The 72,089-nt window shown below is 46.0% G+C and overlaps 1 protein-coding gene across 1 annotated transcript; it reads right to left on the reverse strand.

The window, feature by feature from the left end:
* Window positions 1-577: 577 nt before the first annotated feature.
* On the reverse strand, window positions 578-54,590 carry NT5E (5'-nucleotidase ecto). The gene is made up of 9 exons (XM_080663229.1): window positions 53,281-54,590; window positions 29,636-29,858; window positions 27,649-27,837; window positions 10,588-10,785; window positions 9,445-9,599; window positions 8,065-8,170; window positions 7,077-7,226; window positions 5,524-5,724; window positions 578-2,570 (listed from the first exon to the last, which is right to left on the reverse strand). The coding sequence occupies exons 1-9, from the start codon at window positions 53,617-53,619 to the stop codon at window positions 2,407-2,409; spliced, it is 1,725 nt and encodes a 574-aa protein (XP_080519355.1). The 5' UTR covers window positions 53,620-54,590; the 3' UTR covers window positions 578-2,406.
* Between the last annotated feature and the right edge of the window lie 17,499 nt (window positions 54,591-72,089).

The raw sequence follows: 72,089 nt of genomic DNA on the forward strand, positions 1-72,089 counted from the left end.
GCCAAACATCCATGGGACTGCATACTCCCCGAGGGAGCAACCTTTTCTAAAGGACAGCTGTTAGCAGTCTAAGCTTTCTTGTAAGAAAGCCAGCTCACTGTCTCAAGCTGCTGAAGACGCTCCGCCACCCAATGGATTTAATGTGTCTGATAGATTAAAGTCTATTGTGTCATCCATATGCTTGAAGATTCTTAGATGCACAACCAGTTCAGATTAATTAAAGTCTCCAACACTAACGTGGACCTTTTTTATTTCTAGGAAACCATTACAGGCCTCAAAACAGTTTCTACATCAGATTCTACATATGAAAGCCAGAAAATGTAGTAGTCTTACTTAAAATATTCTTTACTTACTCTTCTCGCCTCCCTAAAAATTACATGTATTTTTCTTTCCATTTTTGGGGTGAGAAGGGGGACAGGGAGGGTTATCGATAGCAAGTGGCCTTTGATCAAGGGACATGATATCAAGTGATAAATTGTCAGTTTTCTGTCAGTCATATTGTCTTGGGTTATAGGTGTTCACTTGAGAGAAGAAACAACTATCAAAGACCAAGAGCCTATTTTCAATTTTATTGTTTGGAATCTGCAATTGCAAAGTTTTGAGGTCATTTCTTAAACCATTGCACAACACATGCACACATATTTAGAAAAGTTATAAAAATGTTCTTTAAAGTTTGGGCTCTAGGAGAATTTATCCTATTTTACAAGGCCAAGCAGAAAAAATATACCCAAATGCACCTCTAATTTTCCCTACAATCTTACTGACATTATTTATAGCTAATGTGTATATACATAGAACTGAGGACATTATTTTACTGCCACAACCTTTATACAGATGTTATGATGACAAGTATATTCTATGCCAAGGGTACTTAATATTCATAAACATTAAGAAACAAACATATCCCCTCTCCAAACCTCTAGCTGGTGTTCACTATTTTTTTTAACTTTTTTATAGGCATAAATATATTTGGAAATGTGTATAAATCACAAACGTACAGTTCAATGGACTTCACACACTGAACAAGCCTGAGTGACCAACCAGACAGACATGGAATACTGTAGCACCCCAGAAACTCCTCCCATACTCCCTTCTGGTCCACACAAGCTTCTCTTTGGTTTTATTTTGTGGTCATTGTAGGTGATCTTTCTTTCTTAGGTGCTCACTGTTTTCTAAGGTGAAGGTTTCCCTTTCTCATTGGATCATGCAACGCTGAGCAGGTTCACATGCTCCCACAACCACCTTTGGGCAAAAATCACCTCAGTCTGGGTATTTCCTGAGCATCCACTCAGAGGGGCCCACTCCCAGGTAGGAGCTCTTATATCTAGACTTGAGAATGACTTGACTGTTCCCGTTTGGAGGCAGAGCTGAGTTCAAACTGCTGTTGTACACCGTTTTTATTTTTTAAAAATATATTTTATTGATTTTTTACAGAGAGGAATAGAGAGTTAGAAACATCAATGAGAGAGAAACATCGATCAGCTGCCTCTTGCACACCCCCTACTGGGGATGTGTTCATAACCAAGGTACATGCCCTTGACTGGAATCAAACCTGGGACCCTTTAGTCCACAGGCCGATGCTCTATCCACTGAGCCAAACCGGTTAGGGCTGTACACTGTTTTTAAAAATCAACCCTTGTCTCCCCTCTAGGTTTTCCATGACTGGGGGAGGGAGCGTGTGTGTGTTTGTGGTGCGACTAGAATAAATACAGTATTGGTACTTGCTGGGGAGGTTTAGAATTACACCTGGTCTCAGAAGGTTCTCTTCTCATGACACCTTAAAATTAAGAAGAAAGGAAAGAGCACAGAAGCAGAACTGATGGACTCACATAAACAGTTAATACCATGTGTCAGGCATTAGGCTGCTACGCTCAGTAAATACCTATTTAATAAATCTATGTCCTTTAGCTCTCTTCTGCAATGAAAATCTGTCCTGGGTGCTCCTCCGTTCCTTCCCTTTCTCCCCGCCCCTTGACTTGGCCTGTCCCATTATTTGCTGCATCATCTGTTCCTTGACTCATCAAAGGAATGTAGGAGGCACAAGAAAGAATGCTGCCCTTGTTTAGTCCATGAAACTTGCTATAACAGGAGCTAAAAAGGAAAAAGAGACCAGAAATAAAGCAGAGATTTGTTATCCATGAAGAAGAGAGGAGTCCATTAAGTATTCTGAACAGCTTAAAATTTGCATATGCAAACTGAAGATGGTGGTCTTCCTATCTCAGGGCTCATTTTAAATTCTTTTCCTGTGTGTTCACTAAGTTGTTGATCCTGAGTGATGATGTCAGTGTCTTCATTTACGATCTTCTAAGCTCAGCTTCTAGGAGCCTGTGAAGATGGCCTGTGCCATCATAAAGAAAGTTCCTAAAAGGCAGTTTCACAACATTAATGGCAAGGAGAGGTTTTTGGCTATTGGTATAAAACAATGATAGCTGCCAAAATTGAGAGGAATATTAGATAAAAGTTTCCATGGTAACGACTTCCTGCAGAAAACGTGATCCGACCTTCAACTGCTGGATAAATGACTTTCATTTTTGAGATGTATTGAGAAACCACGTTGATATCTTGGTCACCTAGAAAAATATGGACGTTATTTTAGTGACGGGAAAGGTATAACAGTCAGAGAGGAGACACGACCAATGTATTTCTCTCAAGTCCTTTGTAATTGTAATTGGGGGAATAGTCCTTTCGTCCTAGAGGTAAAGTGTCCCGGAAGAATAGAAGAGTGGTGATCACAAGTGCCTTTTTGTGTTCCAGGTGTGAATGCAACTCAGGGAAAGGTTGTGGACATCATTGCCTTTAAAGCACTTGGGGAACTGGGCAAGAAAAATGCGTTGAGACATACAGTGGCTTCCTTTCGCTTGCCTGCTCCAGAATCATTTCCATACTATTGCTGGAGAGGCAACGGGACTTCATTTCCAAAAGGAGAGCTGATAAAGAAATACTAATTGCCTACTACAACAAACCCTTAGGCACCTAGCAAAGTTTATTTAAAAAATACCACTCTATAAATCATGTATCTGATAAGAGGCTTATAGTAAAAAAAAATATATAGAAGTCATACAACTCAGTAGAAAAAAATCTGGTTAAAATTGGGCAGAGGATTTGAATAGACATTTTTCCACAAATGTCACACAGATGGCCAACAGACATAAGAAAAGATGCTCAACATCACTAATCATCACGGAAATGCAAATCAAAACCAGAGTGAGGTATCCCCTCGCACCTATTAAAATGGCTGTCATCAAAAAGACAAGGAGTAAGTGTTGGTGACGATGTGCATTGTTGGTAGGAATATAAATGCACACAGCCACTATGGAAAACCTTATGGAGGCCCCTCAAAAAATTAAAAATGGAACTGCCGTATGACCCAGAAATTCCACTCATGAGTATTTATCCAAAGAATATGAAAACACTAAATAAAATATATGCACCCCATGTACACTGCAGTATTATTTTTAGTAGCTAAGATACAGAAGCAGCCTAAGTATCCATCAGTGGATGAACGGATAAAGAAATGTGACATACATGTATATATAGGTGGGCAAAAGTAGGTTTATAGTCTTTATAGTTGTTCGCATGGAAAACAATACAATAATAAGAATACAAGAATAAACTGTGTTCCAAAGCATACTCACAACTGTAAACTTACTTTTGCCCCACACTGTGTATACACATTATTCAGCCATAAGAAAAAAAAAAAAAAGAAATCTTGCCATATGGGACAACACAGATGGATCTTGAGGGCATTATGCTACATGAAATAAGTAAAAAAAGACAAGTATCATATGATTTCACTTATATGTGGAATTCAACAACAACAAAACCAACCTAACAGATACTGAGAACAGATTGGTGTTTACCAGAGGCAGGGGAGTGAGGGGTGGGAGAAATGGGTGAAGGGGATTAAAAGGTACAAACTTCCAATTATAAAGTAAGTGTTGGGAATGTAAAGCTCAGTATGGTGACTGTATTAATAATACTGCATTGCTACAAGAGTAGATCTTGAAAGTCCTCATCACAAGAAAAAAATATATTTTTTGTAACTATGTATGGTGATGGATGTTAACTAGACTTACTTAGGTGATTTCACAATGTATACAAAGATCAATTCATTACGTTGCACACCTGAAACTAATGTTATATGTCAATACAATCTCAATTTTAAAAAAATCACTCTAATACTTAAAAAAGAACTCCTCTCTGGTTCTCACCTCTGGGAATACATTAGATTCACTGGAAGAGACTTTTCTTGCTACCCAATTGAATTAGAATCTCTGATAAGTTGGGGCCAAGGTACTGGTATTTAATTTAAAATGCTCCCCTAGTGGTTCTGAAGTGTAGCCAGGGTTGAGAACCCGTAGGGCCCAGGCTCCCTCAGCCTCCTGGTTGAGTTCCTCTTCCCCAACACCCACCGGCCAGGGTGGGCTTGGTGCTGCCCAGCCAGCAGCCTCTGCCTCAGGGCGCTAAAGAGAACTCCTGGGTAAGCTTGCCTTTACAGCTTCTGGCGTGGAGTACACAGAAGTAGCCAGTGCCTTTCCCCAGGAAGGGCTGCCTCCTCTGCCCTGACTGCTCTCTACCTCCTTGGAACCAGCAGCTGGAATGGCAGGTCTGCCATGGCAGGGCTGCGGAGGAAGCTGGCTGAGCTGCATCCCGAAGATTCAGGGAGGCTGTGCCCGTGTCTTGCAAGCACACTGATTTCTCCCTGGAGAAGAGGAAGGGGTAGTGTATCCTCTCAGTGGACTTCATGCACATGATGTGGTCCTCAAAAGGATTTTTAAAAGGCTGGTGTCTAATGGCCCTAAATGCTGACAGAAATACTGACTGGCTCAAGTGTGGTTCCCATAACGTGCGTCACCAGTGCGCTATGCTGAAAGGGCGGGGTCATCTCCCATGCACCCCTTGACCCATTCACACTAAAAGCTTCTTGTAGAAAGTTGAGATGATGTACTATGATGATTTTCCACAGCCAACCTAAAGTTCAAGAGGTATGTTTTTTCTATAAGTGCAAAACTCCTATATAATAAGAGAGGAATATGCTAATTATCCATCACGCCCTGAGGCATAATGACCAACCACATAACCACCAGATCACGGATCTGCAGGAGGGTGGGGCAGCGAACTACAAGCCCCCGCGGGAGAGCTACGGGAGGGGGCAGGGCAGCAAGCTATGAGCAGGGGCAGGGGAAGCTACAGGAGGGTGGGGCAGCAGGTGGAGAGCTACAGGAGGGCAGCAGCGACCTACTGGCGCATGGATTCATGCGCAGGGCTACCATTAGGTACATAAAAGAGTTTTAAAAACAGTTTTGATTTATAAATGCATTTTCCCTGGTGTGGATGGCTGGGTATGTGTGCTGGGAAGGGACAGGCACATGTTCCCACACACGGGAGGGAGTTGGCCACAGGGGCAGGTTCTGGCCTCTGTCTTTACCGCTCTGGCATCGTGAGTAGCTCCCCCCCTTCGGACCAGCACTGCTGTTCCTGAGTTCCTATGGGACGTGGAGAGGAACAGGCACCTGTGCTTACCTGAGTTATGTTGTAATAATTCTTCTTTTAACATCTGGTATCCATCTCCACCGTTGGCAAGGAAGCTCGGGAGGATCACCTTATACACCTCATCCGTTCTGAGAGGCTCGTAACTGGGCACTCGGCACCGGGTGCAAAGAACATCTAGTTTGACCACTCTGTCCCCAGGTTTTCGGGAAAGATCATACACCACGTGGATTCCTAGAAAAGAAATGCGACTGTATGTTTTCATTGGACCCAAAGGTTCTGTTTTCTGAGAAAGATGTTGGCCACAACCTGGAGTTGGGGCCCTGGGCTTGGTTTTCACTGAGTTTGAGCGTGAAATTTCAGCAGGAGTTGCGGTGACATTGCAGCTACCCTTTCCCGGTTAGGGTGAGTCCTTCTGGGAGGTCTGAGAATGACTGGAGGAAAACTGGCTCTGGCTCAGAATGGGCAAGGACTGACTCTGAGGGGAGAAACTGCATCTTCCTAAAATCCCAAGTGAGTTGGTTCAGTAGCTTTGGAAAATGAGAAATAGATGAGAGGGCAGGTCATTTGTTACAATGTTGAGTACAAAATGGCAATAATTTGGACTTGAGTGACTTCCACAGGACATACAACTTCCCAGCACCGTGCTGGAGCATCAAAACCCGCTGTTCCCTCGACATTCTCCTGGAAAGATGCAGAATGTTTAGGTTACCCCACAGGCAGCAGGCCCGAGCCCGGGCCCCCCACCTTCTGCAGCACCTCAGTCCTAAGTGTTCTGCAGAGGCAGAGCACCACAAACAGTCACACCCAGCGAGCGGGGCCACCGTCTACAGTAAAACAAAACGAGGCCAGGATATGCTCTCAGGGTCAAGAATGTTAATTTGAAGGTTACTGCACTGGGCTGTGGAATTATTGACAAAAGCGTTTCAGAAGTCCTTGGCAATTTCGGGAAAATTTATTTTCATTCGATGTTCACTGGAATTCGTGAGATGAGCAGGGCAGGCAGGTTTCCTCTGCCTTTGGAGACGTTGGAGACTTGCCCCGGTCACCGTGGAACCAGACCACTGTGGGGGTGAGGCCAGGGCTGGAGCCCAACCAGAACAAATGTTCCGCCTAATTCGAACCCCTCGCTTCAATAATCAGGTGTGTCTACGCAGCAGGCTGCCCCTCCCGGAAATCGTCCGTGTTAATAACTGATTGGACGCTGCACGCCTTTGAACCTCTGCAGGGTTCCCGATGGTTATGACTAGGACACAGGAGGGAATTTATTTTATAAAGAGTATTGAATGTTTGAACAACTAAGATTTTAATAGAAACGCCTTCAAGGCAGCTGGCCTGTTAGAGTTAGGAGGGCCTGCACCTGCATAGGGCCCACCTGATGCCAATCGGACTGGGCAATACTCATTTCCAGGCCTCGGGGCTTTGATGCTGACCTCATCTTGGTGGTCTGCGAGTCTGCGTTCTTTAAAAGACTGCACCAGTGTTGGCTAATAGAAAACCTGAACAAGCCTGGCCACAGAGGTCCTGGTGAAGAGGGAGCTCAGCCCACCTGCAGGGAATCCCACCTCACCCAGGAGGCGACTTACCGCCCACCTGCAGGAACTCGCCGGTGGACTGGCCGTAACGGTGCACGCTGTGCTCAAAGGCCTTCTTCAGGGTGGAGCCTTTTACTTGGACCAAGTCAAAGGTGCCTCCGAAGGGTAAGACGGCTGTCAGGCTCTCCCACGTAATCGTGCCTGAGGGTGGTCACAGAGGAGGCAAGAAGGAGCGCATCTTGAGAACAAGCATTCCCCAGACCAGTTTCCTTTAGGGCTGGCGGAGGAGGTGAGGGGGATGGGAGGCGATTAGGTCAGCACTCCCATGCCTTCCCAGCCTGAGCAAGATGGCAGGAGCTTGTGACCAGCTGTGGCTCCCAAGTTGCCTGTGCCTTGCCGGGATCTCCTGGTGTGAGGCTGGATCTGTGTTGAGTGTTAAGCATTGCTTAGGTCCTCCAGGCAGACAGCATTTCCCTGCCGCCTGCCCCTGATTGACAACGCGACGAGCTTGGGGCTTACACCAAAACGGACTGGTTTTGAGAGTATATCAGGCAAGACAGCCAGGGTGTCTGAGCAGCTGTCTGGCTGGTGTATTTCACCATATAATATAACCCTGGATATCGGTAAGTGCACGAAAAGGACTGAATCCAGTGGTATGTTCCCCAGCACAAAAGACAGTGTTGCCTTTCTCTTTCCAGATAGCAGCGTGGAGGCTGCCAATATCTTGCATGAATCAGCGACAATTTCCATTTAACTTTGTGAGTCAGAAGCTTAGATCAAGCTTGGGGTCCACGAACCCCAGTCTGCTGCCTCCACATGCAAATACACCTGAGAACACTTCAAGTGTGTGTGTGTGTGTGTGTGTGTGTGTGTGTGTGTGTGTGTATGTGTGTGTGTATGTGTGTGTGGCCCCTCTGGGCTAGGCAGGACTGAGTAGCAGTCAGCTCGAATTGACACTGGTGTGTGCAGGCAGCAGAGCTCAGCTGAGCTGCCCGTGGGCGTGGCCACCCCAGCCCAGGCCCCAGCCTGGGAAGCATACCATTGTTTCGCTCGTCAATGGGAGACCGGATGCCACCGCCGTTTAAAATGCACATGGACACGTGGTTCCAGGACATTTCATCCAAGTGTCTGAGGTTGTTGTTAATCTGCAACGGCAGCAGAGTTTGCGTGAGTTATTCTGGGTCTTCCTCCTTGGGATCCGGTCCTGGAATGTGGTTGGCTCTCCTGAGGAAATGAAGCTGCTTCTCCCTGCTCCGGTGTTCCCAGAGAGCTCTCAAGAGTCATCAGAATGAGAAGCAAAAATAAGACATGATGACCCATCTCAAGCTCCGAGCCCCTCTCCAAGACCCCGTGCTCTCCATGGGCCTCAGCGAACGGGCTCTGAGTCAGGATGGGCCTCCGTGCAGACTGGCCCTCCAGGGCTGGCCCCACACTGGATCCTGAAGGCGGAACCTGAAAGCCTTTTGACTCCAGGCCTCAGGCCCACAGGGACCCTGGCCTCCACGTCCAGGTCACCAGCCAATTCCCAAGCAGCTATTTTGAAGGCCCAAGGACAGCCTCCTAAAACTGGGGAGAATCAGTTGCATTCTTACTTTCATTTTACAAAATATATGTTTAGATACAAGAAATAAAATGAATATATTCTCGTTTGGAAAAAAAAAATAGTGCAAAACGGAGAGTTTTCTTACCCTGGCCCCAGTCTCTTAGCAGAGAGGTAAGCACTGCTTACGGCCTGGGGTATTTCCTTCGGGACTTTCCTCTAAACATCACACATACTGGCGTCTCTCTAGCTACTTCCCTTGGTTTTACCGTGGAGAGAACACTGTCATTGACTTGGCAGACATTTACTGGGCGTGGCTGTGTCCTGTGGGTGTGGGCTTTGCATCTGACCGGAGAGACTTTGGCTCAGCAAAGCCCCCAAGGGGTGGGCAGAGAGGTGCTTTCCGTGGGTCATTTTGCTCAGCCACAGGAGTGGTTATCATCATTGTTAATGTGTGTTGTCACCCTCTGCTTGTGAAGGAGGTTCTGGTCCCACAAGGCCTCGTTCTCTGAAGCCAAAGGACAGACCAGGGAAATATAGTCTCCAAGTTAGGCCCAAGCAGATGTGTTTTATCTACTGTGTCTACATTCTCAGAGGAGCAGAGTTTGTGTATTTTAATCATCTTATAGGAAAAGCAACATTCAAAATTCAGACATCCAAAAATGAACACCTTACTATAAAGGCTTCAGTCCTTGCAGATCAAAGCGATGGTCAGCTGGTCTCATTCACACCCCTTCCCAAGGTGCTCAGTGTGAATCCTGCCCAGCTTTTGTCTGGGCACTGATTTTGTTTTAAATGCTCAATTCTATAACTATCAGGTTGTCCCCCTTGCATCTCCCCTCCCTTGGCCTGGGCCCTGCATCCCTGTGGACCACTCACCATGGCATCACAGATCAGGTTGCCCATGTTGCACTCTCGAAAGCGGCATGACTCACTGGAGCCATCCAGGTAGACGATGGTTTTCCCCAACTCTTGGGAAGAATAGTTATCTAGTTTTATCCGCCATTTGTTAATGTCTGCTTTTATGTTCGGATCTAGAAGAAAAATAAATCACCAAAAAAATCAGTCTGTAGTTAAAGCCGGTCTCACACTGGCCTCCATTTTGAGGAAGGAATCAAACACCATTCCGCCTGCCTGTGTGAGGACGCGTTGCTTTACCGTGCTGATGTACCTTTTGGTTTTGACTATGCAATCTCCTTAGGAGCCTCTATTCTGTTTCCCGGTACTAAGACCTGGAATGAACCTTTATTTGAAGACGTGCGGAGTATCCGAACATCAGTTCATCACCTCTGAGTCCCTGCTGGCCCACCTGTGATGGCACTGCTGGTGCTGGTGGGGATGAAGGCCCGGGGCAAGTACACAGGCTGCTGAGGTCCAGCTGTCTGTGTGGCCGGCCCCTCCCTCTGGCTGTTGGGAGGTCTGTGTGGCTGTGGGGGGAACACTGCGGCCCCTCAAGGCCCCCTTTCCTTGATCTGATCACGCTAAGCAGCAGACGGCGGGTGAGAGGTGTAGGAGTGTGTCTATGTATACTGGATGAAAATGGATGACATAAAATGTATTTTTTACTCTGAGTCCCAGGCCAAAAAGGAAGAAAGATACTCCTTCATTTGATAAGTAATGCAGCTGCCGCCCCTGAGCTGGGGCAACTTGCCCCAGACACACTACTGCCGGGTGGGGCAGGGCTGGGGCCCTGCTCTGCCAGGTCTGAACCCCTTTGCTTCAGTCGTCAGCTGTCCTCTGGACGTGAGCTGAGAGTGGCTTTCCCACACCAGGGCCACGCTTGAAATGCCCAAGAGACAGGACAGTGTCTGATGTTAAAAGGACTCAAAAAAAAGCAAATGGGGATTTGTGGCATTTGGGCATGTTTTAAATCTCTTTATCCACATAAATGATAAATTCAGGGAGAAGCCCAATTCTACAAAAGTATGATAGACTTGTCTTGAAATATTAACAGAAAAAGGGAGGGGAAATTCAGCCACCTGATTTTGGGGTTAGTGGAACAGGGCCCAGGGTTTCACGTACCTTCAGGAACGCTGCTGTTGAGAAGAATGGGGTTTCCATGGGACGTGATGACATTTCCTTTTGCATCAAACTCGACCTTCAAATAGCCTAAGTATTTGCCAAAAGCATAGGCCTGGACCACGGGAACCTTCCGTCCGTCATCGGAGGTGACTATGAATGGGTAGTTCCCCGCCGGCACCTCTTTGGAAGGTGGGGTGCCTAAAATAAAAGGGCCAAAGCCGATCAAGTCCGCTCTTGTACACGGCTGGCTGCGGGCCAGCGGGCCACTGGCCCGAGGACAGTGAATTCTGAATTGATGACTTGCCAGCTGCTGCTCCACACAGCTGGTCTTTCAGAGCCCGCTGGGGCACCTGCCCATGTGTCCGAACGCCCCTTTGCCACACAGATCCTTCCATTCTCCACTCAGCAGGCATTTGCTAAGCTGTTCCTGAGGCCAGGGCGCTGTGCCTGGTGCTGTGGGGATGAAAAGATGCGATGCCGCTAAGATGATCCTCCCTCCCTCCTGACCCGGCCCTATTCTCACTAGCCACTTCACTTCACTGCACTGTAGTTTCCGTAAAAGGGGGGAAAGAGCTCCTACTTCGCAGGGCTGCTGCGCGGATTCACTGTCTGAACTCCCTGGCCCAGTGCCGGGCACATGGTAGATAAAGAATGTGTACTTCCTTCTCTTGTGCGGTGATGGCAGCCTCGAGACACGCTAGACTCACACTCCAGACCTTAGCATCGTTAATGAACGTGAACAGAAATGACAAAGGGCTGTCTTCAGGTTTTGCTGCTAAATCCTGGGTTCCCTCAGGTGACTTCGGAAGAGCCACATTCATCCTCCGGCTGAATGTGACCAGCACGCACACTACCTGTCCACCCGGCCAGACCTCACAGGGGGGTTCTGCTGATTTCCGTCTCAAAGGGGACCCCTGTGGGAGCCGCTCATCACCTCACTGTGCCTCCTGGGCATGTGCCTGCATGAGGGTGGGGGGCCCGGGCACAGGCCACAGGGAGCCTTGCGTCACCAGGCACGTTTCAGTTCTGTAACCGCACCCCTCCTTCGGGCACGCTGCCGTTCATCTCTTCCTCCTCAGAGACAATGACCTAGTTTGGGTTGTCTGATAGAACGGATACCTTGACCTGCCACTGTTCCTATCGCCTCCGTCCTTCCTACCAGATGTTAGGGGTCCAGGGAACTTCAGCAGGCATTGCTTACTCACACGGACCAGTTATGGGAGTCAGCCAAGAGCCAAGCCGGGGCTATATCTCATTTAATCCTCCAAGAATCTCATGAGGTAGGTCCTATTATGATCCCCATTTACAGACTAGCAGACTGATTGTCATAGGCTTGTGCCCAAGGTCACAAGGCTGGTATGCGCAGGGCACATTGAAAAGCAGGCTGTGAGGCACTGAAACTGTTCTCTCCACACCCAACACAGCCCACGATGTTCTGTTCTACGGCCGACAAGAGCTGGTTGCCACAGGCCCCTCACCGAGCCAGATGCAAGCCCGGGCGGCCCCTCAGGCCCTATGCTGTGTCTGAGCTGCAGTGAGTGTGATGGAAACCCACCCCTGCTCTGCTCCTGTGCGAAGGGCACCCCTCCAGCTCAGTACCCACAGACAAGTGCTGCAAAGGCCAGCACTTCAGAAGCAGGGAGGGCTGCTGCTAACCTTCATTCCCCATTTTCCTGCTCCCTCTGGAAAATAAAATAAAAAAGAAAAAGAAGACGGTCTTAGCACTTTATTCTTACGAAAGCACCTGACTGGAGCCGGGCAGGCCTTGTCCCATCTCCACCTGCAGTGTACAGTTTGATGGGCTGTGGCAGCTGTGGATGATCTGGAGCAGTGCACAGCAGCAGGGAAGATCAACATTCTGTTCTGTGCTGGTCCTCCTTTGGGCACGCCTGGAACCCGCTTTTAGGGGGTCAGGAGGTGTGGCAGGCCCCTCCCACCTTCTCAGCTGGGAAGAGTTACAGGAGGTGGTTCTCTGAGCCCCGAGAAGCTTGGGGAGGCGCAGTTCCCAATATACCCACAAGGTGGCGCAAAACACACGTCCAGGAGGAAACGGCACTAAATGCGTTTCGGAAAGGACGTCTGGCAGTTTCCTGGAAACCCAAGAGAAGGGTTTACCTGTATGTTTCTGCCTTCCATAGACACATCTGAACTTGAACAGAATGTTAATGTTAGAAATCTGAGCTACACATCCCAGCTCCCATCCGGCAGGGAACATTCTCCACTTCTGAAAGCCCATGATGTTCCTTTTCTTAGAAGAAGAGACGCGTCCTCGGTGTCTTACCTGGACTCAATCAGGTACTGGGAGGCCACTTCCTCTGTGGCGAATCCCTGCCTCCACGGCAGAGCCCTCTCTGCCCCCCCCCCCCCGCCCCACTTGGAAACCCTGAAAACCACAGGCAGAGAAAACAACGCCGGACTCCACATTTCCCACACCATTCTATTTTCTGCTAAAGACGTTCATACCCAAAACATCCTCTCCACACATCTGTCTTTAGAAACCCAGCTCGTCATCTTGGCAGGAGTTATTCACCAGAACTCTACTCCAGCCACGGGGCAAAAAAATAATCTGGGAGTCAAACTTGCAGAAGCAGAAGTTGTGGGATGGCATTTAGAGTTAGTCAGTGGGGCATTTCCTAGCACAGGGTGGGTGCCTGAGAGACCCTAACAGGGAGCCCCGCCTGGGAGACCTGGTCATAGCAGCCCCTCAGGACCCTGATGGTTCCAAGGCCAGAAGGGGCTGAGAAGGTGGGTCATGGTGACCCGGTGCCAGGGAGCAGGTCGTTCACATGGTTTCCAATCCGCTGAATGAATTATAGGTGGTTTTAAAAAATATTTTTATTGATTTCAGAGACAGGAAGAGAGAGAGGAACATCAATGATGAGAGAGAATCATTGATTGGCTGCCCCCTGCACGCCCTATACTGGGGATCGAGCCTGCAACCTGGGCATGTACCCTTGACTGGAATCGAACTTGGGACCCTTCAGTCCACAGCCTAACACTCTATCTATTGAGTCAAACTGAATAGGGCTATAGGTATTTTAAAAAAAATCCTCACCCAAGAACATGCTTATTGATTTTAGGGAGAAGGGAAGGAAGAGAGAAAGAGATCGAGAGAGAGAGAGATCAGTTGTTTTCCAGTACTTGCCCCAACTGGGAATAGAATTTGCAACCCAGGTATGTGCCCTGACCAGGAATTGAACCCCCAACCTTTTGGTGTACAGGACAGCACTCCAACCAACTGAGTCACACCGGCCAGGGCAAATTATAGAATACTAGAGGCCCAGTGCATGAAATTCATGCACTCGAGTGGGTCCCTCAGCCTGGCCTGCGCCTTCTTGCAGTTCAGGAGCCCTTGGGGGATGTCTGACTGAAGGCTTAGGCCTGCTCCCCCGGGGAAAGCTCCCCTAAGGGAAAGCCTAAGCCGTCAGTCAGACATCCTTAGCGCTGCTGCAGAGGTGGGAGAGGCTTCTTCCACTGCCTCTGTGATTGCCAGCCGTGAGCCCAGCTCAGGGCTTCTGGCTGAGCAGTGCTCCCCCTGTGGGAGCGCACTGACCACCAGGGGGCAGCTCCTGCATTGAGCATCTGCCCCCTGGTGGTCAGTGTGCATCATAGCAACCAGTCATTCTGCCATATGGTCGATTTGCATATTAGCCTTTTATTGTATAGGATTTTAATGCAATCCATATTATGTTCTTTTTTCCTTTTTATTGAATTTGTTGGGATGACTCTGGTTAACAAAATTATACAGATTTCAGGTGCACGATTCCACAGCACATCATCTGCATACTATGGTTTTTCATATATATGGGAATCAGTTTAAGAACTTCCAAACTGCTATAAAGGACTGGATAAAAATAATTGGTAATTAGCATATTTCACATCATTGCTTCTAAGGGACTTCAGTCTTTCTTTTGAATTACTTGGAAGTGCGCACTTCCAGCAGACACTGTTTTATCTGTCTGCTTCTCTACATCTCCTCAGGCAAGGTCACCTTTATCTGATGCCTGGCCACAGCAGCCTGAGTGACCTTTCTGAAACAGTACGATCATGTGCACCCTGGTTTAAAATATTTCCTACTGGCCCTAGGCAAAGCAATGCAATTTTTGGCGTGAATATCATAAACTGTTGTACCTACACGATGTGGCTCTTTCTCTCTTTACCAGCTTCATCTAGATTCTAGACCAGGGGTGGGCAAACTTTTTGACTCGAGGGCCACAATGGGTTCTTAAACTGGACCGGAGGGCCGGAACAAAAGCATGGATGGAGTGTTTGTGTGAACTAATATAAATTCAAAGTAAAGGAGCGGAGGGGAGAGCAAGAGAACCGGATAGAACAGCCGGATCTGGCCCGCGGGCCGTAGTTTGCCCACGGCTGTTCTAGACCACCAGCCCTGCATGTCAGCAGTCTGTCCTTTCATTCCTAGACCACACCCACCTCCACAGCCTTCCAATAGGGTCTAAGACCTGGAGCTAGAGACCTACAGGAGAATTGCGTCATTTTGCTTCAGTTTATTCATCCGTGAAGTGAAGAAAATAACAATACCTGCCTTACAGGGTTGTTGGGAGGATTAAAGAAGTTAATGCAACAAGTGAAGCCGACTTAGGTAATTGCTCAATAAGATTAAAGATAATCAGCATCAAGCTAACTCTTGGACATCTTTCTGATCTTAGCCCAAATGTCATGTCCAGATGTCATTTCCTCAGGAGAACACTCCTATCACCCTGAGAATGACCTTCTCCCCCACAGGCGCCTTATGTCATCCTTAACTCAGAATGTCCTATATCCCCATGTTTCCTTGCTGTCTCTGAGCCTTTCATGTATGTGGGGTCGCTGACTCTCTCATGTATGTGGGGTTCCCATGTGTGTGTATGTTAGTTAAATTTGGTTATTTTCTCTTGTTAATCTGTCTCATAATTTAATTATTAGACCAGCTGGAATAACCTTGAAGGTAAGAGAAAATTCTCTTCCCCCCTAAAATGTGACATGATTGACTGACTTGCACACTTTAAGAATCTGATCAAGGTCATTGTGCAGAAGGGACTATTCCACGATGTGATCACTGCCTGGGATCCAGGCCAAAAGAGACTGCTTCCTGAATTCCCAGGCTGTCGGGTTGACCCCCTCCTGCTCCCCAGGCATGCTGGTTCCTGGCACAGGCTGTTACCCTTCCCCAGGCAAGTTTGCAAGTCACCTTCCTCTTATCTGGGGCAGGTCACACCCCAGTGCCCTTATCCATCCTGCCCTGTTTCTATAGCTCCTGAGCACCTGCCACGTTGCACTGACATCCACATCATCTTGCCACCGCCCAAGACGTGTCTCCCTCACGTGTAAAGTCCCTTAATAATGTTGGGGTGGATGTGTGCCCACCAACTCCCCACAATTAAATTTCCTCAACTAAAACTCATTTGGGCTCCCAAAGCAAATCAGGAGCTGGGAGTCAAGAGAATGGGTTTTGGTGCAAGCTCAGTTTCAATCTGGTTTCATGATCCTGGGGCGAGACATGGAGTTCCTGGGGTCCACATGTACTTTCTAAATCTATAAAGAGAGATTTGATTAGTGTTTTAAGCCAAAAGTGGTTTAAGGTTTCTTTGTTGTTGTTGTTTAAAGCTCTGAGCATGTTTTGCACACAGGAAATTGTGTGGCAATGAGAGCCGTAAAGCAGGCTGCCCAGGTCGTGAAGCATGAGGTGAAGTCTGGCTTTAGGTTCTGCCCCGGCATTCTTCAGGGCACCGTGTGGACACTGCTGGCCCGGGTGCCCTCCATGCCCACCAGTGAGCCAGCTGTCGTGTGCCCTGCCTCTTGTACAGGAGCAGCTCTGGGTGCCCAGGGCTCCCTCCCATCTTCACAGCAGAGGTAAGAGGTGGTTGGCAACTGGAGTGCTGAGTCATGGTCTCCCTGGCCATCTCTGTACCCAACCATGATGTGCCCACTGCCATGTCCCTTCAGGGAACCCAAGGGGCCATGTGATATTGTCCATATCCAGACTGTGTTTCTCTTTTTTGCACATGGTTCAATTTACTGCTCAGATTCCTGCTCTTGGGCTTTCAATGACAACTGGGAGGTCTGAAAGAGATTAATGATGCGTCTTCACGTAGTACTCAGCATAGTACCCAGAGAGGATGGTCTACAGCAGCAATTTTCTTTTCTTTTTTTAAACATTGAATTTATTGGGGTGCAGGTTTCAAAAAACATCATCTGCCCACATGGCATGGTGCACGCATCGCCCCAAGCAAAGTCTCTTTCCGTTCCCATTCCCCCGCCCCCCTTTGCCCACCTCCACCTAGCTCCCTCTGGCTATCACTGTTTGTTGTGTGTGTCTATGTGTTATGTATATATGGCTTTTTGCTTAATCCCTTCACCTTCTTTCATCGTCCCTCAAACTCCCTCCCCTCTGACAGCTGTCAGTCTGTTCCATGCCTCTGCTTCTATTTTGTTCATCAGTTTATTTTATTCATTAGATTCCATATATAAGTTGGATCATATATGGTACTTGTCTTTCTATGACTGGCTTATTTCACTTAGCATAATAATCTCCAGATCCATACATGCTGTCACAAAAGAAGCTTTCTTTCGTTTTTACAGCTGCATAATATTCCATTGTGTAAATGTAACACAGCTTTTTTACCCACTTATCTGATGAGCACTTGCGCTGCTTCCAAGTCTTGGCTATTGTAGATAAGGTTGCAATGAACATAGGGGTGCATACTAGTATATTCTTCTGAATTGGTATTTCGGGTTTCTTCGGATATACACCCAGAAGTGGTTTCACTGGGTCAAAAGGCAGTCCCATTTTTAATTAAAAATTTTTTTAAATATGTTTTTATTGATTTCAGAGTGGATGAGAGAGGGAGAGATAGAAACATCAACGATGAGAGAGAATCATTGATCAGCTGCCTACTGCACACACCTTACTGGGGATTGAGCCTGCAACCCAGACATGTGCCCTGATGGGGAATTGAACCATGGGTTGATGCTCAACCACTGAACCATACCAGCTGGGCTTGAGGTCTTTTTTGGTTCTATATAAATTTTTGGAATATTTGTTCTAAATCTGTGAAACATGCCATTGGTATTTTAATAGGAATTGCATTGAATCTATAGATTGCTTTGGGCAGTATGGGAATTTAAATGATGTTAATTCTTCCAATCCATGAACACGGTATATGCTTCCACTTTTTGTATCTTTCTCAATTTCTTTCTTCAGTGTCCTATAATTTTCTATGTACAGATCTTTTTACCTCTTTAGTTAAATTTATTCCTAAGTACCTTATTTTTGTTGTTGTTGTTGTTCCAATAGTAAATGGGATTGCTTTCTTAATTTCTCTTTCTGATAGTTCATTATCCTATATAATAAAAGCCTAATATGCCAAGTGTCCGGTCATTCGGTTGTCCATTTAACCAATCAGAGCGTAACATGCTAATAATATGCTAAGGCTGCTCAACCGCTCGCTATGACATGCACTGACCACCAGGGGGCAGACGCTCAACACAGGAGCAAATAAATAAAATCAGAAATGAAAGCGCTGCTCAGCCAGAAGCCAGACTCATGGGTGGCGAGCACAGCGGTGGTGACAGGAGCCTCTCCTGTCTTCGCGGCAGCACTAAGGATGTCCGACTACCAGCTTAGGCCTGCTCCCCGAGGGCTCCTGGGCTGTGAGAGGGCACAGGCTGGGCTGAGGGACCCCACCCCCCGTGGACATGAATTTCGTATACCGGGCCTCTAGATGGTGTATAAAAATGCCACCTGTTTCTGAATATTAAATTTTGTATCTGCTACTTTGCCAAATTTATTTATTAGATCTAGTTTTTCTTGTTTTTTTTTTTTTTTTTTGGTGGAGTCCTCAGGGTTTTCTATGTACAATATCATGTCATCTGTGAATAATGACAGTTTTGCTTCCTCCTTCCCAATTTAGTGCCTTTTATTCTTCTTGTCTGAGTGCTGTGGCTAGGACTTCTAGTATTGTGTTGAATAAGAGTGGTGAAGGCAGACGTACATCCCTGTCTTGTTCCTGATATTAGGGCAAATGCTTTTGCCCATTGAGTATGATGTTGGCTGTAGGTTTGTCATATATGGTCTTTATTATGTTGAGGTATAATCCCTCTATTCCCACTTTGCTGAGAGTTTTTTTAAAATCATAAATGGGTGTTGGACTTTATCAAATACCTTTTCTGAATCTATTGATATGATTATGTGATTTTTAGCCGTCATTTTGTTTATGTGATGTATCACATTTATTGATTTGTGAATATTGTACCAACCCTGCATCCTTGGAATAAATCTCATTTGTTCATGGTATATGATATTTTTAATGTATTGCTAGATATAGTTTGCTAATATTTTGTTGAGGATTTTAGCATCTATGTTCATCAGGGATCTTTGTCTATAATTTTCTTTATTTCTAGTCTCTTTATCTGGTTTTGGAATTAGGATAATGCTGGCCTCATAAAAAGAGCTTGGAAATCATCCCTCCTCTTGAATTTTTTGGAATAGTTTGAGGAGAATAGGTGTTAGTTCTTCTTGGAATGTTTGGTAAAACTCACCTGTAAGTCCATCCAATCCAAGACTTTTGTTTGATGGGAGGTTTTTTTTAAATTACTGCTTCAATTTCATTAGTTGCAGTTTTTCTGATTCCTCCTGATTTAGTTTTGGAAGATTGTGTGTTGCTAGGAATTTATCTATTTCACCCAGGTTGTCCAATTTCTTGTCATATAGTTGTTTATAGTATTTTCTTACAATCCTTTGTAATTCTGTGGTGTCAGTTGTTACATCTCTTTCATTTCTGATTTTATTTATTTGGGTCCTCTTTCTTTGTTTCTCAATGAGTCTGCATCAATCTTGTTTATCTTTTCAAAGAACCAGCTCTTGGTTTCATTGATCCTTTGTATTTTTTTTCTTTAGTTTGATGCTATGTCATTTATTTCTGCTATGATCTTTATTCTTTCTTCTACTTCCTTTGGGCTTTTTTTGTTACTCCTTTTCTATTTCTTTTAGGTATAGATTGTTTATTTGAGATTTCTCTTTCTTGTTGAGGTAAGGCCTGTAGTACTATGAACTTCCCTCTCAGGACTGCTCTCTCTGTATTCCATAGATTTTGGGTTGTATATTCATTTTCACATGTCTTCAGTAACTTTTGACTTCTTTCTTGATCTCATTGTTAACCCAGTCAATGTTTAATAACATGTTATTTAGCCTCCATGTATTTGAAAGTTTTTCACTTTTTTTTTTATTGTTGATTTCTAGTTTCAAACGATTGTGGTCAGAGAAGATTCTTGATATTATTTCAATCTTCTTGAATTTCTTAAAACTTATTTTGTGGTCTAACATGTGGTCTATCTTTGAGAATGTTCCAGGTGAACTTGAGGAGAAAGCATATTTTGCTGCTTTGGGATGAAATGTTCTGTAAATATCAATTAAATCCATCCAATCCAGTGTGTTAAGGCTGCTGTTTCTTTATTTTTTTTGTCTGGAAGATCTATCTATTGATGTTAGCAGAGTGTTAAAGTACCCTACTATGTCAGTATTGCTGTTGATCTTTCTCTCAATGTCCATCAAGATTTGCTTTACATATTTAGGTGCTCCTATGTTGGGTACATGTATGTTTACAAGGGTTATAACCTTTTGTTGGATCAATGCCTTTAGTATTACGTAGTGACCTTCTTTGTCTCTTTTATTGCTTTTGTGTTGAAGTCTATTTTGCCTGATATAAGTATTGCTACCTTACCTTATTGTTTTTTCCCATTTCCATGTGCATGGAATTTTTCCCCCATCACTTCCCTTTCATCTGTGTACATCTTTAGTTCTGATGTGGGTCTCTTGTAGACAGCATATATATGGTCATGTTTTCTTATCCATTCATGTCTTTTGATTGGAACATTTAGTCCATTTACATTTAAGGTTATTATTGACTAGAAGCCCGGTGCATGAAATTTGTGCATGGGTAGGGTCCCAAGGCCTGGCCAGCAATCAGGGCTGATTTGGGTCTTCCTTCCCCCAGCTGCCAGTTGGGCCCTTCCTTCATTCTGAACTGCCCCCTGGTGGTCAGTGCACATCATAGCAAGCAGTCGAACTCCTGGTCAGTTGAACTCCCGAAGGGACAATTTGCATATTAGCCTTTTATTATATAGCATAAGTTATTTATTACCATTTTAGTCTTTATACTTCTTAAAGTGGGCCCTTTAATATTCCTTGAAATGCTGGTTTGGTGGTAATGGACTTTAACTTTTTTGTCTGAGAAGTAGAACAGCAATTTCAACCATTTTCATTTAATGGTACACATAAAGTAATTACTAAAATTCTGCGCTACACCAAAAAATATATTACAGTTTTTGCCGATCTGACAAAAAATAGGTATAATTTTTATTCATTCACACTGGACGGCTATTGGTGTGTTGGCTGTTGTCATTTCTTGACAACCTAAGGGAAAAGAGCTCAGTGCCTCTGACTAAATAGCAGGTATTGCATGTTTTTAAAATTCTTGTGGCACACTGTTTGAAAATCACTGGTCTACATGAAGCTGGCCTGAAACCCAACCCAATCCTATAACCAGTCAGGGCTGCACTCAACCCTGACTGGTTATAGGAGCATCAAATCAGGGAGCTCTGCATGGAATGGGCTTCCACATCATTCACTCACTCTGCAAACCTGTACAGAGCTCCAACACCTGCCCAGTGTTGTGGATGTCCACTGCCCACGGGCCAGGCCTAAGGTCTTTGTTTCATCTGTATGGGTCGGGAGAGGTTGCTCAATGGAAACAGAGCAGGGAAGGAGTGCTACCTCCTTCTCTTCTGTAGGATCTAGCCTTCCCATGGCTTAGTACCCATCCAGATACCAGACTTCCCATTCACTTTTTACATTACAGAACCGGGCTTTATGAAACAAATGACAAATAAAAACAAGAGCCATAAAAACAGTCATTCTGAAACCAAGGCTCCTTATGACTTTCATTTAGTTTTAGATCTTAGCTCTAGAAATCATATTCCCCTCCCCCACACCCTTACCCCTCAGAGACCTAACCTTTTCTCCTGGATAATCAGCAACCCCAGAGGCAGCAGGGGACAGTAGCCTGCAGCTGAGTAATGGTCACAAGACCAGGACCTCTGGCAGGCTAAAGATAACATCTTAACCTAAGTTATGCTTCAGTTCCTGATCCCTAAGGTGGAATGACCCCCTGGCTACTTTCCCATGAGACCAGACAGAGGGACCCCAGGAAACACCTCAGAACTATCCTCCACTCACTAACAGTGTTCTTTTCAGAAGCAACACCTAATTTCTGGAGATTAATAAGGAGGTACACACAACCACAAATTCATGTAAACCTGATACCTCTTTTAGGGAAAATCAGTATTTAGCTGGAGAAGGCAATCCCAAGGTAGTGGTCACATCCAGTGGTCCAGTGGGAAGTGCTGTGTTTGTGCTCAGTGAGGGGTCTTGACAGCTGATTCCCACCAACCATTCCTTTCAGTTGGGTTGGAGAGCAAGGGAGTGTGCAGTACACAATTTAAATAAAGAGAACCTGGAGATAACTGGCACGGAAGACCCAAGCTCTGCTTCCACAGCCCGACAAGGTCTTTACAAATTCCCCTATAGAGGAGCCTCAGAGAGCTTAGAGGTAAAATTACGTTCTCTGCAGTACCCGCGAGAAATTATAAACTGTTCTGCCAGAAAACATTTTATTTCCCCTAATTTTGGAAAGTAAGCAATCAGCCTGTTTGCACGGATGACTTTCTGGGGAACAGGGTGTTCGAATGGAAGGGATCAATCCTGTTATTCTGCAGATAGAGAAACTGATGTCTACTTTCACCCAAGGCCAGAGCCAGCCAGGCTGGCTGGTATAACCCAAGAATAAGTTAGAGCCGAGAGACAGCACCTTAGGAGTTGGTCCGCCTTCAAGGGCTGACACAGAACAGAGTCCCCGGGAGTACCTGCTGCCTCTTTCAACCTGCACTCACCTTACTACCTTTTTCTCCAAAGGCAACAACCTGGATTAATTCCTTCAGAGAAGATATGTGCGTCCCAGCCCTTGTCCTTGCAGCTGTAACATTTTGTAAGCCTGGTGAGGGGAAGCTCTCTCCTCTTCATTCGGACATGTGCACAGGGGTTGTAGTCAACAGAACCTTGACTGATGCTCAACATTTGCAGAGGGGCTGTTTATGTACTGTTTCTGTCATGCCTCATTTAAAGCTGAGTTTTAAAATTTTTTTCATTATTTTATTTTTTCAACTCAATTAATTGGGGTGACGTTGGTGAATAACAGAATCTAAGTTTCAAGTGTACAATTCTACAACACAATGTATGTATATTGCATTGTGTACTCACCACCCAAAGTCTAATCTCCTTCCATCAACATACATTTGATCCCTTAAGGCTTAAGGGGTCAAACGGAGACTTCCAGGCTTCAATCTTCCCTGACCCTGCAGCTGAATTTTCAAAACTATGGGCCAGCTACAACACAATGAAATTAATTTAACAGGTAGTAACTGCATTAATCAAATTAAGTAACAAAATAGAAAAAGTGCTGGGTGCAATCCAGATTTTTGTGATATTCTTTCAGGTGTGTGTGTGTGTGATGCTGTGTGTGTGTGTGTGTGTGTGTGTGTGATGGTGTGTGTGTGTGATGGTGTGTGTGTGAGATGGTGTGTGTGTGATGGTGTTTGTGTGTGTGTGTGTGTGTGTGTGTGTGTGTGTGTGTATGTGTGTGTGGCAGGTCCTGTATGTGTGTTGAAATGATTCTCAGCAAGATTTACAATTCCAAGGGATGCATTATTTTTAACTATATTTTTATTAACTAATAATATTTAACTTAACTTTATGCTAATGCAATTCAAACAATTCAGTGAAGGTTCGTGGGTTGTTGTTTTTTAAAGCTGAAAAAATGTACTTAAACAAGGAAATATGCCTCATCCCTTACTGTGTCCTGGAATACCCTTATTACTTTTGTCAGCTCATTCCTCAAAATGACGAGTATCAAAATTGAAAATTTTCACAAGAGCAATCAGAAAATGTGAAATGAATGACTAAGACTCTAGAGGCAGTGTTTTTCAGAGACTGTAACTGTCCACCTTGAGATTTATGGATAAGCAGCTTATAATTTTTACCCTTACATCCTTCTTTCACCCATTCATTCATCATTAACTAAATTCGGCAACTTAGCAAAAGGCACATAGTGTTTTGCAGGACTTCATGGGCTGGAACAAAGTGGCAAGAACAAAAGGACAGGCTGAAGAATGAGTGGGAGGCCAGGCAGAGCCAACAGCCCTTTTCAGACCCAGCAGGCACACTGATTGATGGCCTCGCCAAGGCTGTGGATGGAAGTGGTGCTGTAGGAGGGCATCATTAAGGTGCTGTAAAGACAAGCCCCGAGGAACCTGGGAGTGACTTCCGTGTCCGAAGGGAGAGGTTAGAGCCTGTGATTGCTCATGCTCTGTTTTGGTCACACCTCATTTAAAGCTGAGTTTTCCAAAATATGGACTAGCTACAATCTGAAGAGATTAAGGGTGGTAACTGGCACTTAGAAAAATGGAACAGTAGAACAGAAGATATCAGAGTGCATTCTGGGTGCTCCATAAAAGTTTCTTTGTGTTTGTGTGTGTGTTTATGTGTGAGAATGCACACACACACACACACACATACACACACACACACGCGCGCGTGCCTTTCTTACTACGGATTATAGCAAAAAAGTTCAAAATCACTAAAGGATGAAGTGTGGGAAGCACATATCCAGCTCCCACGATGTATCCTGGGTTCTGACATTGCCTCAGAGAAAAGCTCAGAAGAGGCTCTAGAGAAGGGCTTTCGTGTGCCTTATCCACAGAGCAGGGACAGAACTGAAAAGTGGACGCCTGGCCCTGTTCTGAGGCTCTTGCCCTACACCCACCTTACACACAGGAGTCCCAGTGACCCTTATGATAGGTTCTGTGATCACCACCCTCACTCTACAGTGAGGGAAACCAGGCCGAGTCAGGGTCGAACCCCCAGTTAGTGGCACAAACAGAGTCGGACCACAGCGCACTTGACCCAGTGCCACTCTGGACTTGCCCCGTCTTGGCACATTCGGTCCCCGTAACTCTCCCAGGTTACTGCGTGGCTCTCTGATGTTTGATCGCACTGTTACCCGCACTGAGAAAGTTCACATCACTTTCTGTCCATCCCCCTCCTCGCCACACGGATGGACTTACGGCCTGCTACGTGCCTGGGCTGTTCTCACCATTTTATATAGACATCTTTTTCCATTAAACAGCAGAAAATTAAACACAGGTGTGACGTTTGAGTGCCTAATCTGTTGGAAAAAAAAAGACACCACCTACTGTTTTTTAACCCACCACATTGCCTTCACGCTCACCAATGGGTATAACGAGTTTGAAATTCTTCAGCCTGTGTCTACCAACAGGGAAACGACCTGAGAAGGCCTTGAATGAGCTCCTGTAAACTGGCATTATTTCTCACAGGAAGCCAGCCCCACCATGTGAAACAGTTCACCAGTGTCACTGCTCTGACTGGCATATTTTCACCCGTGGCCAACCTCCACCCACTACACACCCGAGGGGGTCAGACAGCCGCCCCACATGTGCCACTCGGGCCTGTGGGTCATTTTCAGCTGAAGGCAATCACAACCCCGAGGGCCCAGAGACACATTTCCTTCTCCCGTAAAGAATTTAAATGGGAGCCTTGCCCATAGAGTTATCACCAGAAATAATGTTCTTATCACCTCTCTATAGGGCAGGGGAGACTTCTAAGAGCTGAACACCTGGTCTTCAATGGCCTCTCCCCTCTGGAGCTTCAGGCGCCTTCCCTCATCCTTAGCTCAGAATGTCACAGATTCTACCTTTTAGCCCTCAGTCTCTGACTCACGTGTGGGTGGCTCCCATAGTTATGTATGAATTAACTGTGGTTATTGTCTATTTCTAATTTGTCTCATGTCTATTTGATTACAGAACCTGGAGGAGACGTTTGCTCCTTGCCCACACTCTTCTTAGTGGTAACCCTATTAAACATTTTCTGCTGTTTGGGGTTTAGTGGAGCTTTGCTTTTATCACATTAGAGAGCCTACGCAGAGATGCAGAGACGTGCCAAGGAGCCACCTCTTCAAGGAGTGGGTTGTTCCCCACCAAAGCCTTCCTTCTCGCTGCTGAGAAAATTCCTAACCAGCCAGGCCCTCTTCTTCTTCCTTTTCTTGAAAACACTTTAAAGCTCCATGCGGCGGTGGTGTGGGGCACCGAGCCAGGCTCAAACATTTTGGGGCATTATAGGTTAATTTCTAACTAAAACTATATAACAACAAGGAGAGAGGGGGAGGGAGGGAAGAAGGAGGGAAGGAGAAAGGGAGGGAGGAGGAAAAAGGAGAGGAGGGAGAAAGGTGTGGATGAAAAAGCAACTTTTCTGTGGAAAGTAAGCTCACAGGTGATCTGATCATAAATCCCTAACTGGGCAGGTCATGGTGGGTGGTCACACCCCAGGCCTATCGCTTCTTCAGTGAAAGGTTTAAAGCCAGCTCTGCCCATTGTTCCTGTGCATCCAGGTTAATACACCTTTGGAATGCCAGAAGTAAGACCCCTTGAGTGGAGTATTCACCCTCAAGAGAACAATCTTGTTAACTATCTTGTAATCCAACTGCCACCTTGTTCTCTCCAATCTTCCTTATTTCCTCTTCTTAATTTCAAGTGCATAAAATAAACTGTAAAGCTCCTATTTTTAGAAGCATCTGAAATCTTGCCCCTGGCATATATCCTATTTGGCTCCAATAAATGCTCACAAAAATTCTCCACAGTTTTGGAAGCTTCTTACATAGACAAAGGGAGGGAGAGAGAGGATTGAGGTGGAGGGGGCAGGAGCAAGAGGTAGGGGAAGGAGAGGTAGGAGAAGGGAGAGGGAACGGGGGAGGGACAGAAGGGAGGCAGGGGAGAGCTCACACCCTCCAGAGGGCCAGGGGCGGTGTGGCTCCAGGACTCTCAGAGGCTGTATGCAGCTGCGTCAGGTCTTGAACCCAGGGTTCCAGCTCCTGCCACCTAGGAACCTACAAAGCAAGCCCTGTCCCTTTGAGCTGTGAAAGCCTTATTTACAGTAGCTTGTTTATGCTTAAACATTTTCATATGACTTGTTGCTTTTTTATATAAACTGACTTTTGGTTGGGGTTCAGTAATCTTTTTGCTATATATAAATTTGTATATATACTAGAGGTCCAGTGCACGAATTTGTGCATGGGTGGGGTCCGGCTGGCCTGGCCCCAATTGGGGAGGATTGGGGCTGGGCCTGTCGGGAGGAGGAGATGACAGGAGGTTGGCCAGCCAGCCTGCCCTGATCAGGGCCCGATTAGGGCCTGGCCGGCTGGGGGAAGGGGCCTTGGGCAATTGGCTGGCAGACCCTGCCCCTGATTGGGATTGGGGGAAGATTGGAGGTTCGGCTGGCCATGGGGAGGGGCTATGGGCTGTGGGCCAGCTGGACCCACCCCCGAATGGGGTGGGGGATGCTGATCGAGGGTCAGCAGCCTGGAGGAGGGGCCATAGGTGGTTGACCGGCCAGCCCTGCCCTTGATGGGGCGGGGGGGGGGGGCTGATCTGGGGTGGGACCAGGTGGGGGGAAGGGCTGCAGGAGGTTGGTGGGCTGGCCCTAGCCCCTATTGGGGTGGGGGGAGGAAGGGCTGTGGGCCGATCAGGGTGGTGGGGCCCATTGGGGTGTGGCAAGCTGGGAGGAGGGGCTTCGAGGTTGGCCGGCTGGCTCCACCCCCTGATCGGCCGGTTCACTGGCCACAGTCAGAGACATAGTGACTGGTCATTATGGCCGTTATGGTCGCTGGCTTTTTATATATATATAGATTACATATATTTACAATATACACACATGAAACTGACATAATCATGAAAGCAATAAACTGTTCTTAGAAATGTCTCTGAGTAAGATTTACACCTATTACCTTTCGATGTGTATTACATATGTATAATACATTACATATATAATTTCTGTAATGTACTAAATAGTAGTAAAAGTAATCATGGCAGTTGTAAAGGCGAAAGAGACTAAGCTATGGAGACCCCTGGCTGGGATCACCCTTTTGAAGCAATTACCTGTGTAAAGGAACGTGTTGGTGTGTCCTCCCACCACGACGTCCACGCCCCTCACTTTCTGAGCAATGAGTTTATCCATTTCAAAGCCAGAGTGTCCCAGGGCAATAATTTTGTTCACATTGAGAGTCGTTAGCTTATCTACTTGCAGTTGCAATGCAGTGATTTCATCTTCAAATACTAAATTTGGCCCTAAAAGGAACAAAACAAATACAATGGATATGTATCAACAATACTTTTTATTATACTACTTATTGTACACACTAACATGCTAAGCAAAAACATCTTAATCTGCTAAAACTCTTAAATGACTAAGGCCAATACATTTTATTTATTTATTTATTTATTTAAAATATATTTTTATTGATTTCAGAAAGGAAGGGAGAGGGAGAGATAGAAACATCCATCAGCTGCCTCCTGACGCCTCCTACTGGGGATCAAGCCCACAACCTGGGTGTGTGCCCTTGACCGGAATCGAATCTGGGACTCTTCAGTCTGCAGGTTGATGCTCTATCCACTGAGCCAAACCAGGGAGGGTGCCAATACATAGTTTTTAAATTAAATATAAAATTGCTACAAAGCCCCATTCTGCCCATCCAGGTTATTAATCCTCAGTTACATTCACTTAATGTTACATTGGCTTAAGGTTGCGGATGATATTATGTTGCTCAAGATTCAAGCTCAAACTATGAGGAGGTTTCCGACCTGCAAGCCTATTTTTTTTTCTATTCTATTTTTATATGTAGACTTCCTTTACACCAATGCAGAAAATGCCTGGGCACATATGCATAAAGTACAAACAGATGATTAATTCTAAGGCTTTGTTTGCAAGTTTAGGATAATCAGTCTTAAACTTACAACTCTGTCAGCCACTAGTTCTTGTATGCCAATCTTAACACGCTGGCTGACAACTCCGTTCTGCTCACTGGCTAAGGTCAGCATGAGAGTATCATTGAGCTCTGCATAGACAGGGGTCCCATCTGGGTACTGAGAGTGCATGAGGGTTCCAGTTACTCCACATACTCGCCAACACTGGTTGTTTCCTGATTTATTGATGATGGCCATTCTGACAGGTGTAGCAATTAATTCTTGATGAAAATCCCTGTTTCTGATAGCTCCTAGTTTCCCTTTTTTCTTCAAATATGGAAAGAAAATTAATTTGGAGAATTTAGAAAAAATGTAATTTCTCACTGGTAGTGTTTCTGCTGGCCTGGTTGCCCCCAACTGCCCTCCCCTGCAGGCCTGGTCCCCCCCGCAAGTGCCCTCCCCTGGAGGCCTGGTCACCCCAACTGCCTTCCCCTGCTGGCCATCTTGTGGCAGCCATCTTGTGTCCACATGGGGGTGGCCATCTTTGACCACATGGGGGTGGCCATCTTGTGTGTTGGAGTGATGGTCAATTTGCATATTACCTCTTTATTAGATAGGATAGGCAGATAGATATATGTCTCCTAAAATATATATATGGATGTAGATATCATCAGATCATACATATTTCCCAGAAAGCCAGATAGAGCAAAGTCATTCAACTACAAAAGACGAGTAAGGCAAAGGCAGAAAGGAGAGTTAACTGGACATGTAATAATCATACCAGAAAAGGAAAGGTAAGGTAAACGATGTAGTCCCCTCGCTCTAGGCACCCTGACTCCACAGGACGAGGGCAGCGATTATGTGGCTCTTATTCTCCAGTAAATGACTCTGCACTGTTTAGCCCTGGATTTAAACAGATTTCTCCTCCAATCTTAAATGCACCGAATTAAGCAGAGACACTGTCAACAAGGAAGTTCACGGAACAGAAGAGCGAATGTCCTTAAGAAGTAGCCTAGAACGATGTGGGGGCCACCAGGCTGGTTTCGTCACTGCCATCCTAGGTACACCGTTGCCCAACACCACACGTGGTTCCTCCTTCTACCCACAGTCCATAAAAATAGTGCCACGCTCTGATTTGCTGCCTCTATTTTCAAACAAGGAGTGCTATGAAAATAGAAAGTACCTGGATTTGAGAGAACAGGAGTTTCTTTTGAGGTGTATCCAACAATTCCCACCAATTCACCACCAACAGAAAGGTTTGTATACGGCAAATAAAGATTTGCTATTTGAGATGCTAGCGGCCCCTTCGCTTTAATGTTTGCACTCAGAATTGGAAATTTGGCCTCTCTGAGGAGTGGATCAATCAGACCTTCGGCACCATTATCAAATTCATGATTTCCCAGGGCCTAGGAGAAAAAGAAAAGAGAAAAAGAATTAGGTACTCTGGAATTTCCAATAAAAGCACACTTTAAAGAATACCTCATTAGCCCAGTGGCTCCAACACGGGCAGGGCTGCCGGAGGCCGCTCCCAGGGCCTCTGCCCTCCTCCCGCCCGAGGTTTACGCAGTTGTCCTGGAGTTGGGCCAGGGACATCCAGGTCCTCAGGCTGGTCTGAGACCTGCTCCCTAGGTCCCACACCACCTACTGGACTGGAGGTAGCAGCAACACAAGAGCCAGTAGGAAGCAGACTGGACGTCCATGGTCCTGCCAACCCAGATCTGGGCAGGGCCTGCACTCACCAGGTGCTGCCCAGCCTCTTGCCTTCTGTTTTCTCTCAGAAACCCACATTCCAACCCACCCACCCCATGGTCCCAGCCTCCATCTGCAAGAGAGAACCACTAAAATCATTGAGACTTTAGCCAAGGCGACTGGAAGGTTCTGTTGGCAGAGACCAGAGGCCTCTCCTCCTCCTCACAGCCCCACGTCTCCTTGGTCACGATTCCACAACGGTTTCTTGCCAAGGACTCTGTGGCCCGGTAATTCCTCCGGGGAAGTGAAGAGCCCCAAAGACAAGCAGGAGAAGGCCTGCTCCACATTTTACAGGGTGGCCCTGGTTTCTTCCTCTGTCTGCTCGGGCTACCCCATGTTTCATTCCCAGCAGGTTCCTGTCTGAGAAAGAACAGGTGAAATGACTATTCACCACCAACAGTGGGTTTCTGGACCCACTTTGAGCTCAGGGCTTTGTGAAGAGGTGGGGTAGTTTTTTTTTGTTTTTTTTTTAATAATATATTTTTACTGATTTCAGAGAGGAAGAGTGAGGGAGAGAGAGATAGGAACATCAATGATGAGAGCGAATCATTGATTGGCTGCCTCCTGCACGCCCCCCACTGGGGATCAAGTCCATAGCCCAGGCATGTGCCCTGACTGGGAACTGAACCATGACTTCCTGGTTGATAGGTTGACGGTCAACCACTGAGCCAAGCCAGCTGGGCGAGCTGGGGTAGTTTTTTAATGCAAACCTTGCCTCCTACCTCCTTTGCTCTCTCCCATCCCCTACTGCTCTAGGAGTAGCTATTGGGTAACAAAACAACCATTTTGACACCTGGCAGTTTCCCCTGGAATAATACCGACAAGACACAACATGCCAGCCACCTCCCCTGAAATGCCTGCACCCCTTTCTCCACTGGCTCCTGGAATCAGTCGTTCTCCTCTGGGCACCTGCCTATCTGCTCTGGTTGCCAAGACAGTTTTGCTAACCTAGTATTTAACCCAGTAAGTCTCAAAATACCTAAGCCTGGCTGGCTTGCCTCCGTGGTTGAGCATCAGCCTATGAACCAAGAGGTCATGGCTTGATTTCTGGTCAGGGCTCATGCCCGGGTTGTGGGCTCAATCCTCAGTGTGGGGAGTGCAGGAGGCAGCCAATCAATGATTCTCTCTCATCACTGATGTTTCTATCTCTCTGTCCTTCTCCCTTCCTCTCTGAAATCAATAATAAAATATCTACACTAATAAAAGAGAAATATGCAAATTGACCATACCTCTGTGACACCCACCAGCCAATCAGGAGTGAGTATGCAAATTAACCCAACAAAGATGATGGGTTAATTTGCATATGCAGGCGTGGAGCGAAGACTGAAGGCTCTGGCCTGAGCAAAGACTAAAGACTGAAGACTGAAGATGACTGAAGATGACTGAAGACTGAAGACTGAAGAGGCTTGGCTTCTCCGCTGTGCCTGGAGCGGAGAAGCCTAGCCTCAAGGCTTGGCTTCTCCACTGTGGCCAGAGCGAAGGCCTGGGTCCCGGGTGCCAGAGGAAAACTGGTGTCGGCAGCCAGGGGAAGGAAGGCCTATTGCACGAATCTTCATGCAACGGGCCTCTAGTCTATACACTGAGTGGCCAGATTATTATGATCTCTGAACGCATAATAATCTGGCCACTCAGTGTGTGTGTGTGTGTGTGTGTGTGTGTGTGTGTGTGTGTGTGTATATATTTTATATATATATATATATATATATATATATATATATATATTAGAGGCCCGGTGCATGAATTTGTGCATGGGTGGGGTCCGGCCAGCCTGGCCAGGGGGAGGGGACATGGGCGGTTGGCTGGCCTGCCTGCTGGTCGAACTTCTGGTTGAGGGGACAATTTGCATATTAGCCTTTTATTATATAGGATATACACTGAGTGGCCAGATTATTATGCGTTCAGAGATCATAGTAATCTGGCCACTCAGTGTATATATAAAAAGCCAGCAACTGGAACACCGGAACGACCAGAACCACCGGTTGCCATGATGCCCACTGTGGCAGGCCAACCGGCCTGATCAGGGGCAGGGTTGGCTGGCCAACCTCCTGTGGCCCCTCCTCCCCCCACCGGTCCCACCCCCGATTGCCCCTCCCACCCCAATTGGGGGTGGGGCCAGCTGGCCAACTGTCCTCGGTCCCTCCCATTGGCTGGCCCCTCCCCTGATCGGCCCCCATCAGGGCGGGTGGGCCAGACCCCACCTGTGCATGAATTCATGCACCGGGTCTCTAATATTTTAAATGAATAAATATATAAACCAGTGAATCTCAAAATTTCTAAATACCACATTTGCTTCACTTTGCAGGTCATCTGGGAACAGGCTTGGAAGTATTGGCTGGTGACCCTTAGTCTAAATTAGAACCGCCCCCCCCATATTCTCTTCGTGGGGGTCCTGCCACCTCCACCTTGTAGCCCCTTGCTGGCCATACAGGCACTCCCTGTGTGTAGAGGTGTTCTCTCTTTTCCGCATCAGCACGGAAAAGGAATGGGTCCAATTCTGAGTGGAGGAGCTGGGGATTAAGAAATAAAAGAAAGAGACCAGATAGAAAGATAGAAACAAAGCTGAGAGCCAGGTGGGACGCCATCCTCTCTGATGGAGAGGCAGGGACCCCGGAGCCCACACAGCACATTTATTTTATACCCCCAAATACCAGGAAGTATCACCAAAACTTAGGATCAAAGGAGCTTATTTGCATTCTTGAGTAGGCCCTAGTATTCCTGGTGCTTGCCTGGATTTACATATCAAAGCCCGCTCCCTGGCACCTGGACAAAGGTAAAAAGTCAGTACTGATAACACCCCCCACCTTCTTGGGGAGGGCGTAACCGAGACGTGGCTCTGCCAGTCGCCTCGGGCTCAGCTGACAACAATTTAAAGAAAGGCCCTGACTGGTTTGGCTCAGTGGATAGAGCGTCGGCCTGCGGACTCAAGGGTCCCAGGTTCGATACCTGTCAAGGGCATGTACCTTGGTCGTGGGCACATACCCAGTAGGGAGTGTGCAGGAGGCAGCTAATGGATGTTTCTCTCTCATCGATGTTTCTAACTCTCTATCCCTCTCTCCCTTTCTCTCTGTAAAAAATCAATAAAATACGTTTAAAAAAAATAAAATAAAGAAATGCCCATGTGCCTTCCCAGGTGGCCCTCTACACCTGTGTATCTGCTCGCACGGCTGTATATTATGTCCTACAGTGTACACATCTACACAGAGAAAGCAACACAATCTCCTCACTTTCCCACCTACCTGTCTCCCCAATTAAATGCAGAATTTCTAAATTTGCTTTTTCCTCCATTTCTGAGAATTTACTAATTTTTACCTCTTCCTCGTACCCAATTACTTCCCTCTTAAAGCTGACCTAGCCTTAAAGTTTCTCCCAGTTTTGGGTAACCGTTTTATTCATGGTTTCTTCCTATGGTGAAATGTCTGTTAGATTTCAGTAACTATCTTGCTTAACTGTGAAGTTTTTAACATGAATGTTTCTATAGTTCTTAATGAAAGACTATCCACCATGTCAGCCACCTTGCAGTTTGCCAACCAGCATTCTATGGCTGGACTGCAGCAACAGCTGACGCTGTATTTTTCATTTATTCCCTCTTGGCCCAAGCTGCCAATATCAATAAAGCCAGAAACCCTGGAGCAGCTGAATCCTTCACACTCACTCTCCCCACTCCGCTTCCACCAGTATCTCTCCCCTTCTCCTAAACGTGGGTTCATTTCCATCCCACTGCGGCTACCTGCTTCAGTCCTCGCCTCCTCTCTGGACTAATGCAACAGCTTCCTAGCTGGGCTCGGCGGCAGCCGTTCCCATCTCTAAACCCTCCTGCATGTTGCAGCCAGAACAGCCTCTCTAAGATGCAAGTCTGACCTTGTCAATCTCAACCTTCAGGTCCTTCAGAGGCTCTCCGCTCCCTTTGGGATCAAATTCAACACCCTGAGCGCTGTGGGCCACCAGGCTCTTTGAGATCTGCTCTCATCCCACCCTCCAGCCTCATTTCTGACGCCCACCCCCTGACGTGCAAGGCAGCCAGGCAGGGCTGACTCCTCCTCTCATGAGCAGAGACCTGGGCACATTTCTAAGCCACAGCTCCCTCTGGAAGGGCACTGAATGAACAAAACAAAAATCATGATAAAAATGAGCCCGCATTTACTAAGCACTTGCCACACACCCGCATCATGCAAAGTGATTTCGTACAGAAAACCTGGTTTCCTGCTGTGAGGTTGGTATTATATCCTCACTTTGCAGGTGAGAAAACCTGAGATCTGGAGGCACTACATGAATTGTTCAATTCACACCATTAGTAAGTACTGGAGCTGGGACTAGAGCCCCTTCTGTGGGACTCCACCTTCTCCAAACTTGATGCTGGGATGTAAAGGGTGTTGTATAAGGCCTAGTATATAGTGGGCACTCAAAACCAAATCCTGCTTGCAGTTTTTCACGCTCTTCACTTATCTTTGTCCCTTTGTATATGACAAATGATGAGTGATCTACGGATGGGTGGGACAGAATAGCCTTGTTCAACAATGGCTTCGGCTCCTGAAGTCTGATGCTCCTTCTGGAAGACAACTTCCCAAGAACCTTTCGTTGCATTCCCTGTCTGAGTTAGATGTCCTTCCTCGGCCCTGAGGTTACCTCTGTGCAGCCCTAGCCGACCCTGCACCTGCCCGCTGGCCTCGCTAATGCCCAGCACAGTCCCTGAAGCAGAGCCATCGAATGAATAAATGAATAAGTATAAGTATCTCCAACACATTTCTTTCTTCCACACACAGCTAATTTTTCCTACAAAAATTCATGCAGAAAACCCCTTTGCAAATACTCATTTTCTTTAGCAACTCCTATTTCAATGTCCCCACTGTGACTCCTGTTCGTCTCTCTTCCTTGGCACATATTAGAGTGTCATGACGCCTAAGCGCTTCAGAAGGGGGACCATGTTGCTCACCCAGGCACACTGGGCTCCCTCCCCCACCCCTCCTGTCCTGCTGACATGCAGCAGCAGCTCAAGAAATGTGTTGAAGAACTTGAACAATAAAAGGTAGAATAGCAGAGCAGGTCGTTGTCCCGTGTTCTTCTACATCTTATAGAGCATTTGTAGCACAAGCACTAGAGAGCTTAAAAAAATTCATACTGCAGGAGTACTCTGCCCTTTTTGTGCCCTCTGAAAATTGCCTTATGTGAGTGCCTGCCAAGTTTTTGCTGCTCTGCCCACAGCTTCCCTGTGCCTTTAGCCACTAATCCTGATCGGATTTAACCTATTACTTGCCACTCTTTGCTGTAATCCTCACACCAGGCAAGTGATTTCCCTGATGCTAAATCATATTTTTATGTTCTCCTTTTCTCTCTTCTGTTATTTTTCCCTCCAAACATTTCACTTCTACGATTGGGTTCATTCGTCCACTAATCCTATTCATTCACTAATTCTAGCCCAATGACAACCTTGTATATTTTTACTATAAACACTAAACTTCACTGTCCTACCCCTTCCTCTGTCCATGGCAGATGCCAATGCACTTTCCTGTAAAGAGAGTTGAGCCTGGTCATTTTCCTTTCTTAGACACATTTTCAGGTAATTATGAGGTGATCACATCTCTAATCATTTATTTCCACTATACTGTATGCTAAAAATAATTTAACTTAACATTCACTTACCCTCTTTTGGATACCAGAGCCATAGGAATATGATGCAAGCTTTTGGCCTAGACCCAGCTTCTCACCCTCACTGCTTCCTTTGTGCAGGAGAAGCCCAAAATACGACTGAAAACCAAACCTGATGATTTTATAGGAAAGAAACTTCCCACACTCTCCATCTAACCCAGGCCAGGATATTGGACCACCCACACACCTGAGATGCTGTCTGCTTTTAAAGCTAAAAACTAACGAACATGGAAGGACAAGAGGAAATCTGCTGCTGCTGTGACTCAAAATCCTGTTGTTAAACGAACTCTGCGGAATACAGGCTGATGTTTTTTAGCACCTTCTGTGGCAGCTGTCAATATTTACGTTTGATGGGATAGTCTGTGGGAGTCCAGTGGTGCTGGAGAAATTCTCTGTTGTCTAAGGATAAGGCCCAGAAGGCTTCTGAGGTCATGTAAATTAGTGATGGAAGGATGAAGATATTCTAAAATTTCTGACTCCACTCCAAATTTATTGTTTTGATTATTAAAGCCCTGGCTGGTTTGGCTCAGTGGATAGAGTGTCAGCCTGCGGACTGAAGGGTCCTGGGTTCGATTCCGGTCAAGGGCACATGCCCAGGTTGCGGGGCTTGATCTCCAGTAGGGGGCATGCAGGAGGCAGCCGATCAATGATTCTCTCTCATCATTGATGTTTCTATCTCTCTCTCCCTCTCCCTTCCTCTCTGAAATCAATAAAATATATTAAAAAATACCCTGCTGTTAGGAGGAAAAGCTTGTGTCTAAAGTTATTTTGAAATTCTTACAAATTCTGGACACAGGCCAAAGTAAGCAATATATATATATATATATATATATATATATATATATATATATATAAATTTTCTTTTTTCCATCACCATTTATCACCTCTACACCCTCTTCCACCTCTACTCCTCCCACTCTCTTCCTCCGCAATCACCACACTGTTGTTCATGACAAATTTTCAGGTAATTATGAGGTGATCACATCTCCTATCATTTATATCCAATGCACTGTACACTAAAAAGAATTTAACCTAACATTCAGTTATCATCTTTTGGATACCAAATTAAATGAAAGGTACCTAATATTCACCCAAATTGTACTGCAAACAAATGCATGATGTCATAATGCCACTCTGCCCCACACCTGCAATATCTCCAACACCAGAATCACCTATATACTAGTATATAAAACCCTAATATGCAAATAGACCGAATGGCGGAACAACCGAACAACTGAACAACTGGTCGCTATGATGTGTGCTGACCACCAGGGGACACGGTGGAACATGGTGGCGTCGGTCACAGCGGGATGGTGGAGCAGGTGAGTGGGGGTGCCAGACCAAGGCAGGGCGCTGGTTGCTGTCATCAGGACGAGCCTCTGGTGGTTACTGAAAATTCTTAGCTCCTGCACGCCACAGTCTTGCCCAGGGCTCCCACCTGCTGTCAGTGCCAGCCCCGCTCCCACCTGTTGCCGGCACCCGGCCCCGGCCCCGATTGCTCAGCGCTGTCGGTGGGTGCAAGCGGCAGCTGCTGGCCCCGATTGCCCCTGAGGACTTCTCCACCTCCCCCTGCTCCTGAGGGGTGATTGGGGCAGCACAGCAACTGCTGCTCACACTCACTGATGGTGTCAGCCCTGTTCGCACCCGCTGCTGGCGCCAGCCCCAATTGCTCCATGCCATCAGCGGGTGCATGTGGGGCCATAGCCATCAGCGTGTGGGAGCGGAGGTGGCAGGAGTGGGGCTGCCGGCAGAGAGGGGACCAGGGCCGTGGCAGGAGGGGCTGGGCAGGGGCACGGAGGATGGGCTGAGACCTGTCCCAGTGCCCACTGCAGCTTCACGGCCCACAGTTCCTTTCAAGATGCATGAATTCGTGCACTGGGCCCCTCGTAGAAATATAATGTCCATGGCAGGTGCATTGATTGAGTCAGTCTTTCCCACTGAGTTTGGACTGAACCTCAGAATCCTGCTTATCCTGCCCCTGCAGGGAGCTGCTGTCAATCAACTAGACACCAACTAGTTCAACTTGAGATGAAATTGTTTTTCATGCTTACACTATGATAATAATTATAAATGTGGAATCTCTTTATTGACTTTTAGCAACAATAAAATATGTCTTCAGTGAGTAACAAATACTGGAGGCAATACTTTCAAATAAAAAAGAATCTAAGGACTTAAATGTAAGATGGGAAACCATAAAAATCTTAGAAGACTCCAGAGGCAGCAAAATATCAGACATATGTCGTAGCAATATCTTTACCGATACAGCTCCAAGGGCAATGGAGACTAAGGAGAAAATAAACAAATGGGACTACAACAAAATAAAAAGCTTCTGCACAGCAAAAGAAACCATAAACAAAACAACAAGAAAGCCCACTGCATGGGAGAACATATTTGGCAATGCTATTTCAGATAAGGGTTTAATCTCCAAAATTTACAGAGAACTCATACAACTTAACAAAAGGAAGACAAACAACCCAATCAAAAATGGGCAATGAACCTAAATAGACACTATTTGAAAGAGGACATACAGAAGGTCCAGAGACACATGAAAACATGCTCAAAGTCACTAATCATTCGAGAGATGCAAATGAAAACGAGATACCATCTCACACCTATCAGAATGGCTATCATCAACAAATCAACAAACAACAAGTGCTGATGAGGATGCGGAGAAAAAGGAACCCTCGTGCACTGCTGGTGGGAATGCAGACTGGTGCAGCCACTGTGGAGAACAGTATGGAGTTTCCTCAAAAAACTGAAAATGGAACTCCCATTTGACCCAGTAATCCCACTTCTAGGAATATATCCCAAGAAACTAGAAACACCAATCAGAAAGGATATATGCACCCCTATGTTCATAAGCAGCACAATTTACAATAGCTAAGATTTGGAAACAACCTAAGTGCCCATTAGCAGATGAGTGGATTAAAAAACTGTGGTACATCTTCACAATAAAATACCATGCTGCTGTAAACAAGAAGGAACTCTTACCATTTGCAACAGCATGGATGGAACTGGAGAGCATTATGCTAAGTGAAATAAGCCAGTCGGAGAAAGATAAATATCACATGATCTCATTCATATGTGGGATATAATGATCAACATAAACTGATGAACAAAAATAGATCCAGAGACAAATGGCGGCGGGGGGAGGGGGGCGGGGGGGGAGGTTAGAGACCAACCAAAGGACTTATATGCATGCATATTAGCATAACCAATGGACACAGACACTGGGGCGGGGTAGGCGTGGGGCTTGCCCTCGGGGGTGGGGCTGGGGAGGTTCAATCAGGGGGAAAAGGAAACATAACTTTAAACAATAAAAATATATTTAAAAAAAATAAACAAAGAATCTTTTCTGACTCCTCTGTGTTTTCCATGTTTGTGCCAGGAATGGTGTGGATGGGTCCTGCAACCGAACTCAGTCGCTGCTCAGCCAGTCTGCTGCCTGACCACACTGTCCTCGAGGCTACGTGCCAACTTGCATGTTTTTTCAAAGCTCCTCCTAGGAGGAGCTGCCATTTCATTCATTTCCTGCTTTCCCCCATAAACAAATGCTCCCATTGGTACTGAATAAATGGGTAAACAGAAGAAATAGTGAGGACACTCCTCAGGGCGAGAGGAAGGGAACAAAGCACGTGGTGTGAGAATGGGTCAGTGGTGGTGGCTAAGGCAGGGGGGACCGAGGCCAGAGCTTGCCACTGGCATAACCATTAATTGGCCTCCAAAATCCATTTAAAATGTACCTAGCGCAGGGGAAATCACCGATAAATATTTACTGAATGAATGAACAAGCCAATAAATAACTGGTGAGCAGGAGAAAGAAGGAGAGAGTTAATCCCCAGGCTGGAGTTGCTGGTCCTCAGCCCCGGGCTGTTCCTCCAGAGCCTCTTCCAGGAACCTGGGATTCTGTGCCCGGTCCCCGCGTCTGAGCTGCAATGGGAAAAGGGCTACAAGACACAGTCTCTGTGGCCTTGGTATGAAACCAGTGAAGAATTCTGTCTGAAAACCTCTAATGAATGGCCACAGAAGCCACAGAATGATAATTTCATCAGGAAACTGGGCCACGGAAGGCAAGCAAGCCGCCAGGCCTGAAAGCAGAAAAGTCCTCACAGGCCAAGACCCTGTTAGGCCTCACCGAGGACAGAGCCCGCATTCTCAACTGGGAAACGTGTCCCCAAATAAATGAGGCTGTGGGGCGCTCACAGAGGCCCAGCTCGGACCCGTTCCTAATGCAGCATCCTTGGTTAGTTTGCCTCGACCTGCAGCAGAATTTTTATTCCAAGTCTTACCGGAACATTTAGATTTTTCCAAGTTGTGAAAGGCTCCCCCTCCCTCCTCCTTCATTTCAGGCCTGCCCGGCTTGAAACCAGGCCAGGTGGGTTACAGACACAGTGAAACTGCACGGGCCCAGGAGGGGGCTGCTGGGACAGAGGCCTGGAGGAGACACTAGATGGAGATGTCTGGGAGTGAGATGGTGGTGACTGGGTTCCCTCCACAACCCCTCCCCGAGGCTCCCCATTCCTCCCTCTGTGCAGGCCAGTGAGCCCTCTGCCAGGTGGAGCACCTGGAGAAGGGCACTTACTCCTGGTAACCTATGAATGAGACACGTGTTGGGATGCATGTGGTCCCAGAGGTTGGGAAAGAGCCTCCATCACCACTGAGAAGCACCTGGAGAAGCAGCCGGCAGCTCTCCCTTCTCCCCTCGGCCCTCCCTCCTGGCCAACCAGCCTTGAAGTCCTGTTGCTTCTGCTCCTCCCTCATCCCCCAAGTGGTCTCCTCCTTCACCTCACTCCACTGCCCCATTCTGACTCATCACTGCTCACCCGGCCCTTCCCGGAGCCTTCTAGCTGATCTCTGGCCACCAGGCTCACACATTTCCCAGCCGTTCACGGCAGGCCGCCAGACTGCCCTTCCCCAAACACCCAACTGCTTCCTGCTTCAAGTCTCTGCAGGGCTTCCCACCTCCCACCTCCCACATCCCACCTCCCACCTCCCACCAAAATTTCAGTCCTGACTCCCTGAACAGCCCCTCCCTGGTCTCCCTGAGCTGCCCCATTCTTTTCTGCCAAACTTCAGGGGCTCTGAGTTTCAGGAACACTAAACTACTCCCATGCAGTGAGCTGCCTTAGACACAGCTCAAGCGTGACTTCCATGAGAAGCCTTCGTGCCAGTTCCGCTGCAGATGCCGGTCTCTGTGCATCAGTCATGCCTGGCACGCATGTCTCTGACAGCATCTGTCCTCGCTGAGGCCGTCAGTCCTCACATCTTTCTCCCAGAGATGGGAGTGCTATCAACTGTCCCTGTAGCCTTGGTGACACCAGATGGGAGCCTGACCAGTGCCCAGCAGATGTTTACTGAACGGATAACAGAACCACCCACTTCTCTGCTCCTTTTAAAGATTTTTAAAAATTGATCTTTTTTTTTTTTTTTTTGAGAGAGAGAGAGAGAGAAAGGGAGAGGGAAAGAGAGACACGTTGATGTGAGAGCAGAACATCCATTGACTGCCTCCTGCATGCCCCCTACTGGGGATGGAGCCCAAAACTAGGGCATGTGCCCTGACTGGGAATCGAACCAGCACCATTTTGGTGCAGGGGACAATGCTCAACCAACTGAACCACACCGGCCAGGGCTCCCCTGCTCCTTTTAAATGGCCTCCATTTTACTCTGTGATTTGGTATGTGAGTCATTAAAACTTTTCAAAAGAAGGCAGGACATAAAAACAAACTTGGTAAACTAGTTAAGCAATAACTTAGTTGTAAAATGAGAGGAAACCAAGTTGCTTGGAAGCTGGTGAGAAGCTTAGTCACCTGCATCACAATTCAAGGCCTGAGCCCCTGGGCAGCCCTTCATGGCAACTGGCCTGGTTCTCTTCTTTCTTGTATTTTTATTTATATTTCTACTAATATCTCATTGGCACTAAGTTTGTGAATTAAATAAGTATGTTTTTTAAAAACAAAGTTTGAACTGTTCCATGTGTGTCTTGTGTGTGCACATGCGAACATTATTTAGATTTCATGATGGCAGTTAGGGAGAACATGGAACATTTTGAAAGCCTCTTCCTGTCAGAAATCTGCTAAGGGACCAACTATTTGGTCTGTCAAAGGACACCTATATCTGAATTAGAAAGGGGGCATGTCATAGCCTCAGCTTTGTTCACAGAAGACTCACTGGTAAAAATCACCAGTGAACTTGACATAAGGGAATGTCAAGAAAGAGAAGGTGTTTCTTTAAAAAAAAAACAACAACACAAAGAAAACCATGACAAAAAAAATATTAATAGTTAAGACTTTCCTGCTACATGGCTAGGTCCTGTTGACATATTAACTCATTTAATTCTTATGATGCAATGAGATAGATGCTATTATTTTTCCTTTTTATATTTTATTTTATTTTATTTATTTTAGAGCAGAAGGGAGAGGGAGAGAGAAATAGCAACATCAATGATGACAGGGAACCATTGATCGGCTGCCTCCTGCACATCCCACACTGGGGATCGAGCCCGAAACCCAGGCATGTGCCCTGACCAGGAATCGAACAGTGACCTCCTGGTTCATAGGTTGACGCTCAACCACTGAGCCACGCTGGCCGGGCTATTTGTTCTTTTTAGAGATGGGGAAACAGAGGCATAGGGCTCACACCACTAGCATGGCGCAGAGCAAGGTAGTGAACAAGGGTAGTGAGGTTTCAGCATCCAGGCCCTTAACCACTCTGCAAAACTGCTGCTGATGTAAACACTGGGAAGGGATAGGTATCATTCAATAATTTGTTTCTTCCAGGGTCTGAGAGTACCAAGTACGAGGCCACGGTCCCTGTTCTCAGGAAGCTGACAGGGCAGGCAGGGATAGAGTAAGACATAGCACATCTGTCCATCCATCCATGCATACATCAAACACGTGGCAAACACGTGTGTGAGACAGCCCCGCAAAGATGCAGGCACACCCTGCCCGCTAAGGACCGCAGGGGGCTCAGAGTGTGAGCTTCCCCTCCATTGCGCCATCAGAGGAAGCCCACAGGCAAATGATATCACCTGTATCAACAGATGAGGAGATGAAAACACGAGTGCCGAGGCAGTCAAAAATGTTCCAAGTGAAGAGAAGAGGCTTAAACACAATGTCAGAAGGAAAACAAATGAGATAAGAATTGATTTAAGAGCAGTGCAATTTGCATGATGCAGAAGAAAAGAATTTGTTTAATCCACAGGTACCAATAGTAATAATGTCAAGAAGACATTTGTCAGAAATTTGCAACACAGGAATTTAGTCATTTCCACACTAGCTCACTCATTAAGGACTGGAGGTTGCAGTCTACCCTGTAACCTGAAGGTTAGGGCTCAGTTCCTCATCACCCAGCAAGACTCAACAATAACCTTAAGCGGGGGGAGGATTACAAATTATGTTTGGTTTGGCTGATACATTTCTGGCATTGAGGCCACTTTTGGTTTTGGGGTGTGCTCCATCCTCCAATGTGGCTTCTGATGGGATGGCAGAAATAATCGAGGGGCTCTATCCAGCTCATCTGCACTTCAGTGTTTGTTGAATGAATCACTGAAAAAGTACTGAACAGACAACATTTCCCATATCAGATGGAAAATTTTACAAACTCTCTATAACCTGCAAAACATGCATGTCAATGTTACATTTAGAATTACCTGTTCAACTAATTGAGGTTCAGGCAGGTTTAACTACACCTCTAAGGGGCTAGAGCAGCTGTGGGCAAACTACAGCCTGCGGGCCGGATCCGGCCCGTTCGGCTGTTCTATCCGGCCCGCGGAGCCGAAAGAGCGGAGGGTTCTCTTGCTCTCCCCTCCGCTCCTTTACTTTGAATTTATATTAGTTCACACAAATACTCCATCCATGCTTTTGTTCCGGCCCTCCGGTCCAGTTTAAGAACCCATTGTGGCTCTCGAGTCAAAAAGTTTGCCCACCCCTGGGCTAGAGGGCTCCAGCTAATGTTTGTATTATGTATAGAAGTAATTACTCAAGTGAGGGAGAAGAAGTGTCAAGAGAATTTTCAAATTTTAGTCATGCGGTTGAAGAAAACAGAGGAAGGGATTTACACAGCTGAACTGGTGAGTGAAGCACAGAAAGCTGCCAATTTGGTTTGTGATTTGTTTGGCTTTCCCATTTTCAGTTAAGCAAACACAGATGCCAAAACAAGGACAAGCTAAGAAGTTGCCTTTGCTTTCTTTTTTCAAATTTTTATATTTATTTATTTATTTTTAATTTTTATTTTTTTTACAGAGAGGAAGGGAGAGGGATAGAGAGTTAGAAACATCAATGAGAGAGAAACATCGATCAGCTGCCTCCTGCACAACCCCTACTGGGGATGTGCCTGCAACCAAGGTACATGCCCTTGACTGGAATCGAACCTGGGACTCTTCAGTCCCCAGGCTGACGCTCTATCCACTGAGCCAAACCAGTTAGGGCTGCTTTCTTTTTTTTAAATCCTCACCTGAGGATATGTTTTTATTGATGTTTTTGTTGTGTTTTTTAGAGAGACAGGAAGGGAGAGAGAGAGAAACATCTATCAGTTGTCTCCATTATGTGCCCCAACCGAGGATCAAACCCGCAACCGATTTGGTGTATGGGACGGTGCTCCAACCAATGAAACCACTTGGCCGGGGCTGTCTTTGCTTTCTTGAGGTCAATCCCGCCCAGCCCAGCCCTGGTGTGGAACTCAGAATGGAACAGAGGAAGCCGAAGGGCCAAGACCACACATGCATCACATCACTGAGGCTTGGGCACCCACAACCCCCAGACACTTGCAACTCCTGAGGTCTGAACTTTAGAAACACTACCAACCTTTGTTGCCTTTAAAAAAAATACCACTTGCTTTCAGGCTTCCCAAACTAGCATTGCTAATCGGCCTTCCTTAAACCCGGCTTTGCTACTGAAGATAAAGTAACTCTGAGAGTTTCCTTGATATGAGAATATCACATTCCTTTGTAAGAATTTTATTTGCAATCACTTGACTCTAAGGTGACTTCTCTTCACGTTCGGGATTAGTTTTTGGGGGAGGAGGGGAAACGCTCACTGTCACAATCCCTATGCTCAGGGATCAGCGTTTCAGTCAATTTTGCTTTACTTTGCTTATCCCCTATCCTTTACAGGCCCTACCCGGCCTCTGGTAAAGGTGGGCACTGCCCCCTCCATCTACTGAACAGTACGTTTCGCCCTAGCAGGTCTTTTTCACTGTTCTTAGTACTTCGCCCTGCGCCTGGCACATGGTGGTGCTTAGTGAATATTTGCAGACTGAATGGATAAATGAGCAGCAAGGACAACAGGCTTGGACCTAGGCTCATCCTCCTTCCCTTCCTTAGGCCATCATTTTCTATTACCAATAGAGTAACCCTCCATTCAGTATCCGGGACCCTCTTTATCTGGAAACTATGGGAGAAGACCCAAACCACCTCTCCACAAGGAAACAGCTGCCATGAAAGTAACTGTGAGGGAGAAGTAAGAGAGTTGTCAAGCAAACTTAGACCTGTGTCTCAAATTGAGTCCCAGGACAAACCACGTTATGTTGGCAGGTTAGAAGCAAGACAGAGGGCTGGGCAGGGGCTGAGATGCTGAGGAATGACATGCAACAGACCACCTTCTCCAGCTCCTTCATCTTATAATGAGGAATACGCTGCCTAAACTCACACAAGTAATGAGTTGGAAGAGGCCGCCGTAAACCTGGGTGTTCCAGTCCTTTTCCACTGCTTCTCTCTCACAGCCACATAAGTGTCCAATCATGTCCAGTAAACCCAGGAAAAGCCTTCAGATCGCATCTCTGGTCTGCAAATAGCAGGCATTAGCTGTCAGGGGGTAAGCTTAAGTAGAAGAATCTGTGCCCCTGTGTAGTAGAGTCAAAGTCTGCTGACTCTCCCGTTGCCCCTGGCTTGAACCCTCTTAGTCATCTCTTAATTACACCCTCTCCTGAGCCACTCCTGCCAAGAGAAGGTGAGCATGGTCAGCACTTAATGACCCCTTACTGTGGGCCGGCAAGGTGCAAAGCACTAAACATGCGTCATCATCTCCTTTAAACCCCACAACCACCTCTGGGATTTCCACATGTGGAAAGGGAGGGTTCATGAGATTAAATGACCTGCTCACAGTCCATAGATTCTAAGTGGCAGAGAGAGGACTTGATTCCTGTCAGAATCACCAGGGAATTCATCCGTTTAGCCATAGGCCATGCTGCTGGCCTATTGAGGCTGGCTCCCCTCAATTCAGCCTTTCTTTTCCCATCTCCAGAGTTCAGTTCTTAGCATCTCACACCTGCCCTGCCTCTTATCCCAGCCTCTTCTGTGGCATCTTCTCCTTCCATCCATTTCTGCTTATCTTCCCAAACTCTGATTCTCCTATGTCGCTCAGAGGTTTTTCTCACATTAACTAATTCCCTGCAGACACCAACTGGGTGTTTGACAATTCAATCCTGACACTATCTACCTGGTGTGGGCATTATATCCCACAAGGTAGGGGCTCAGGCCTACCAGACTGCCCCCGCTTCAGATGCCAGTTGCCTGTCGGCCACCTGTGCTACTGACCAATCAGCTATCAAACCTCCACAGGTTTGACAGTTCACTAGAATGACTCATGAAACTCAGGAGAGTGCTTTAGTTACCATTGCTGGTGTATTATAGAGGCTCCAACTCAGGAACAGCCCAACGGGAGACATGCATGGGGAAAGGTATGGCGGGAGAAAGAGGGGTGTGTGGGTTTCCATGCCCTCTCTGGGCACACCACCCTTCCAGCACCTCGTGTTCACTGACCCAGCAGCTCTTTGAGCTCCATCACTTAGCAGTGGTTCTCAACCTTTCTAATGCCGCGACCCTTTCATACAGTTCCTCATGTTGTGGTGACCCCCAACCATAAAATTATTTTTGTTGCGACTTCTTAACTGTAATTTTGCTACTGTTATGAATCGTAATGTAAATATCTGTGTTTTCCGATGGTCTTAGGTGACCCTGCTAGTGGTTCTTAACCTGTGGGTCGCGCCCACAGGTTGAGAACCGCTGCTATAGAGCCTAAGACCATCGGAAAACACAGATATTTACATTACGATTCATTAACCGTAGCAAAATTACAGTTATGAAGTAGCAACGAAAATAATTTTATGGTTGGGGGTCACCACAACATGAGGAACTGTATGAAAGGGTTGCGGCATTAGAAAGGTTGAGAACCACTGACTTAGTGGTTTTTAATGGAAGGTTCATTACAAAGGCACAATTGATTAAATCATCGGCCCTTGGTGGCTAGCTCAATCTCTGGTTCCTCTCCCATCCCAGGAGTTTGAAGGGAAGCTGAAAATTCCAAACCTCTAATCATGGATTGGTCTTTCTGGCCACCAGCCCTCATTCTGAAACTATCTAAGGGTCCCCAGCCATCAGTCATCTTATTAGCATATACAAGACACTCTCAGAAACTGGGGACAAAGACCAAATATTTCTTTTTTTATTAGACTACTGTCAGGCTCTTCTCAGAAACCTCCAGTGGCTCCCCTGACAACAGAGGTGATCCCAAACTTTTCAAGATGCCTGTAAGCTGTGCACCTCACCTCTCATAATTGCTGGCACTCGCCATGGTCCACGATGGTCCACCTTGCAGATTCCTGCCTCTGCACCTTTGTCTCATCCTCCTACCCTTTAACCAAATCAAAACATTTCTTAGGACACTATTTGTTTAGAGATGTGAGGAACCTCAGAGATGAGCTGGTTCAAATCTTTTATTTTACATACTAGAGGCCTGGTGTTCCTCGGCCTGGCCTGTGGGATTGGGCTGAAACCGGCTCTCTGACATCCCCCAAGGGGTCCTGGATTGCGAGAGGGTGCAGGCCAGGCTGAGGGACCCCACTTGTGCGTGATCGGGGCTGGGGAGGGATTTGGGAGGTTGGCCAGCCGGGGAGGGACGGCAGGAAGGCTCCAGAGCATGTCCGGCCCATCTTGCTCAGTCCCAATTGGCTGGACCCCAGCAGCAAGCTAACCTACTGGAGCATCTGCCCCCTGATGGTCAGTGCACGTCATAGCGAATGGTTGATGGTCCACTGTCTGCCCCCTGGTGGTCAGTGCACATCATAGCAACTCATCAATTGGTTGACTGCACCCTGGTGGTCACTGCACATCATAGCAAGCGGTTGAGTGGCCTTAGCATATCATTAGCATATCACACTTTGATTGGTTGAATGGCCGACCAGTCAACTGGACACTTAGCATATTAGGCTTTTATTATATAGAACTAGAGGCCCGGTGCATGACATTTGTGCACTGGTTCCCCTCAGCCTGACCTGCACCCTCTCGCAGTCTGGGACCCCTCAGGGGATGTCTGGCTGCTGGCTTAGGCCCGCTCCTTGGGGGACATCTCCTGAGGGGTCCTTAGCGCTGCCGTGGAGGCAGGAGAGGCTCCTGCCACTGCCGCTGCACTCACCAGCTGTGAGCCCGGCTTCTGACTGAGCGGTGCTCTCCCTGTGGGAGCGCCGCTCAGCAGAAGCCAGTTTTGCTGCTCCTTAGCACTGCCTCAGAGGTGGGAGAGGCTCCCGCCACCACTGCTGTGCTCGCTAGCTGTGAGCCTGGTTTCTGGTTGAGCAGCGCTCCCCGTGGGAACGCACTGACCACCAGGGGTCAGCTCCTGCGTTGAGCATCTGCCCCCTGGTGGTCAGTTTGCATCATAGTGACCGGTCATTCCACTGTTCGATCGATTTGCATATTAGCCTTTTATTATATAGGACTAGAGGCCCAGTGCATGAATTTGTGCACCGGTGGGGTCCAGCTGGCTTGCCCCTATCATGGCCAATCAGGCCGGGCGGGGGGAGGGGATGCGGGAGTTTGGCCAGCCGGCCCCGCCCCCTGGTTGAACTCCTGGTCAAACTCCCGGTCCAGGGGACAATTTGCATATTAGCCTTTTATTATATAGGATAAGGGACTAATGATTCAGAGAGGTGAATCCATAGCCCCAGATTATAGATTATTATCCTCAAAAGGCAGAGAGATAATAATCTAATTCAACCTCTGAATTTCTGGTGATAAGTACCGGGGACAATAAGCTTCAAATGAATAAAGTTATGTAAACTTTCAAAAGCACAAATCGTAAGGCAAAAGGAAAGATTAATTTGATTATACCAAATGAAAGATTTCTGTTCAATTAAAGACACTATAGACAAAGTTAATGGACATAACTTAATCAAAAATGTTTTCAAAGTTTAACCCATTAACTGCCACAATAATTTGAATTTAATTAAAAAAGGTCCACCGCTTGCGTCTATAGATGCTTACGGCGTACAAATGGTTAAAATTGATCACAGATCAATACCTAGAACTTCTGGAAATCAAGAAAAATAGAGCAAACCCAATTTTAAAAAAGAGCAAATAATGTGAACATGCAATTAGGAAAGAGAAGGCCCCCCAAAAGTCAACAAATATATCAAACTCACTATTTATTAGAAAAATACAAGATCTAGCAACCATGTCACTTGACACCTACTGGAAAGCAGGACAATGCTGCAAGGTATGGGCAAGGATAGGGCTTCACATCTTCGTGGGGAGAGGGTGAGGGGAGGGGGCTCCAGTCACTCAGGAAGCAATGTGGCAGGCCTTAGTCAAAGTCAATATATACGTGCCTGTGGTCAGCAATCCTGCCCAAAGAAATGCTCCCAGCGGGACTTGTAGGAGGCTATTGGGAGCAGCATGCTTGTGGAATTGCAGCATAATTTGCGTGATCTCTGTGGACCCATCACTGAGAGTGGGGTGGGGGTGGGGAGGATGGTAAAGTCTATGGAGATCTCTGTGGAGCATGATGCACAGTATATATATGTGCATGGTAGACACAGAATGAGAGGGACAGATCATACAACCCGTTTAGGACAAAAGTAAGGACCAGAATGAGCTGAGGAACATAATTTAAAAACAATCACCTCAAATAATAAAGCTTCTGCAAGTACACACAGGAACAAAACATAAACATCTCACACGTTAGAATGGTTGCCTAAGCGTGACATGGGTACCTGGCTAGTGGTCCCCTGGGCGAGTTAAAGACAGGGGCGATGGTCCCCACCCCAGCTGCTCGCTCAGGCTCCTGGGAGCAATTTGTTAAGGCTAAGGCCGCAGTCTTTTGGGCAGAAAGTGGGCTCAGGGGCCAGGCCTCAGAAGCAGGGGCAGCTAGAGAGGAGGCTGCCCTTCCCTAAGAAGCTGTCTTCCTCACAGCCCACCCACCTCGATGGTGAGACTCTCACTTGCAGAGATGATCTTACTTGTAGAGACGAATTCGTTTGGCTTTGTGCTTGGGGGTGGGGGGGATTTTATAAGTCTGCTCAATGAGTAAACATTAAGGATAGTTTACCAGGGGTGGGCAAACTTTTTGACTCGAGGGCCACAATGGGTTCTTAAACTGGACCAGAGGGCCAGAACAAAAGCATGGATGGAGTGTTTGTGTGAACTAATATAAATTCAAAGTAAAGGAGCGGAGGGGAGAGCAAGAGAACCCTCCGCTCTTTCGGCTCCGTGGGCCGGATAGAACAGACGAATGGGCTGGATCCGGCCCGCGGGCCGTAGTTTGCCCACGGCTGGTTTAGACAATTGGACTTAGAAAAGATGGTGGAAGGGATGGAGGAGGGAGGTAGACTGTGCCAGGTGGTCAGAATCAGATAAAGGGATGGTTGCAAAACCCAAGCCTTCCCTTCCTCTCAACTTTTTTTTTTTTTTTTTTTTAGAACCCATGGAATGAACCTCTATGGAGCACTGGGGAGGTTCACGTTACTTATCACATGCATTGTTCACAAAAATCCCACGTGCAGGGTGGGGGTTATCCCTCCTGTTTTACAGTTAGAGAACATGAGGTCTGAGAAAGTAACCTGGCCTCGCTCACACTGGCAGTGAGTGCGTCCACGTTGTCTTCCTGCTGCCTGGGGACACCAGGCCTTCCCCTGCTCTGCCGTCCTCCCTCTAGAGCTGTCTGCCAGCAGCGGTCCGGGGTCCGGGTCTGGGAGGTCCGCAGTCTCACCCTGGGACCTGCAGGGCTCTCAGCACTGCTCCAGCAGCTCTCACCCGGCTGCAGCAGGTCTAGGAAGTCTACGCCTCCTCAGAGACTCTGCTGGAGGGAACTCCTGGGGTTTAGCTGGGTTCCAGCAGCTTCCTCTTTGCCACCCACACCCCTGAGTCCTTATTTGTGGCTCTTCTAACCAGGTCTGGCTTTTAGAGACCTGGAGATTGCCCCTCCACAACTGTTTTCCACTCTGATCGGAATCTCCGGCTTCCTGAGATTCAAGAAGTGGGTGGCGGGCAGGCGGGCAGGGAAACCTTTATAGAGGAACATCAATAAATTCCCTGAGAGTAGTATAAACAAAAGGACAGTGAAACATCTCTGTAAAACAGGAACATTGCAGTGTTTTGCCACATGCTAAAGCATTACAAGAACTAGGATTTGATGCAGGTCAAAAAATTATGCTCGTCAAACCCCAGAACTGCACAAAGTCCTGATGAGATGCTATCAGGAAGGTGGCTTTCAGCCAGCTCCTCACCCCCTGCCAACTATGTCAGTAGCCTCAAGCCCCAGTCCAGTCACTTTGAGTGAAACTTAAAAGAAAATAATTCCATCCAACATTCTAGAAAGCATTCAAAGCATTCCTGGTGGGGATGGGTTGGAACTTGCAGACTGCCCAGCCTCACCCAGAGTCCTGTCATAAACACTTGATAAGATGGTTAACACCAGGAGCTCCGTTTGACTTAAAGAAGAAAACAGTATTATTGGAGAAAACTAGGAATTCTTCCCCCCCCCCCCCCCGCCCCAAAGGAGTTTACACAACTGTGGAGAAAAGGGTGTCACAGAAAGAAAAGTTTACGAAGTTGTGGTTTATATGTGAAATCAAAACAAACTCATGTGAGGTTTATTCTACCCTTCTGGAGGAGAAATGGAGAAGTAGGCTAATAACAATTCAATTAGATAAATATTTATCCGGCCATTACTGTGTACTAAGCATCAGCAGGTTGGGCTGTGGAGAAGCCAACGCTGAGACCACACAGAGTTCTTGGGACCCACCATTCTTCTGCTGAGCACCCCATAAACTCTGGGGCTTGGGGATCCCTTTGAATCGCTGCTGCTTTGAGAGGTTCTGATAACCTTAAACCCAGCAATCAGAATGGAAAGGAGCTCGCTGCCCTTCTCTCTTCTCTATAAAATGAGCTTTCTTGTTGAAGAAAACAAAACAAAACGAAACAATTGTACTCTTATCATCTTTTCCTGTCCTCCTTTTTCCAAGTTTCCAGGAAAAAATACAGCACTGTGCTTTGCCGACTTCTGTGCTCTTCTCAAAGTATCTTGTTAGGTCTCTGTTCCCCGGACTCGTCCACACCTCTCTTTCCCTTCCCCACCCAGGACTTCACAGATTGCCCTGGGCCCTTGCTCTGTTCTTTCTCTTCTGCAGCTCCTAAATTCTGGTTCCCAGTTTCTCCACACACTTCCTTCCTCAAGGATTTTACACAGGGCTAAACTTGGGGGAGGGGTTTGCTTAAACAAGCAAACTGGTTATACTTACTTATTACTGTGTAACCCTCCCTGCTCCTTCTCCAAAATTCAGGCCAACAAATAGGCAGCATCTTTAACAGAGTACTTGGGAGCTTGGACTTAAACTCTTGCACGTGTTCTAGGAGTCCCTCGTCTCTTAAGCTTGGATGCTTCCTAAATCTCTGCTGCCAAACTGATTCTGTTGAAGTCCTTTGAAACCCCAGTGTCTTCAGCATTTTGGTCCTCGGTGGGAATTTCTTTCTTTTCTTAGATTTACACAGCAGTGTCTGGTAAGAAGAAGAACTCACATGTATAGAAGCTGTTTGTACTACGTGCCAGGCAACCATGTGAGGAAGATAAGAGTTCTTATCCCCACTTTCCAGCGGCGGGAACTGAGGCACGGAGAGAGTCAATAGCTTGCACACTTAAGGTAGCTGTGCAGAGAACCTAACCCGAGGCTGGGAACTTAATCAAGGTCAAGTTGGGGTCAAAGGGCTCTAGAATCCACACATAACAGGTCTCCTCTTTTGGAGCTGGTGCCCTGGATAATGTACTCAACGTCTTTGACTTCGAGTTTTCCTTCCAGTAAAACAGAGATTAAAGCATTCTACGATAGCGGGAGCAGCAAATGAGCGGGGTGCGTGACAGGTCTACTTGGGTCCCTGGCCCTGGAGAGTCGCCCAACCCGACGCACCCCAGCTTATCCCTCTGATAGGCAGGCTGGTTCCTGCTCCCTAAATACCCAAATCTCATGGCGGGATGCCCAACTTCAATACGTTTAGACGCATATTCTGCATCTGTATCTACTTGGCACGCTGGCCTTTCTCCCTACCTGGCTCCCAGGCGCTGGCTGGCCACCCGGTGCCAGGCCATGGGCTCCTCCTCCTCCTCCCCGGCTTCCCTCTCAGTTCCGACTCCTCTCCTACCGGGGCCGGAGCCTCCGCGCCAGACACCCGCTTACCATAGCATCGTAGCCCAGGGCGTTCATGAAGTGTGCCACCTCCGCTCCCTTGTACACGGTGAACCAGATGGTGCCCTGGTACTGGTCGCCGGCGTCGAGCAGCAGCACGTGGGGCTCGGCGCTGCGGACCCGCTGCACCTGGGTGTAGAGCCGGGCCACGCCGCCCACGCAGCGGCTGTGGTTCACGCACTTGCTGGAGTCCTCGCTGGTCTGCTCCAGCCGGCTGTGCACGTCGTTGGTGTGCAGGATGGTGAGCGTCCAGGCGCTGGCTGCCGGCCACAGCAGCGCGCCCAGCGCGAGAAGTCGTGGTGCCAGCGCCCGTGCGGTTCGGGGACACATGGCTGCGGCGCGTGGAGTGGGCGCGGGAGCAGACGAACCGGGCGGGCGGCGCGGAGCGGCGGGAGTGCGGGCGAGCGCAGGAGTTAGGCTCTTTGGAGAGCCGCGCGGGGCGGGACGGGGCGGGCCCTCTGTCAGCCGGGAGCCCAGCCCCGCGGCCAGGAGCACGCCCGCTCGGTCACCCGATCCGACCCAGGCACCCGGGCGCCCGGGCGGCGCTAGCGGCTGGCACCCGCTCCGGCAGTAACAGTGGGAGGTTGTTCCGGGCGAGGAGCGAGCGCCGGCCGCGATCCCGGCCCGAACCGAGAGCCCGGGCGCCGGCAAACCCGCTGCTGGTGGAGTTGGAGCGTCCACCCCGCGACTACGTCCTCGCTGATGCTCGCCTCCTTTGAGGCACGAATTTTTCTAAAGAGAAATTGCACGGTTTGTGTTGGACTTGTGGCTGTGCGAGCTCGTCCCTGGAAGAAGGGAAAGAGGGTGAAGAAAGGAGGTGCCAAGAAAGACGGGCGACTTGGGGAGTGGGGGGAGAAGAGTAAAGAGGGGGCGAGACGCAGCAGAGAGAAGCGCTTTGCTCCGGGGCTGTGGGAACAAAAAACGCATTTTGAGACAACCAGCGCTCTCTCTCCAGCCATCGTGGGAACTCACTGAGTCTACTTTGTTCAGACGTAGAATCTCAGAAGCTAAGAAATCATTCGAATCCAGCTCGGGGTTATTTATGATTAAAACCGTAATGATACAACAGCAATGATGCGGTGCGTAGACAGCTATTGGCAGCTAAAACAAATCATGAGCAGTAAAATTAGTAGCAATGAGGGAGCGATGCCGCCTTTTGTTGCTTTTGTAGGCATTCTTTCTCTGTCTGTCCTATTTTTGGGGGTTTAATGTGTTAAGGATGGCGAACGCGCGTTTTAAGCCAAAGCTTTTTGCAAGGAAGGTAATAGGAATGCGTACAATAAAGTAATCATCATTATGATAGAATTAAAAATGGCAGTATTTCCCTCTGTTGAACAGATTGATTTCTTTGTGCAATCAGTAGTCTAGCCGCTTGGGTTGCGGGATTGGGGTGGGTGGGTGAAAAAGGTGAAGGGGATTAAGAAGAGCAAACTGCCAGTTATAAAATTAGCGAGGGGATGTCAAGTACAGATAGGGAATATAGTCAATAATATTGTAGTAACTGTAGAGTGTCAGATGTGTGTCGTGGTGATCACTTCACAAGGTATATAAGTGACTGTCACTATGTTGTACATTAATATAATATTGAATATCAACTATAATTAAAAAATAATGTAGCCACTGTGGGAAGGGAAAGAAGGGAATTAGTTTGGAGTCCCTGCTAGGTGTCCCATCGTTAATGTTTTACGGTACAGCAGATGTAGTCCTTACACGTGTCCAAGTGCATCCAGCATTTAAAAAAAAGCATTTTAGGATGAAATATACATAAGGTTTACTATTTTAACCATTTTTAAGTGGACAACTTAGTGGCGTTAAGTTTATTCACATTGTTTTACAACCATCACCACCATCCATCTCCAGAACTTTTTCATCTTCCCAGACTGAAATTCTGTAGCCATTAAACAATAACTCCCCATTCACCCTTTCCCTCAGACCTTGGCAACCACCATTGTACTCTCTGTCTCTATGAATTTGAGCACTTTAGGTTTCTCATACAATATTTACTGTTGCGACTGACTTACTTCACTTTGCATAATGTCCTCAAGATTCATCCACTATTGTAGCATGTCAGAAGTTCCTACTTTTTATTTAATTCAAACAGTTTTTTTTGAAATTTTTATTTATTGATCGATATATCAATAGAAGGGAGGGAGGGAGAGAGAGAGAGAGAGAGAGAGAGAGAGAGAGAGTAGAACTTATTTATATATTCATTGGTTGTATATTCATACAACCAATGAATATATAAATAAGTTCTACTTATTTATATATTCATTGGTTGATTCTTGTATGTGCCCTGACTGGGTTTGAACCTGAAACCTTGGCCAGAGCCAAGGAAAGGCCAGAGCAGACTTTCCTTCCTTTTTAAGGCTGAATAACATTCCTTTGTATGTATATATCATATCTTGTTTGTTCATTCATCCATTGATGGACATTGGTTGATTCCACCTTTTGGCTATTGTAAATAATGCTACTTGAACGTAGTGTACAACTATCTTTTTAATGTGTTACAGAAGCAAAAGAAGGACCCTTGGAGCTTAGGAGAGAGAAAGGCAAAGGTAATACACCCTGGGGGGAAAAAGGGGAGGGAAGGCCAGGTGTGTTCCCAAGAGGGAGAGTGCACCCAAACTTTTTTATATTTTGATGAAGTGCAATTTATCTATTTTTATCTTTTGTTGCCTGTGGTTTAATGTCATATCTGGTAAATCATTGCCAAATCTGATGTCATGAAGCTTTTTTAAAAAAACACACACACTTATTTAGGTGAACTGAATAAAAATCTGAGACCCGCTTTGAGGTGAAAACAGGAGAAATCTATTTGCCCGTAGGCATCCTGCCACACGTGGGTTACCCAGTTCACAGTGTATTTTTGTTTTACTGATGAGAACACTTAATGTGATAGTTAACCTGGCTAAATAATTTATCCAAGAGCATTCAACTTGTAGGTGGAAGGCAGATTTTGAATACAACTGAATTCCAACACTCATTTTAAATTATTAAGTCCTTATGAAAGTGTAAAGGGGTAGAAGTTATTAGTCCCCTTTTTATTTAATAAAACTGAGGTTCCACGTGTTAAATTAATTGTCCAAGATTTCACAGGTGAACAGGTTCCCCCTCTTTCATACATGTAACTATATTTCTTTCTTTCTTTATTTTTCTTAATTGATGAGAGAGAGAGAGAGAAACATTGATTGGTTGTCTCTCACATGACCAAACTGGTGATTGAACCTGTAACCTGGGTATGTGCCCTGACTTGGAATTGAACCCACCACCTTTTGGTATAGGGGACGATGCTCCAACCAACTGAGCCACACTGGTTAGGGCACATGTAATAATGTTTCACACAAGGTCTCTACCCACTCACAATGTTTACATCTTGCTGCCCTTCCTCTCGCCATTTTAGCATATTTGACGGGAGCGGTTCTTGGTCTGGGGATTTCCGAGGAGACTCAAGAAGCTTGGCATCCTCTCTCACAACTTTTGCCACAGTCTTCTTGTGGCCACAGCAGAAAAATCAGTGTATATCCGCCCCTTTCATAAACCAGACCGAACAGAGAAGGTTGGGTCTGAGTTAGTGGGGACACGTAGAATGTATGGAGTGTGTGGAGACAGGTCCTCTTGCCCACTCATCCACTCTGCTACCTCAGCTCAGACCCACCTGCTCCAGCACTGGGGCAGACAGAAGTTCAGTCTGCAGCCTCCGTCACAGCCACTCAACCACCCAGCAGCAGTAGCAGCAGCATCTCCCCTCCCACGCAAATCAGGCTTTGCCCCCTTCGCACAGTGGAGGCCCGCCCTCCTTCAGCCTCATCAGAGGTGACATGGAATTTGGGTCTCCCTCCCTCCAGGTGAGATGGTGATGCTTCTCGCAGGCAGGAGGACCTATGTCACTCCCGAGTGGGCAGGTTTGATAATCACTGCTACCTTCTGCCATCACATGATGGAGCCATGTTGCTGTGTTCTAAGTCCAAAGAATTCAAATACATCATTCTGTTGGATCCCACCAACCACCAGGAAGAAAAAGAAAGGTGCACAGAAAACTAGGTAAGTCCTTACTCCAGTTTATAGTGGAGAATCAACATGAGAGCTACTGTGATTCTCAAAGGGGAGACTCCGGAAGCCTTGTTCTCTGGTTCGCAGGGAACACTCAAGCACTGCTTTTGCTCAGCCGTTTCCATTTACCATGAGCCCTAGATATTAATATCCTAGCTGTTCAGAAAAACTTCCAAGGTGCTTACTTTCACACGAAATCCTTAACATGCTGGGTCAAAAGTTAAATTTTGCTCCAAATTCTTGAATATACATTGGTGTCTGTTTCCCAAGTATGCAGGCCCTCTGCTTTAGAATTAGGGAGAATTGTTCATGTCATTGAATAACAAATAAAATCATTTAGTGCTTTGCCTGTAATATGTACACAGTTCATATTTTATTTGACTTGAGAAAAGTCCAAACAAGGTGGGATCGTCACCTGTTCGTTTACTCAGCAAATATTTGAACTGTTATAGAATTTACCAGGTGACCGAATAATACGCAGGAGTACAGGAAAACCCCATTTATTTTCAGATGTTTCTCATGTACTAGTACAGGACTCAGGGGAGGCTGTTTCTCTCAAATCCTGAGTGAGCCAATATGGAGGAAGCTTTCCCTTTATACCCTTTATACCCCTTTGGTTTCTTTGTCCCCCAAATATGGTATGGGCCTTCTGGACCTCTAAAAGGCTTTGCAAAAAGCCGCATGTGTTGGGGTGGGGGTTGTGAGACCATATCTAAAGGCCTGGCCTGACGCCAATGTTGATATGGCTTCTCTAAAATGGGGGTAGTACTTAGGTAAACAAGTCTTGCAAGACCAGATAATTAAAGGGGCAGTGATTAGACTATAGGCTAACAAGAATGTGCATTAGGTTACTGGCACAGATTCAGATTGCTAGCCCCCCAAAATGTCTCATTTTCCTCAGAAGAACACTTACTATCTGGGGGACATTCAGTAAGGTTCTGGGGCTAAAATGGGTGACAGGACAGACCTGTCCTTAAAGCTCTTACTGTTTAGAGGAGGCCAAAGTGTTTACGGGTTGAATTGTGTCCTAGCAACAAGATATGTTGAAGTCCTAACACCCGGTCCCTCAGAATGTGGCCTTATTTGGAAACAGGGTCTCTACAGAGGTAATCAAGATAAAATGAAATCATTAGAGTGGGCCCTCATCCAGTATGACTCAAGGGAAATTTGGACACAGAGACAGACATAAATAGAAATGCAGTCTTAAACCAGTCAATCAGGAATCACCTGATCAGCGTAAGATGGGCAATATGCTGATAGATCCCTGCCAGCCCCTCTAAGGAATGTAACCTTGCAATAACCAATCTCCCTTTTTTTTTTTTTTTTTTTTTTTTGCCTAAGACAACTTCTTTATTCCTGCCCTCTTCTGGGCATAAAATCTCTTGCTTTATATATCTCTTTGAGCTCCTTTCTAGCTGCTAGATTGGATGCTGCCTGGATCATGAATCTTTGAAGAAAGCCATTGCAGTCTTTAAAATGTACCAGTTGAATTTGTTTCTTAACAAGACACACACAGGGAGAACATCCTGTCACTTGAAGGCAGTTATCAAGGAACGCCAAAAGATTGCCAGCAAACCATCAGAAACTAGGAGAGGGTCATAGAACAAAATTTTTCAGCACAGCCCTTAGAACTAACCCTGCTGAAACCTCCTTCTTCTAGCCCCCAGACCCCTGAGCCAGTAAATTTTTGTTATTTAAGTCACCCAGTTTGTGGTATTTTGTTACGGCAGCCCTAGGAAAGTAACAGATGAAGGCAAAATGAAGCAGTAACAAAGCTGTGTGACGTCATCCATAGGTTCTTGAAAATGTTGATTTTAAGCGAAGTGATGTATAATGAAGCCAATTTCACCAAAGGCTAATTGACATAAAAAAAGATTGAAGTTCCTTTGGCATATTTCTGGTCACAAAATGATCACCAAACTTCTAAATAATGACCTAAAACACATTTACTAGTAATATATGTGTATTTTAATACATTTTTATTGATTCTAGAGGGAAAGGGAGAGGGAGAGAGAGAGAAACATCAATGATGAGAGAGAATCATTGATAGGCTGCCTCCGGCACGCCCCCTATCGGGGATTGAGCCCACAACTGGTCATGTGCCCTTGACTGGAATTGAACCTGGGACCTTTCAGTCCACAGGCTGAACCAGCTGAGCAACACATTTAATATTAAACATTGAAATAAATGTGAACTATGTATGCATTTAAAAAAGGTTGATATAAACAAGATAATTCTTTTCCAACCCACTTATTCCATTCAGGGTCGTGGGTGGCCCAAGCTTCTCTGGGCAGCTCAGCTCAGGCTCAAGGTGAGACCCACCCTGTACAGACCGCCATCCATCGCAGGGCCGCTGACACCTGCACTCACACTCACTCAGACGGGGACAGTTTAGCCATGCCAGTTCATCTCACGTAGATATCTTTGGGACCTGAGTATCCAGAGACCATCCACACAGACCTGGGGAGAACCTGCAAACTCAACAGACAGTGGCCCCGCCTGGAATCAATTCTCACTGCCCGCCCTGCCCCCGCCCCCGCATCAACATCATAACGAAATGACATTGAGCAAAACTACATTATTTGAGACCCTGCTGTATGGGCACATGTATGTGATACTGAAGGGGTGAGCAGAAGCCTCATTATGGGCCCACGTAAGGAGTTCAGATTTGTCCCTGGGTCAAAGGGGAGAAGATATTGGAGAGACAAGACCCGAGGCCTAGCCAGCTGGCACAGGCACAGACAGCTTCTTTTTATGTTTTTAAACCATAGAAGAGGACGTATTCTTCCCTTTCCCAATTTGTTTTTCCTGACAGGATAGAGGCTTTCTCTACGGGAACGCCTTACAGCTGGAGCAAGGCCTCGGATCCTCGACAGCAGAGGGAAGGTACAGAGGAGGATGTGAAGGTTAGCGGTGGGGACTCTTAACGCTGAGCACTTGGCCTCATCCAGCTGCCCTCCCATTGGTTTGCTCTGGATGCCACCCAGGCCACATTGAGCTGCTGTGGGATGGAAACCATGGATGGGCCATTTTGATTTCATGTACTTGCTGATTTTTAGCCAGAATGTCTGTGAAAGAAATTATAAATGTTATGTGATTTAAACTGTTTTTAAAAGCAATAATTTCTTTCTTTCTTTTTTTATTTTTTTTCACTAGCTGAGTTTAAAGATCAGGAAGGAAATTTGTGTTTGGGATGATAAGAAGAAGCCAAAGAATTGATAAAAAGTTTGTCTGGTGGCCAGGGCCTTTCCCAGACAAAATGTCTAGATTCCGGAGAGTGGCAGAAAGTGTGAATGAATCTTTTCTTTTTCTGTTTTGTTTTTGTTTTTTAATTTTTATTCACTGATCTTAGAGAAAGAGAGAATAGAGAATAGAGGAGAGAGGAGAGAGAGAGAGAGATTTTTATTGTTCCACTTATTTACGCATACATTGGTTGACTCTGACCAGGGATCAAAACCACAACCTTGGTTAATCTGGAGGACTCTAGTCTAATCAACTGAGTTACATGGCCAGGGCCACAAATGAATCTTTTCTTTAGTAATATGCTCATTTTTTTTAATATGCTCATTTTTAAAAAAAAATATATTTTATTGATATTTTACAGAGAGGAAGAGAGAGGGATAGAGAGCCAGAAACATCGATGAGAGAGAAACATCTATCAGCCGCCCCCTGCACACCTCCCCCTGGAGATGTGCCTGCAACCAAGGTACATGCCCCCGACCGGAATCGAAGCCGGGACCCTTCAGTCCGCAGGCCGATGCTCTTTCCACTGAGCCAAACCGGTTTTGGCTAATATGCTCATTTTTAATATTTTTTTATTTTATTGATTTTCGAGAGAGAGGAAAAGAGAGGGGGAGCGAGAGAAACATCTATGTGACAGAGAAACATTGATCTGTTGCCTCCTGCACTTGCCCTAACAAGGCATCAAACCTGCAACCTAGGTATGTGCCCAGACCAGGAGTCGACTGGGAATTGGACCAGTGACCTTTTGGTGCACAGGACAATGCTCCAATCCACTGAGCCACACTGGCCAGGGCTATGATAATTTTTAAATGATATTTATATTTTGCCAAATAAGATGTGTTTCTTTTCAGACAAAGTTCTGTTTGGCAATTTTTATTCTTTTCTTTATTTAAAAAAATCATTTAAAATGTCTTTTAAATTTCAAAATATGCAATAAAACTGGAAAATATATGGATTTACCTTGATTTTAAAGAACATAATTCTGTGTTTCATTCTCTACTGATACATGCAGTTATTACAAAGTACAAAATTGTGAACTTGGGGCATGGCAAGAATTTAGATTTCTGTATAAGAACAAAAGTAGCTAAAGTCTATGCAAATGTCATAAAATATGATATTTCAATTGTAATTAAAAATGCTCATACAACTCAATAGCAAAAAACCCAAACAATTTAATTAAAAAATGGGCAGAAGACCTGAACAGACATTCCCAAAGGAGCTCTACAGATGAACAACAGGCACATGGAAAGATGTTCAACATCATTAATCATCAGGGAAATGCAAATCAAAACGACAATGAGATATCACTTTAAACCTGTGGGAATGGCTATCATAAAAAAAGACAAGAAATAACAAGTGTTGGTGAGAATGTGAAGGAAAGAAAACTCTTGTGTTCTGTGGGTGGGCATGTAAATTGGTACAGCCACTATGGAAATAGTCTGAAGGGTCCTGAAAAAACTTAAAACACGGAATTATCATATGATCCAGCAATTCCACTTCTGTGGGACTTATCTAAAGAAAATGAAAACATGAATTCAAATAGATATATGCACCCCATGTTCATAGCAGTATTATTTACAATAGCCACTATATGGAAACAACATTAAGTGTAAATGGAATATTATCCTATCTAATAAAGAGGTAATATACAAATTGACCATCACTCCAACACACAAGATGGACACAAGATGGACACAAGATGGACACCACAAGATGGCCAGCAGGGGAGGGCAGTTGTGGGCAATCAGGCCAGCAGGGGAGGGCAGTTGGGAGGGACCAGGCCTGCAAGGGAGGGCAGTTGAGGGCAATCAGCCTGTAGGGGAGGGCAGTTGGGGGTGACCAGGCCAGCAGGGGTGGGCAGTTAGGGGCGACCAGGCAGGCAGGGGAGGGCAGTTGGGGGCAATCAGGCTGGCAGGGGAGCAGTTAGGCATTGATCAGGCTGGCAGGGGAGTGGTTAGGGGGTTATCAGGCTGGCAGGCATGCGAGCAGTTGGGAGCCAGCAGTCCTGGATTGTGAGAGGGATGTCCAACTGCCATTTAGGCCCGATCCCAGTGGGCAGTCGGGCATCCCTCGAGGGGTCCCAGATTGAAGAGGGTGCAGGCTGGGCTGAGGGACACACCTCCCCATGCACAATTTTGTGCACTGGGCCTCTAGTATAGTCATAAGAAGAATGGAGTCTTGCCATTTGCAACTTTATAACATGGATGAAACTTGAGGGCATTATGCTAAGTGAAATAAGTCAGGCAGAGAAAGAAAAATATTGTATAATCTCACTTATATGGGGACTCTAAAAAACAAACAAACAAACAAACAACAATAAACCAAACCCACCAATGCAGAGAATAGTTGATGGCTTGCCAGAGGGGAGCAGGGTGGGGGGTTGGGCAAAATGAGTGAAGGGGGTACAAGGTACAAACTTCCAGTTATAAACTAAGTCGTGAGGATGTAATGTACAACATAGTGACTATTGTTAAAACTGTATTGCATATTTGAAAGTTGCTAAGAGAGTAAGTCTGCTCATAATTCCATGTACTTTTAAAGATTTCCCTGTTCTGAGTGGCAGAGAAGTACTCTCCAGGATGTTCCAATTTTTTTACCAAAATTAAAAAAAAAAAAAAAAAAAAAGCCACGTTTCAGAGATCTGCTTCTGATGAGGCTGTTGCTGCTGTGGCCATGGGAAAACTCGTTCAGGGTTACATGAGGAGTCTCGGTTACAGTGCCCGTCTGTGTAGCGAGCAGGAGTGATGCTGCCTCAGGAGGTTCCTTCTTCATGAAGGTAGAGACAGATGTATGACAAAGTGAGGCAGGAGTTCTCCCTGTGCGAAGAATAAGATGTGTTTCTTTTCAGACCAAGTTCTGTTTGGCAATTTTTCTTCTTTTCTTTATTTAAAACAAATCATTAAAAAAAATCCAGTTTTTGTAGTTTTTAAAAAGGACTAAAAAAAGGTGTTTTTAAGCATTTTTCTCTGATGGCATCAGCAAGCACATAATGAACAAAACAAGGAGATGGCAATTTTAGGGCGACAGCCTGTGGTTTCCACCAGTTGCCTGCTGAAGGGGAAGCTCGAGGTTGCCAATTCCTCAACGATATGCTTTCCATGTTTAAAAGAACATCACATATTTGACAGCACTGTTTCTAGGCTTTCCCCCAGGACAAACGGAGAGTTCGGAAAGCTTAAATCATTGTGCTGGGTGGGATATTGTATGAATTCTTTAGAAGCCAGGAAGTCAGAGTGTACTGTGCTATTCCAAGAACACATGTGGGCTACACTGCCTAACAAATTTAAAATTCTCTTTAATAGACTCAGTAATTATTTAAAAATAAGTTTACAGGTTTGGCCGCCCCAAAGCTCTTGCAGAAAAATGAGAATTCCACTTGTCCTGGAGACAGGGTCAGGAATCCAGTGTTCCAGGGACAGACAGGCCACCTCCTGGCTCAGCGCTATCTTTGGACTAGGACTCCAAAGGTTACTAAATGCTTTTGCATTTTTGTTGCTACCTTTGAGTCACTCCCTTGCTTTCCAGAGGGATAGGTTCCTAAGGTTCTCTTTCTTCACAATGTCTCCAGAGTTTTCCTTATGTTTTTGTTATAATTAGCAATGCTCCAATTTATGTTTTTAAGCAAAGTTGCCTTTTGCTCTGTTATGCCCTCTTTTTTCCTCCCATCAGAAATCTTGAAATTTGGCAGAGTGTAACCATTTGTGTGGGGAAAAAAAGGTGCATATTTATAGCTATGTTTTTAAAGAAAAGAAAAAAAATACACACTTTTTTGAAAAATAAGAAAGGTAAGCAAGCATTTTAGAAGGGCCACAAGGCAAAGCCCTGTGGTGGATACTTTATCTTAATCATTTTACTTAATTCTCACAGCAGCCTTTTCAATGTTGAGGATAATAAGGCATGCAGAGATGACGCACTTTGTCTAGTTCAGGATGGCCAGGTTTGTCTGGCTACTAGCCTCACTGACTCAAAATTGAACAGATTTTTATCTCTTTTGAATGGGAAGCAGGTGGATTGGAATGATCACACTGAGACCTTTGTCAAGACTCTTGGTTCCACTGTGGTATACTTTCTCATTGTATGTAAGAAGAAACAGTGTAATAATCTACTCTCCAAAGCTTGCAAAAGAGGTTCTGGAGAGATTGCCATTGGTGACATGGTGATGACTGATGCAAGCCTGCGCTTCCTTGTAGGACAGTGGGAGCGCTGGGGAACCACAACCGTCCTGGAATGATTGACAGGGAGGTGGCAGAGGAAGTGGTAGGGAGTAACTGGAGCTCAAGTGTCATTTCTGCGGGGAGCTGAGGCCCATTCACTCCCATTAAAGATCACCAGACTGATAAGGTAGGGAAGGCTGACATTAGCATGCTCAAGCTGCCCTTCCCTTTGCAGAATACTAGTAGTTACCAAATCTTCAAGGGCAGCCAGTAGCGGCCAGCGTCCATCAAATCCTTCCATGTGCCTAGAATTGCAGACCAACCTTTTAAATCTCATTTAAATATCACAACAACCCTACAAAGTAAATACTTTCGTTGTATTCGTTTTACAGAAAGGGCAACGGAGCATTTGAGAGTGTAAGTTTCTTGCTCAAGATCATAGAGCTGGTAGATAAAGAACAACCCTGCTTTAATCACTAACCTATTCGTACCACTTCCATAGGCTTCTGTGTTTTTACACGATTGTGAGCCCTGGATTTCACTTAGCTGAGAGGCTTCCAGGTTGAGAAGCTTAAATAGGTCAGGAATGCTCTGAGGAACTCAATCCCATTTTCATCAGAATTACTAACATAAGATTAACCTGATTTTATTGTCTCGGCCCTTTAACCTTCAATCTGACCCAGAACCAACCTCCAAAGAGTTATATTTGTGCCTGTCAACTCAGGCCTTTAAAAAGTGTGATAAAACCCACTGGGTCATGGTGCATAATTCTTTTTGGATTCTGTTTTGTTGAGAATTTTGATGTCTATATTCATTTATTTGCAGTTTTCTTATTTTGTCATGTCTTTGGCTGGTTGAGATATCCATCTTTTAGGTTGAATTGAAAAGTCTTCTTCCCTCTTTTATTTTTTAGAATTGTTTGTGGAAGTTTGCTGTTAATTCCTCCTTAAACATTTGGTAGAACTGACCAGTGAAGATTTTGGATTATAAATTCAATCTCTTTATTTCTTATAGGTCTATTCAGATTTTCTTTTTCTTTTTTTTTCTTGAATTTGTTTCAGTAGTTTGTGCCTTACTAGGAATTTATTATTCCATCTCGGTATCTAATTTGTTGGCATGCAATTGTTCATAGTATTCCTTTATAATTCTTTTATTTTTATACTAGTGGCCCGGTGCACAAATTTCAGGGGTGTTCCTCAGCCCGGCCTGCACCCTCTCCAATCTGGGACCCCTCGAAGGATGTCCTACTGCCGGTTTACAGGGATCAGGCCTAAACCAGCAGTCGTACATCCCTCTCACAATCCGGGACTGCTGGCTCCAGCTGCTCACTTGTCTGCTTGCCTGCCTGATTGCCCCTAAACACTCTGCCTGCTGGCCTGCTCGCCCCCACCTTCCCTCCCCACTGGCCTGCTCACCCCCAACTGTCTCCCTACTGGCCTGCTCACTCCAAACTGCCCCACCCCCGCTCTCCTGATCACCTCCAACTGACCCCCACTGACGTCCTGCTTGCCCCCAACTGGCCCCCCTGCTGGTCTGCTTACCCCCAATGGCCCCACCCCCCACCAACCTGATCACCCACAACTGCCGTCCCATCCTGGCCTGAATACCCCCTGGCAACCCAAGCTCCCAGCCCCTCCTTTTTTTCTTTTTTTCTTTTTTTTTCAGCGCCTCCTTGAGTGGAGGCCAGGGCCAGCTGGAAGCAAGTATCTGGGATTTATTTATCTTCTATAATTGAAACTTTGTAGCCTTGAGCGGAGGCCAGGGCCGGCCAGGGCTGATGGGAAGCTTGGCTTCCTCCATCACCGAGGCAACCCAAGCCTCCTGCTTGCTCCAGCTCTGTGGCCACCACCATCTTAGTTGGGTTAATTTGCATAGTTGCTCCTGATTGGCTTGTGGGTGTGGCTTGTGGGCATAGTGGAGGTACGGTCAATTTGCATGTTTTTCTTTTATTAGTGTAGAAGGTTGGTAGTAATGTCCCCTCTTTCATTCCAAATTTAAGTATTTAATATGTCTTTTTTCCTTGATCAGTCTAGCTAATAGTTTGTCAATTTTGTTGATTTTTTAAAAGAACCAATGAACAATTTTTTTTCTATTCTGTATTTTATTTCTTTCTACTCTACTCTTCATTATCTTCTTTCTGCTTGCTTTAAGTTTAGTTTGCTCTTATTTTCCCAGTTTCTTGAGTTGAAAGATTAGATTGTTGATTTAATACAATCATCATTTACAGATATAAATTTTCCTCTAAATGCAGCTTTTACTACATCCCATTTTTGGAATGTCCCATTTTCATTCATCTCAGAGTACTTTTTAAAAAAATATATATATATTTTATTGATTTTTTACAGAGAGGAAGGGAGAGGGATAGAGAGTTAGAAACATCAATGAGAGAGAAACATCGATCAGCTGCCTCCTGCATGCCCCCTACTGGAGATGTGCCCGCAACCAAGGTACATGCCCTTGACCGGAATCGAACCTGGGACCCTTCAGTCCGCAGGCCAACGCTCTATCCACTGAGCCAAACCGGTTAGGGCTCAGAGTACTTTTTAATTTCTCTTGTGATTTCTATAAGGCTGTAATGCTTGATTTCCACATATTTGTGAGTTTCCCCACATTTTCTTCATTTACTTATTTCTAATTTTATTTCATTACTAGAGGCCTGGTGCATGAAAATTCATGCACTGGAGGGGGGTGTCCCTCAACCCAACCTGCCCCCTCTCACAATCCGGGAGCCCTCAGGGGCAGGAGTCGACCTAGTGATCAGGGGAAGGTGACGCCCCATCACACCTCTGCTGCTGCCACTGCTGGCAGCGCAAGCCTCGGCCAGCTGTGGTTACCTGCGCCTTGGGTGGCCTGGGTGGATGGGGGCTGAGGGGACTAGGGGACTCTGGAGGCAGGTGCCTAGAGCAGCTGGGCCCGCCTGGGGGTGGGCCTGGCCTTGCTGCGCGCCTGCCACCTCGGCTGGGCTGAGGGGACTGGGTGCCACTATCTGTGGTTGTGGGCACCACCATCTTTGAGGGCGTGGCAGTCAATTAGCATATTCCCTCCTATTGGCTGTGGGCGTCACCATATTTGTGATGACATGAGGTTCAATTAGCATATTTCCTCTTTATTAGATAGGATGGTTGGAGAACACCCTTTGTATAATTTAAATCTTTGTTTGTTTTGTGGTCTAGTAATTGCCTATCTGGAGAATGTTATGCATAAACCTGAAAAAGAATTTATATTCTGTAGCAATTGCGTGGAATGTTATTTAGATGTCTATTTTGTCTAGTCAATTTATAGTGCTGTTCAGGTCTTCTATTTCTTTTTTAATCTTCTTCCTAGTTATTCTATCCATTATTGAAAGCAAAATATAGAAGTTTCTAATTGTTATTGGTGAGTTGGCCATTTCTCCTTGCAATTCTGTTAGTTTTTACTTCATGAATTTTTAGGTTCTGTACTTATGGCATATATGGTCATAATTGTAATTTATTTCTATTGATTTTTCTTTTTAGTTATTGTCCCTTTCAACTTCAGAATTTCTGTTTGATTCTTTTATTTATTTATTTTAAATAATTTCTCATTATTGATATTACTTATCTGCTGAGATATTGTTATCATATGTTCTTTCAATTTCTTAGACATGATTTTCTTTGGTTCCATGAATGTATTTATGATAGCTGATTTAAAGTCTTATCTCATTATCAGCAGGGCTGTGAAAAGTTTCCCTAAAAGCCAATGACCAGCTTTTGCCTGTCTGTGTAAGTCTTGGCACAACCTCTGCATCTTAGAACTGGTCCAGGTTGAAAGGCCTTGCCCTTTCTTCCTCTCACCCTGGCTTTAATTGGCTTTGATTTGACAATTGATTTGCTTCCTCATGCATGAACTTCACTTCACTTTCCCGAAAGGAAGAGAAGGCTAGAAGGTTAAGCACTCCCACTTTTCGTCATATTTCCATGACTGTTTTCCCAACACTTATCCTCTCCAGGTTGTCTACTGACACATGTAACTACTGGCCAGTCAAGTTTGTTTTAGTTTCATCTCTATTAATGTGATCCACCCTAAGTACAGATTTTGTTATCTGCACTTGCTATTTTTCCTGCCTCTGAGGTCATCTGAGAAAAACAAATACCTTTTGTAGCAGTTATTTTATTTTTCTTATCATGCTAGCATCATAAGCAAATCAGGAAAATTTCTGGTGACGAGTTCTGTTAGAGATAAACCTTAGATCCGTGCGAATGGATGGTGTGATGCAGAGTCATGAAAGAAAAAAGTTAACTTTCTCACTCTATGCAATTTTTGAGCTTTCCACTTGGCTGGGTTTGCATTCTGTGTTGACTAGTGGGTAGGAAATCCCCACTCGTAATTTGCAGCAATTTTCTACTTCAAGACCAGAAAGGTCATTCTAATCTCTCACTGTAAATGGATTTCAAATTGCCTATGAGTGAGTAACAAAGTACAACTCTTTATTACAGTAAATTGAGAAGCTTGATTAAGTTTGTCTCTCAAAGTCAATGTTCTTTTTCCTTTTGGTCCCTCAGTGCTGCTTTGGTCACATAGCTGCTGACTAAGGAGTAAGGTGTTGGTGTTGGTCAGTGTAGACTCTGTTGACCAAGGATGATTTTATGGCCCAAGGACTCAGAAAACTGCCTGGGTAACCTGGAAGGGAACGCTGTGTTCTCCTGGACCTCTGGGTGTCACCTTGCTTACCTTGCCCAGGGTTGCTTTTCCCCCTTAGGAATTCTCCTGAATAATATTATTGCTGTCTTTAGTGCTCTCCTCCCTGCTTTGACCAGTTTCCTCCTTGTTTGCTGACTATGTCTCACATTTTCCTGAGGTCAATGCCTGGCTCACTGGCCAGGAACCTTAGCGACTAAAAAGCACCAAAATAGCCTTTTCACAGAAAGTCTTTAAAACATAACTTGGGGGAACTGATGTTTTAAAGCTGAGTGCAAAAAGGGTTTGACCACAAATTCTTGTTGCCATGGATGTAGAGTTTCACTTGTTTTCTGTGTGTGTGTGTGTGTGTGTGTGTGTGTGTGTGTGTTTGTGAGAGAGAGAGGGAGAGATAGAAAGAGGGAGAGCAATGTCTGTGTGTTGGTTCTGTCTTTTATAGTCTATTTTCATTCATTCATTCATTCATTCATTCATTCATTCATTCATTTGTTCACCCATCCATTCATCCATTCATTCCCACTGTCCTTTACATAGTTCTGTGTGATTTTTTTCTATTACTCCTGCCATTAAAACACCATCAGAACGAATGGTAAGGCAGTCTACAGAGGTACGGCTATGATGATTGTCAAATACAGAAATGTTCTGCGTCTGATGACAAATAACTGTAGCCACAAATCCCACCTGAGTGCTCCTCTGTGCCAAGGGATCCCCCAGATCTCTCCCAATCCGGGGTTCATACCTGGCATAGCTGACAGCAGAATATGAGTACTTCTTTGATGTACCTCTGCCTGCACCCATTCTGCTTAGTTGGTGACCTCTAGGCTGTACCAGTTATTAATTATTTTGATTACTACCTCCTCAAAAACAAACAAACAAACAAAAAAACCAAAAAAACAAACAAACACTTAACTCAGAGAGCACATGGTTATTCAGCCAATCTTAGTTCTGAAATTCAGCCAAGATCTGTGAAGGAAGCACAAGAAATCTCCGAACAGCAAGAATAGATTCCACAAAGTTCAGACACCAATGATCACACGCTTTCCTCTTAAGGAAGAACTTTATGACAATTTAGATGGTCACCATATGGACCCAGCTATCTTGCTGAAGTGTGAGCTTCCTGTCACTTGAAGCAGACTTGAACGACTTCCAAGGCCCATTCCAAGCAAATGATATTTAAAAATTAGTCAACATAATAAATTCTTCCACAAAGTGCATACCTAGTATGTCACATGAAATACGTAGGAGCTAAATAAGTATAGAGCCAGGTGCTACCTTAAGGCCTCTGTTTGCCTATCCTCTGTTTAGACATCTGGTGGCTGCAAGAGTCAGCTGAATACAGTGTCAGCCTGTAATTATGGGCCTTTATCCTGGAGCATTGCTCATCCATGGCAACCAAGAGGACATGGAATGAAATGACAAGCATGTGTGGGGGATATCAGGATGCTGGGAGGGAAACGGTTTGATTTCAGGAATAAACAGTTGAGCTTTGTAAGTACATGGCACAATGAAGGGAGGATTTATCTTCTGGGATGAAACTGAAATGGAAGGAATTCCTAGTCTCCTGCTATGGATGAGGCGGCCATTGCTATGAGTCACTCCGAGGGATATAAACTCTCCGAGTATAGCATCCAGGTGAAGGGGTTCTGGTAACCAAGGGCTGTCTTCTGAGGAAGGTTGCAGGTGAGCTGTTAGGAATGAAGGAAACAGAAGCAGGAGTCTAAGGAGGCTGTCAGTATGTCTGTTGCTTCTCACAAGTTAGCTAACTTGAATGCACTTCAGTTTTCTCCGTTGTAAAATGGGGATTATAATATTCCCCCCTGGACCTTTTCTTAGCAATGGTAACTTATGTGGTTGGTCATGACAAGTGTCAGTGATTATGTTTGCTAGCAGCCCAGGAAACCAAGTGGCTCCTGGAAAAGGGAAACATCCCAAGGGCCTGTAGCTGTGAAACCTCCCTGGAGCCCCATATTCTCTGATCATATTATTAAATTAAAAAATTCAAACCCCAGGAAAGTTGAAAGAACAGAATAATTAACACACAAATACTGTACTTCCAGACTCACCAGCTATTAGTGTGCACGTGAGCGTGCACACACACACACACACTTTAGTTTTATATGCCATCTGCAAGTAATATGTTGGCATCATGACACTTCACTTCCATATGATTCTAAAGAATCCTATCTAATAAAAAAGTAATATGCAAATTGACCGTACCTCCACTACGCCCACAAGCCACACCCACAAGTCACACCCACAAGCCAATCAGGAGTGAATATGCAAATAAACCCAACCAAGATGGCTGCAGCCACAGAGAGCAGGAGGGAGGCTTGGGTTTCCCTGGCAATGGAGGAAGCCAAGCTTTCCACCTGCCCTTGTTGGCCCAGGCCTCCACTCCAGGCTACAAAGTTTCAATTATGGAAGATAAATAAATCCCAACAGAAATGGTGGCAGCCACGGAGCTGGAGAGAGCAGGAGGTTAGGGTTGCCCCTGGCGATGGAGGAAGCCAAGCTTTCTGCCTGCCCCGGCCAGCCCAGGCCTCCATTCCAGGCTACAAAGTTTCAATTGTAGAAGATAAATAAATCCCAGATACCAGGGCCTCCGCTTGGGTCGCCGGGGGGCATGGCCAGCCTTCAAACCACCACAGGCCCCTCGCCCAGGCCACCCAACGCCCCAAGGGAACCCTCACCCTGATC

Source organism: Plecotus auritus (assembly GCF_963455305.1).
Source record: "Plecotus auritus genome assembly, chromosome: 4".
Lineage (NCBI taxonomy): Eukaryota > Metazoa > Chordata > Mammalia > Chiroptera > Vespertilionidae > Plecotus > Plecotus auritus.

What these genes read in the sequence shown, in the direction of transcription:
- NT5E (XM_080663229.1), bottom strand. Translation starts at nt 53,619, where the DNA reads ATGTGTCCCCGAACCGCACGGGCGCTGGCACCACGACTTCTCGCGCTG. An exon ending in ACCTGATCTGTGATGCCATG is followed by an intron (nt 8,171 to 9,444) that starts GTGAGTGGTCCA and finishes CTGCCGTTGCAG; the next exon opens with ATTAACAACAACCTCAGACA. An exon ending in CATTGACGAGCGAAACAATG is followed by an intron (nt 7,227 to 8,064) that starts GTATGCTTCCCA and finishes GACCACCCTCAG; the next exon opens with GCACGATTACGTGGGAGAGC.